This window comes from Pagrus major, chromosome 23 (genome assembly GCF_040436345.1).
Source record: "Pagrus major chromosome 23, Pma_NU_1.0".
Taxonomy (NCBI): Eukaryota; Metazoa; Chordata; class Actinopteri; order Spariformes; family Sparidae; genus Pagrus; species Pagrus major.
The window spans coordinates 4499006-4569610 of NC_133237.1; the positions used below are offsets into that span (position 1 = coordinate 4499006).

The window sequence follows — 70605 nt, forward strand, 5'->3', positions numbered from 1 at the left end:
TAGAACTGAAGACACACTGATGTGGCGATGGGGAGCCGAGCCATAGGTCTACACCAGAAAACACAGGTGGCCAAGGGGGAGTAACCCTGGCAAAAAGAATACGCACATAGGGTCTAGCAGGGGCAACTACACAGACATGTGCCATCATCACCACCATCACCACCATCATCATCACATGCCATCACCCTCATCTAGTCGGGCTGGATTGAGTCCGATGGGCAGAGCATTGATCTCAGCAAACAATGGAACATTTCCTGCAATGTTAACATAACCAATCCGATCAAGTTCTCTGTTGAATAAAGTCGGCTGAACAAGTTTTTCCTTTGTGTCCTGCTGGCAAATACAACATCTGTCCCAGTTGGTTTTCTGAACTGTTATGATAACCTCTGCCATGTCTGCAGCAAATGTATAGGCAAAGGCCGAGGGTTCATCCTTTTACCACCTTTTACCAAGCACATTCTTGTATGGGATACAACTAGGTTCATGCTTTCGCCCTACACCTAGTCCAATCGTTCATCCAATGCCGTTTAAATCCCGTGCGATCTGTACACCATCCGGTTAACTAAAACCCTGTTAACCTTAGCTCGGCTCTCCCGCGCTGGCACAACCTGTCAATTCAGGTGCGGCTATCTAACTGATTTGGGGTAAAGTAGATAACATTTGGGATACTAACTTTCAATTAGCTGACATTGAACCCCACTCTGAGTTTAACAGCAGTGATATATCACCAGTGTGCCCTGGTAGTGCAGATATTCACTCTAGTCTAAATTACCTGTAATCACCAAATCAACACAAGTGTATTTTTATGCATCAGTGCTAGAGGTCATAAAATGACTCTAAATCCTCTTTACTAAAAAAACAATATTTATATGAGAAAATGGACCTTTTGAAGATCCATTAGGCGGCTCACGCCAGTTTCCGTGCTTGTATTAGCCTAAATGCTCCAATAAGGTGGCAGCCATCTTGAAAAATGTCCGCCATCTCGAAATCTCAATTGGCTGTGAGCATTTTCTGGTCAAGTGACCCATGTACACTGCGCATGCAAATTTTCATGTGTGTATCACCAACTGAATGATTACATCACTTAACTGCTCTACTAAGGTGGCGGCCATCTTGAAAAATGAAGTGAAGTAGGAGTGTCTTCAGACTTTCTGTGCAGTACATAAGAACCATTAAGTTCTGTGGAAGGCAACCAGTGTCAGATGAGTAAAGATGCTGGGGGTGGAGGTTGTGGTTAATGGCTGGGTCAAACAAACATCTGACTTTTACCTGGGAGACTGGTCCCTCGTGAAACCAAAAGTCATAGCGGACATGTTTTAACTTACATCACCTACATAATGTCATTTTTTCCTAAACCTAACCAAAATGCAACCGTTACACAATGTTTTTATTTGTGTTGGCTTGAAGATGAAAGTCATCTGACAATGGATGACAACAGGGTCAGCTGTCTATGGATCTGCTCTCCATAGAAGTCAATGGGAAGGGCTCGTTTATCATGTGCTTGCAAAATTGGACTTTGGCGTTTGCGCTGCACGCAATTTGAAAGTGTACATTTTTTAATTTTGTACACAGATTAAAGAGACCTGAAACCTGAGAGTGCAGGTATTTGATCATTACCCAAAAATTACAATTTTGACCTGATGATGGTGCGAAATAAAAAAAAATGAAGCAAAGTCTACTTGTGCCCCCTCATAGAAGGTTATGGCTTCAGTGTGAACATTAAATGTCAGCAGAAGAGCAGTTTTGGTTTTCAGATTGTTTTATTTGAGGAATCTAAAGCATAAATAGACAACTTTTTCAACTTTCAAAACTTTCCTTGTTGTATTGCTGTTAGCGCCACTGTTGAAAAGACAGCAAGCAAGCAGCCTGACTCCTGTCCAAAGCAAGAAAAACCCATAAGAATCCCAATTTGACCTAGAAACCCTGATCTCAGTGCTATGAAGAGGCAGAGTAAAACACCTGATTGTATTAACACTTGCCAGCTTTTGTTACTTCCTGATCTAGTAGAAAGAATGTTGGTTTTAAACTGTCTCAAGTCTCGGTGGTGAGAGGAATCATATATCAACAAGGGATGCAGGGTTCTCTTTATTTTGCAGTGTAGCGTTTCCACAGTTATTCCAGGTGTTCCACCCTCATAGCGACCTGGGAAAACGATGACATTTCCTGTTTTGGTTGCACAATGACAACACGCTTTAATACCACCTTCATTTTTCCGGGAAATATCCAGCCCGGTGGCAGATTAAATAGCATTGTGAAAGCGAGACTTACAGGGAACCAATCTATCATTGATGGTGTCATTTTCCTACAGCCATTACACTGTGAGTGTGAGTATTTACTTCAGAACGATAAGCAAAAAAAGTTGTCTATTGTCAGTTTAAGGAAGGCTTAGAAGAAGAGTATTTTGAGAAGCTACTCACTACAGTGACTAGAAGGGCTCTGACCTAGTCCTGCACCACCCCTAACCCTAACCAAAACCTAAGCTTTAGATGCAAGAGTGGTGGAGCTGAACCACCCATTTGGCTCTGCAGTGAGCACAACCTGAGGAAGAGAAAATAATCAAAAAGACATTTGTGTAACAGATTTAAAAAAAAAATGATTTAGCTACCCAGGGGCCAATTCAGGGGCCCCTACCTCCCAGTTGGACATCAGTGAGTCATGGAGGACACAAGAGTGCAGAGAAGGAGGAAGTCACAGTGCGTACAGTGTTGACGATCCAGAAAGTGTACTGTTTAAATAATCGTACAAGAGTCTGAAGAATCACACAGATGCCCTAAATGCTAAATGGGATTTTCTTTTCTTCAAGCTGTTGTTGCTGGTCACAGAGCGAGGGGAGGGATGTGTTCTTGTCAAAGACTGTCACTGCAGTGATTATTTAAACTATAAATTCAACATCACGCTGCCGGGCCACCCACCTGCAGAGTCACACAAACAAAGCATGAATACATCACAGCTGAAAATCAAATTGCACCTGGAGAAGATGACACGAGCCATAAAGATGGGACGAAACATGATGTGATCTGGTTCAGCTTTGCAGGCAGGCCTGAAATTGAAAATATAACCATGTCAGGGTTATTTGTGATGTGGTTTGGCAGATTGCGGTCTTCGGCCTCCTGTCTTTGCCTGTGGCCCCCTTTTTTTTCCTCTTCCCTGTTGTTCATTGACCTGATAACTCAAACACACTGGAGTGTCAGCTTCCTCGCCCCACTCTGTTCATTTATACCCCATTTAGCTGCCTGATGAGCTCGCCTATCAATCATGTGGACAAAAGGAAAAATCGCAGGTGAGTAACAGAAACAAACACATCCATCCTTTGGGAAGTGGTCAGTTGGCAGTTGGATAAGGTGAGGCTTATTCACTGTCTACGCACATTACCTCTGAGTCAGACAGAGAAAAAACTGGCCTGCAGGATATATTCACTTTAATATCAGACTGGAGGAGGCGGGGAGGGGCGAGCAGAGGGACCCTATAAGAGCAGACGGAGACCTCCACTCAGGACCAACGCGAAAAAAAGTGCAGAAGGAAACACACTTCTTCAGTTTGAAGTGATTTGGCTGCTGCATGCGTCCAGATCGGGGAAGTTTTTCTTGACCAACTGCAGCCACTTTTATATATATATATATATATTTCGGCACCCTAAGGTGACGATGGAGGCTCTGAAGTTCCTAGTTGTGCTGTTGGTGGTCGTGTTCGTGCAGGTTTTCGGCGCGCTGGGCAGTCCGCTCTCCGGCGAGGAAGAAGACGGAGAGGTGTGGACGGTGGAGAACTGGCAGGTAAAGGACACATCATCATCAGAGTCGTGTTTTGTGATGGATTTATGGATTTTTGTTAGATATTTAGCTCTATAGGGGATAAACAGCGGGGTATATTCATATTGCACTGAGAAATAGATGTGCGCAGGTGCCTTGTTATGAAAAATGCCAAACAAAAACCTTCTCAAGTAGGCGCGAGGATCCTCCAAACTGCTCGCAGTCAAGATGAAAATGAACTATTCAGAAATAAAGACTCATGGCTGATAAGAAAGTAAAAGTGTGACTCAAGAAGAACAACTTGTGGAGAGAATGACTCTCAGGATGCGAGTGTGGAAGATGTATTTGAGGAAATGTGGAGAAAAAGAGAATTTTGTCCTCTGAACTATATTAAACGCTTTCCCACCGTAATCCGCCATCAGATAAATCCGTAATCAGCTAAATAACTATGTTAGATTTAGTTAAAATCTTGAGAAAGACAAAGGGACCTCCCGTCTTTCCTTTTCTCCGGTTTTACGCATCTACCGCTGGCGCTCGCATTTCAGCACCGCGGAGAGCGACGCTCATTAAACGCACCTGCTGGTGATCAGTTCGTCACCTCAGAGACACCAAACGATCTGAGCCGAACATCAGCCAGGAGGCAGCAGTGAAACATGTTGAAGGAACAAGAGCTTTAATCTGTTAAAGAACAGTATGCACCCTTTTAACATTGTGTTACAAACAAGCAAATGAAGATGAACATATTTATATCAACTTAGAAAACAACACACTAATGTTAGATTATCATCATGCTTTCCAAATTAATGGTAATATATATTTAAAAAAAAAAAAAAAAAAAACACAAGCTGTGTAAATGGTTGTTATAATATTTTATAGCCTAAGCTAATCTGCCATTTCCGTCCCTAGATGGGTCTTTAAAATAAACTCAACGACAAATTCACAAGAAACAATACAAGCAATAACTCAACAATAAATGTGTAGAAGGAAGTACAGAGAGCATTATAAAACACAAACTGTAATACAATACAACAAAACACCATAAAACAAGAAGCACCAGATCATTCAGGACCACATGACTGATCCTTCCTAAAGAACTGGTTCAGTGTGAGTTTAACATGGTCCCAGTCAGGATCCAGTTTGAGTTCTGCAGGTAAAGAGTTCCACATGTTGACCCCTTTTGTTGCTATAGACCTCATAGCCTACTTTGATCAATACATCAATATTGAATCTGTTCTTTACCACATTATCAATGTTTTATCAGTTGGTTGATTTTCAGTTCTAGGGCATCTTTTATCGGACGATCTTAGCTGAAAATAATATCAGGTTTGTTGTTTTACCTGGAAAACATGCAAGAGTTGAATCAGTATTAGAGTGACAGTGACAGTAACCTACAGTGTTCTTCTCAGCCTCCATTTATCAGAGTTGTGATTGTGTGACCGACTGCCTGTAAGGCAAAACCCAGGGGAAAGAAAGTGTTCAGCCCACGAGCTGCTGCTGCTTATTGCTGTGAGCGCACAGTGATAACGGAAGACAGATGAGTGTTTGGACATTTTATCACCTCTTCTCTCACCTGGATTTTGACAGCTGAAGAGAAAGTTTAGAGGAAATTTAGAGTGCAAACTGAAACTGTGTGAAAAGTGTGAAAAATGGGACAGAAACAGGATTTTGAAAAGTGAGAAGTGCATGTCCTCCCCACCTCCAGAGAGAATGATGCCCCTGTGTATAATACTTAATTTTTCATTGACTTAAATACATTTAAATGAGCTAATTACATCCCAAACTTAATGAGTGCGACTCAGTTTCAGCACCATGAGCAACATCAGCTCACCCACTCATCAGACAGCAGAGACTTGATGATTTACAGGTGGAATAACTTCCTGTGCAGAACATGCAATGACTAAAAATCCACTTTATTGTGTGTGTGTGTGTGTGTGTGTGTGTGTGTGTGTGTGTGTGTGTGTGTGTGTGTGTGTGTGAAGGGCTACCCACTAGACAGAGGAATAACAATCCGGCTGGCAGACCTCATCAAGCGGTCCAAAGCACAGCAGTTCCATGGGCTGATGGGAAGAAGCTCAGGTAAACAAAACAAATCGCCATAATGTACTTTGTGGCATTTCTGTATAATATTCTGACTGAAACTCGTGGTCTCCCTGTTGCACTGTTTTATTACCATTACAACATTTTATCTCTCTTTAATTTCAGGCGCATCTCAACCTGTGAGACTGGGCAGGAAAAGTAAGTGTAATAACACCATAATAAATATATGAGTGTTGTCCTGCTTTCCTGTTTTTTTACGACAAGTCTTAAGATAACTTGGCTTCTTTTAACCCTCATGACGATCTTTTTTCTCTGTATCGCTGTGTCTCTTCACCAGGAAATAAAGGGGAGATGTTTGTTGGACTCATGGGCAAAAGGAGTTTAGGTGGAGGTAATGCAAACTAAGGGAAGGGAATTTTAAAGGAGACATATTATGCTGCAGCACTGCATTCCTCCTCTGTCTGACACGCTCTGTTTTAGCTCCTGTCACTTTTGCCTCTTTTTAAACCAGTACTGATCTTCGCCGGTTATTCCGGTCAGATAATGATTATGCTGCAGAAATCCTGAGTCTAATATTCTGCTCTTTTTCTCTCTATTTTCCAGATACGGAAGAGGAATGGCAATCTGACTCTTACTAAAGACACCTGAACAACCATAATCAAAGCTCGGACTGAACTATAACGCCCTATTCAGTCCTCTGTTGTTGATCAACAGGACATGGAGTATCACACAGTCGGATCAGGACAGATGCCCGCACACCTGTTGCAATTAACTGAAAATTAATTTTAACTGCTGCAAGTCACTGACGTCATCGCCTGTCCATCACTTTGAACTATAACCTATATTGTTATAGATAATATGTAGTCATATTTAAAACTATGTACATGTAACCCTGATGTCTTTTAAGAGAGTTTGCTTTATTCAAATACATCCATTAAACAGCTGATAATATTAGCTACACGTGTCTTTATTCTGTGGTGCCACTACTGCTGTGGAACTGGGATGTCAGTGAGTGTACTGTTCGTCATCATTGGGATGGATCAGCATGACTAATAGTTCACTTTATAGCTGGGGGGAAAATCATGCTCTTTTAACTCCATGGTAACATAATGTTGGCATAATCTTGCAGATGAATGAATAAAATATTTTGTTCACATAGGTGTCTGCACTTGCTTTTGCTCTGAATGGATACATATTTATATATGTTATATTTGAAGAGAAAAAGTGAGGTATTTATTTACTTCCTCCTACTGTTTTACACACTGGGAAAAGGATGCGAACATATCTCGTAAAGGGGCACTCCAGTGTCATAACTAAGGCAGCAGAGGCTGGCATAACCTGATTCATTGGTATGGGTAAAGTCAATGGTTCCCACATTGACTGTATAAAGTATAGACAGACTTTCTGTCTGAAAAGTGAAGCCGATGCAGAAGTGTCTTAGAGCTGCATTATTTCCAATGGCCATCAGGAAGTGAATCCACTGGTTTCAAACCAAGTCCGATTGTATGTAAGCTTATGAGAAAATGTCCCCACTTCTCATTTGATTTATTTCCTCAGTAAATGGTTTCCTAATGAGTTAATGGTCTCAATCACTAATTACAAGCCTTCTTCAACACAGCATGAAGGTCATTCTGTAAGTGATGGTTCCGTTTGGAGTAAAATACTGCAGAAAATAAAGCAGGGTACGAGTTCGCCGTGGCTACTGTGTGATTGACAAGTCACTACCATGGCAACCGTCAACCAATGTGTATGCTGGGAAGCTCCACTCTGACTTTTGAAGACTTGAATGTAGTTCGTTTATAGCCCACCATAAGCTTTTTACCGACGACGATTTAATTTACGCTTCAAAAATCTGATTATCTTGCTGAACAAATTGTGTACGTATCGTAAACGTGTGTTTGCCACAAAGCTTATTTTCTACAATAATCCGAAATCCTGTCAAAAAAATCCCAGACTTTTGTTGAGGGAACCAGGACGATCCTAACTTCAGGGTCTGCCTCCAAAAATATGTCTGTGGGTGACGTCACGGTAGGTTTACACTTGATTCCCATCTTCTCTTTTATAGTCCATCCCTGCCTTGTAAACACCCACTCAAACTCCACATGTACATACGGCAGGTTATGATGTCACATTGACGTGGGTTATTTTCCCAGACTTGAGAAAAACTCCTCTTGAGATACAGAGGACACATACATGACTACAAACAGGCTCATACTGTCATGGTGGACAGATCTTGAGGAGGGAGGCAGAATGACACCACCACGTTAACTATGAGCTGATGAGGCCCAAACAATCCTTTACCCACTCCAGACTCTAACGCTGATGCTGGGGGAAACAGCCGACACACAAACAACATGAGACACCATGTGTTTCACCATTTGCATTTATTGAAGAGGAAGAAAGGGGGAGAAGCAAGTACAAAAGCCCAACTGAGCTACATATTGATGCCACGCTACTTTTGTCTGTCTCTGCATTCAGTGCGTAGTGTTAATAGGAAGCAGGGTGCATTGAAGTGCTGCAGTACTACAACAGCTCACTGGTGGCCTATGGAAGGCGGTGCAATGCCACTCGTTTCTCTAAATAACTGACACTATTCACACGTGTAAATAACCAGCAAGGTGCTCTGAAGCTGCCTATCTATAGCTGCCACTGGCACAGAGAAAAACACCAGGATGAAAAATATATGAGAGAAATAAAAGTGGACTATGAAGTCGAGACAGACAGGCTTTATAAAGAAAGGTCTTAAAGGATAAAATCTCTTTTGAATATTTCCACATGATAAAAAATGATCGATTTGGGATGTTTAACACACTCCAGGGCAATTATTTGTGTAATTTATGATAAAATGAGCCTTTTCAAATCAAGGCACGTCCGTTTTCTGCTATTCTGAGAATAGAAAATATCCTCTCTTTTTTCCTTGTATGGTAAAAATCAGCTCAAAATGGCAGCCCTATACAAGGACACCAATCCTCCAACCAAACATCATAACAAAAACAAAAGTACAGTCAAATACTAAATTGGCCCAATCACGTAACAATATCATTGAGGGTTTTCTTTAAGGATGGATTTTTACTTTCAAAGTTTTACAAAAACTAAGTGCACTTTCCTGTAAATGCACTTAAGGATTGGCGAAGAAGAAAAAATACACTGTCTACACTCACAACAGTCTTGAGTAATTTTTCGGTCAGTAGCACATCTCAGAGAGGTTTTATTGAAAACAGGTGCTAAAAGGATACATGTAGTCCTTTGAAATGCAAGGCCTGTTTGTATTGATTGGAAGTCTGCCAGTCAGTCACATAACTCCTGAACTCCTCCATGTAAGACCCAAATAAAGACAGGGAAACCACAACCACAGGATTATAGAGAATATAAACATGTGAAACACAGGTAGATAAATCCACAGATGGCAGAAAGAAAACATCGCTATGAAAACAAGACACATGGAAATACATATTCAACCGTACAGAGTTTAAAGGCAACAATTCATAAACTGAAAGATGAAAAGAAATGTAACTCTAGGCTGGAGTCTGGAAAGGAAAAAGATTCCTCCATATGTGGAACTGAGACACAAAAGCTACTGAACAAATAGAAATCTGAAGAAAAAAGAAAAAAGAAGTTGATTCAACATGACACTGTTGGCCACACACCTCCAATTTCACAGCCAACTGCTGTCGAAGCTTATGCACAATGTTTATTTTTGGGAAATCCACTTGCTTTCTTCCTGAGAGTCAGATGAGAAGATCGATCCTGCTGTCATATGTAGCAACCGCCAGTAGTGCATTAGCTTAGCGTAGCATTAAGACTGGAAACTGCTGGAACAGGTAGCCTAGTTCTGTCCAAAGGTAAAAATATCCACCTACCAGCACCTCTAAATCTCACAAACTGACATGCTGTATCCTGTTTGCGTATTCTGTATAAAAACCAAAATGTTAAGACAACAGCTTGTTGTTTTACAGGGTGCTGGTGGTGTTGGGTGTTGGAGCCAGACAAGTAGTTTCCCCCTGTTGTCAGTCTTTGTGCTAAGCTAAGCTAACCGGCTGTAGCTTCATATTTAACGTACAAACATGACAGTGGTATCAATCTTTTCATCTAACTGTCGGCAACAAGGCGAAGATGAGTATTTCCCAAAATGATGAACTATTCCCTTAAAAACAAAAAAAAACTTAAATGCTGGTTACAACACATGTTAATCCAAATAAATAAATATGGAGATTGTCAACAAAAAGAAGGTTGTGCTTGTATTTGCCTAACTGCTTGTAGCAGCAATTACAGTGGTAACAAGTAGTGACAATGCCCAAAAGTGACATGTTTTGATTCAATCATACGTCACTTTGGATTACAGGAGTTAATCTCTGAAATGTAAATGACTTCTCTTATTGTCTTTGTTGGTGGGGAGACGCTCTGGATTCTCCCACCTGTACCTTTCAAGAGCGTTTAGAAACATTCAAATCTACATTAAATTTTGACATAAATACTTTATATTCACTGGGAAGCCGGTCCTACAGAGTAGACATTCCTCGACCAGACTCTTTCTTTTTACGTTCTACGCGGTTAACATATTTTTTTAAGAATATAAATAGCATTTAGCAATCTAGTAAAAAAAAATAAGAAAAAAAACGAAAATGTTCACTGGCTGAGCAGAGCTAAAAATGTTCACGTTAACACAGAGAATTAAAAATGAAAACTAAAGGAGCTTAAAATGGGCCGGTCTAGCTTTTTTTTTTATACAGTGGTAAACCTTAGAGGTAGAAAAAGTATAAAATATCATTGAGAACTTTAGCAAAACCAGCAAAAACGGACACAGACAAAACAGCAACATGTATGTGAGCCCCAACAGTCCTAACAACTGGGATTCCCAAAGAACGTTTTACTGTTCAGAATACAAGTGTGGCAATTCATAAAACAACACAGCCATCACTAAGACAAAAGGTAAAAAAAAAAAAGAAGGGAAGACAGGTGGTTACAAAACACATCCAGGTAGGTCCCATCCTGGTGACATAACACGGTCCAAACGTGGCCAATGGCAGCTATAGCTTCAGACAAAATGACTGAGAGGTGTGATGGGTCATATACTGGACACAGTGTGTGTTTGCTGCGTGAACGACACATTGAGTTATGTACTGTATTTGCTTTGGGTTCAAACAGGCACTGTCAGTCTCAGAAATGTACACTCCAGTCTGTCTCACGTTTGTTCCACCTCTTTCTTACACAGAAAGAGAATCTGTAGGAACGGTTGAAGATCTGACCTGAGACCATCTTACTGAAGCTCCTCATACCTTTTCTAATGTCCGCACTTTTTCTAGACACATTTGTTGAAACTTCAGCCGATGGGATGCATGAAAGCAACATCACCCTGCAGCTGGTGCCAATTCTTCAAATCAGTAAGTATCACATTAAGTTAACGACTATATAATTAATACTAGGTGATGTTTTGCTCAAGGGGACTACTGAACATTAACGTTTTTTATCCATTTCCAAGTTTTTGCATCCCTCAAAGAAACAGTTAAAGTACTTCCTTGTCTGTCTTAGAAGTCTCATGTGACCTGAGGTGGTGAATCGAGGTCAGGACTCCTGTTTCTTATGCATTCTGCGTCCAGACCATGTCCTGTTTAATCACAGCCAGCTGGTCAGTGTCTGTCAAAACACGTTGCATGAGTCAATGTGCTGCCGACCTGCGTAGTCTCGACCGTCTGGAGATCAGAATGAAATGCAGCGCAGGCTCAATACTGACTGTTGCAGATTGGATTAGCGGGTGTGCCTGGTGCTCTGTGCTAATTAAGTGTCTGGGAGACGGCGCACTAATGATGCACAATTACTTTTAATTTTCAGATAACAAAATGAGGTTGAGGAGATATCAGCAGTGATCAAATACAGTATATACTGACATCACTGGCTGCTACATAGCTCATTATTCTGCATTTCAGTCAGAATCTTGGAGCCTGAAATTCCTGCTTGTTTTCTACGGAAGTGTTCAACATCAAATACATTAAAAAAAATTCAATAATCACATGATTGAAGTGTGTAAAATATACAAATGAACCTACAATTTGGGATATAATTGTAGATATTTTACAATTCATCATTATGTATTAGAGAATTTTAATGAATATCATTTTTTTTTCATCATGGGCGTTATAATTTCAATAATATATTCATATGGTCATAATGACACTTTTTTTGACAATGACAAATTTTATTTCATAAAGTCACTTTGCATGACAGTGGTCTTATCACCGCCCTCTCACATTTCAGCCAGTCTGCCTCTTACCCAAACAAGCTAACAAACTAACTTTCGAGAAAGTTATAACAGTGTTAGCTAGCTCATGTTGGCTTGAGCGACGGTGGAGAAAACACACTCTGTCTTTCTGAGGTGTGTGTCTTTCTCTAAGGAACATCTTTAGATTTCAAAAGTGGCAGGAGTAATTCCTGATTAACCCCATTAATACATTTTTGGAGAGTTTTTCTTTGTCAGAATTTGAGGGTCTAAGGATAGAGACTCTATGGATTGTAAAGCCCTTTATGGCAAATGCGTTACTTGTGATATTTGGCCATGTTAATAAAATTGACTTGACTAATGTTAGCTGCTGCTGTTTTTTATTTTTGGAATAAATATATCGATTTCATAATATCTATTATGAAATAAACAAGAAAAATATAAGGATGAAATAACATGTTATTACTTTACACATTGTTATTTGATCTATATTTTACACAATTTATCCATGTAATTATTTTGTATCTAATATTTATTCATTTGATATTGAACACTAGGACTCCATGTAGTGCATGTATTTTAAACAAAGTGTTTGAAGAACAGTATTGACAAGGCAAGAGGAATCTAGTGTCTGTTATTTCTAATAAACATATTCTTTTTGAGAAGAAGACATGTAATGTATTAGTCTTCAAGGATTGTACTTGTCGCTTTTGCTTCATTTTTTGCTACCATGACTATAACTTTTTTATATTTCATGGCGCTACAATACAGTGCAGTACAGTAAATGTTTTTTTAATGTGCAATTTTGAGTGTTTATTTCAAATGAAGCCCTCACCGATCCCTTGATGACCACTCTGACTTACTGCTTGGTCAATTTTTGCACAGCCAGATCTTAAAACTGACTCCACATAGTCATGTTTTAAACATGAAATACGCTTCCTGACAGGCATCATATCAGTGAGCTAATGTTGCATATGTTGGACTGAAGTCAATTTCCCAAGCCATGGCAGTGACTGCTGAACCCAGAGTGACAGCTGACTCTGTAAGTGACTGACTGTGCTGTAGCTGCTGAAAGCGTTTTGTACAAGAGTGTGTGTGTGTGTTTAGGCTCAGGGTCTGTGAGCATGCCAGTGTGCGGAGTATGATCTGTCTGTGTGTGTGTTCTGGGTCTGGAGCGTGAAGCTCCTCTACGTCCCTTTAGGTGGTGTCCATTTTAAGGCTGTGGGGTCAATGGTCTTGCTGTTACCACGTTTGGTCTCCTTGGCCTTCCAGTCGTCGATGAGGTCCTTCAGAAGAAATAAAATAAAATGCACCTCAGTCAACCACAGTAATGTTGTGCAAAATAATAAAGCTGACAGGTGCGTGTCCTCATTTCTCATGTAAAAAGAGTTAGAAGCTTAAGCAATAACCAACCAGCTACCAGCTTGGTTAAGAAAGGATTCTCTACCAAGGGGACAGAACATGAAAGAAATGATGACTTTGGACTTTAATTGTATTGTTTCCTACCTGTCTCTTTAAAACCAGGTGCTTTCCCTTCCAGTATTTGAGCATCTGGAGGGATTGCAGTGTGCTGACAATGTCCACTGGGTTCACTGCCGTCTCCTGACTGATCTCTGTCAACACAAGAGAATTAGAGTCAGATTTATTGCCAAGTAGGTTTTCACATTAAGTACAAGGAATTTGTCTCAGTAGTGTGATGCATAACAATAAGCATAAGAGAAAATAAACATAAAAGGATAAAAAGCCAGCACTGAACGTCAATAAGCATAAAAAGGAAAAAGTAACAATAAAATATGAAAAATATTTCCAAAAGCAGCCATGCTAGCTAAGTTACGTTTTTTGCTCTAAATGACATAATAACATAATTGTGTAAACAGCAGACCCTGACTCGCAGGGCTGTTTTCTGGGGGAAAGTCTCGGTCAGGAGGGCTGACCGTCGCATGATTTTTTTTTCACTACAAGTTACTACAAGAGACATTAACTACAACAACACAATAGTGGAAGGTGACAAAGACATGCGAGTTAAAGTTTTTTTCACTGAATCGCGTTACATAATCACCGCCATTCAACTGTGGGAACCGCCTGGCTCTGCTGCCAGGTACAGACGCTGTTTTTCGGGCAGAAATGTATGGATGCGGTATTTTTTTCCTCATATAAGATGCTGAAGACACTTCCTCCTAACACATTACTGTTGTTTGGTCCTGTAACGTTGCTTTGTGGGTTGAAGTGTGGGACATTTCTTTTTTATTTGACGAGTGAAGGATCTGTTTAGCTGTCAGACTGTGAACACCATCAGACCGGCTTTTCCATTCACACAGACGCCGTCTCGCCTCTGCTGCGGCTCTCATACTACCTCCAGAGGTGGATCAGAGCTGGAGCGAAACTGTCTCCCCTCTCCACCTTGCCGTCTGTGCGAATGTTACAGATGTGGAGTACATTGAAAGGGCAGTGTGAATGGGGCTAATGTATAAGGCTATAGTCAGCGACTGGTTACCTTAGCGTAGGATAAAGACTGGAAACGAGATGAAACTAGACTCTGTCTAAAGACGAAAAAGTGTAAGAACGGCAAGTTGTGGTTCTACAGAGATTTACACTGCTGGATTATTTCTTGGCCCAGTGTAGTTGCCAGGCAACCAGCGGTAACTTCTCCTCTCCCAACAAGATAGAAAACAAACAATTATTACAAAAATTATTTAGAAAATGAAAAACAACTCAGCATTATAAAACTTTAGATAAAGCATGACCTAAGGCACAGCGTGTAATGAATTGTGCAAACAGCTGTATAGTTCAAACTAATCAAACAGCTTGTGATGAGAAAAGCAACGTTGTACTTTGCCAATCTCTGCAGGCGTGGCAGAGGCAGAGCGGTCGAGTCACGGCAGTACAGTGAGAACGCATTTTAAAATGCAGCCTGGGATGACGGAGAAGAGTTATTTGTAATAGTCTGTGTGAGTTGAAATATCTTCCTACATTCAAAATAATATGCAGAACTTCTGAGAAAAAAAAAAATGCAAAAAGCTTGAATGAAAAGGAGGACAAAGAGAGGCTTGGATGGGAGGGAACAGAGTGTTATTACTGAACTACTCGCTGTCACACTGTCTTGGATGCTGCCTGACCTATCTGCTATTCGAGGCTTTTGCTACCTCTTTATTTAGTTTGACAAAAAGATTTTTTATTCAGCGAATAAGAGTTATGTGTGAACAGGATCTCATCTTAAACTATATCAGGTGCAATATTGTGTGTTTCTAAAATGGACTGATGAGGAATATGAACTGTGGTATGAATAATTAGTGCTGTTAAAATCATGATCAATCAGTGATTATCTAACTCAGTGACTAACGGAGAGCCATGATATAACTCCATCAGAATCAGCTTTACACCTGAAGGTAGAGAGCGACACAAGATATTCCTGCAATTGGTTTGACATGATCCCTTTGTTTGACAGTTAGTGGCAGAAACACAAAATAAACAGCAGTGTGACATTAAAGGCAGTGAAGACGTAGACATGCGTGTAAACACACTGTATCTTTAACTACTTTTAGTACGGGCCCATCCGCATTTTCTTTCAGGTTTTTAAAATGGACACCCCCACTCTGCAGCTGCGTAGGTTCCAGTGATTATGCCCTCCCCTCCCCACACACACAGAAGTCTGCAGACAGTTAATGCATGAAGAGTGACTTTGAGCTTTGAGGATATGAGGTGGAAGAAGATGCTTTTTTATTACTATTAAACCTTCATTTAGAGGCATTCTATTCAGGATTTTTCAGTTGCTGTTTGTAAAAACTATTAGAAGTTTGAAGCTACTCCTCAGCTCAACAAGGGTGATGGGCGAGAGAGCAGCAGTGGTTGAGAGAGCTGTAGAGTGAATGGAGAGAGGGAGTGGCGGGTAGCGTGAATAAAGCAGCGGATCAGAAAAATAGAAACATTGTTTTCTGATTGTGTCACAGCGGTGATCTTCAAAAGCACAAAAACAATCCAGTGGGAAGCTGGCAGAGTTTGTAAGATAAGTGTACGCTTCATCCTGTCCGCTGTGTGTGGCTTGTGACTTGGTGATATATAAGAATGATAATACAACCTCAAAAACAAGAAAAAATAATGGACCTGCCTTTTAATTATCTTTCTCCTTTCTTGTTTTTTAGTCTGTATTCATATGCAGACAGCTGTTTATAGAGCCAAAATGTCACCTCGCGTCCATTCTTCCTTTTTAAGTTGCTTCCTGGAACGTAAACAATGACCAACGTATGGCCCAGATATCTGTTATCCTGCTATGCACTGGCACCGGAAATGTCTGGAACAGACATTCGTGGTCCTCAGAGGATGAATGCTAAAGGTTTATGATATGCAATAACAGTGGCTTTAAATCTAGTGCCATTGTAAGGTCAACATTTCAAATACTTTGGTTTTTGACCAATTACCTGCACAACTAATGACATTCTCATGAGCCTGAGCTGTGTTTAGTCCTAATTAGCGTATTAGCATTTCACTCAAGTCATCACTGTGCCTACGTATAGCCTGACAGAGCTGCAAGTGTCTTGTCTGTCTTTTCATCACAGTCACAGGGCTCTCCTTTGGATTGGAAACAACCAGCAGAAACAAAACAGACTAAGCCGGATGTTCCCTCAGTCCTCTGAATGTGTTCAGATGACCCAGTTTTGCACGAGTTTAAGTCACTGAACACAGACTTGGAGTGGCCTCAGTGCTCTCTGATCCATTCACAAAGGCAGACACACATGAATGCATGCATGCACATATTAACAAACACACACACATACAGTTTCATGAATTGTTGGCCATTTTGAGGCTTTTAGATTCCTTCCTCATAGTTTACTTTATAGGTTTCCCCTCAAATGGCTTACCAACAATGATTCTGAGGTCCGGCCAACCCCTCGTCTCTCCCCCTCCATCTTTTTACATCCCTTTACCCGCCTTTTGTAAAATGTGGCCCAGTTCTGACCTTTGATGGAGATCTCCTTGCCCTGAAAGTTGTTCAGGTAGCGTAACAGCACCTCCTTCCAGTAACTCCGGTAGCTGATTAGGCCCAGGTCAGACAAGGGGCGCTCAGGAGAACCCACCTTCTCCTCCACCTTGGACAACAGGTAACCTTAAAGGGCAGATCAGATAGAGCATTTTGTTGGCTAAACTCTTCCTAAAGCATTTACCTCTCCCACTGAGAACTGGAAAAAGAATATCAAAATAATAAACAAAAAATGAAAAACTGATATAGCCAAAAAAAATAATATCAGAGTGTGCAGCGTTTTCCTCAGAAGAGCAAGTGCTTCAGACAGCCTCTTCAATCTGGTGTTATTGTGCCGTGCGGGATCCCTTGGCCAATGTTAAGTTTATGAGACTAAAACACACACAAACACACACACACAGTATATACACAAGCTAGGTCTGTACTCACTGAAGTCTATGAGCATCTTGCCGTAGCCCTGCCTCATGTACTGTGGCATGGTGAGGATGCAGGACACGTTGTAGTTCAGGAAAGAGTTCTTCTCCTGCAGAAGGACAATAAATCGATAAAGAAGGTGGTCTGACTAACGTGTGTTTTCATCAATACTAATAGTTTTTAACTGGAGGTTAATGATATTTTGAGCTGATACTTACACAGGCAGATGATATATTTTACAGTCTAATCTTTACTTTTTCAGATCTCATTATTTTTGGCTTCGTATTTTATAGGGTTGTCACGATAATGGAATTACAAACTTGAAAAAAACATCCATATTTGATACCATGGTTTTTTTTTCATATCAGAATATGAATTTAAGAAGGCTTTTGTTCTCTGTGTTAAGAACAACAGCATCTAAGTTAATTTATTTCTGACCATAGTCAGAAGAGTGGGAGAAGGGCGGGACTATGGTGGCCCTACAGCGCTGCATGTGTCAATTCGCTGTCAGAGAAAAAAGAGGGAGAGCGAGACAGTTGTACCAGCTGGGCTACTGTAGAAAATTAGTATTGAAACTGTTTCAAATATTCAGAATCATTATATATTGACTATTCACTATTCACTTATGCTCATCTCCGTCTCATACCTTGAGAGTCAGTGAAGGTACACTGAACTGGATAAACTCAGACGATGCACCTGCAGAAGTAAATATCAAATCATGTCCTGGGGGCATGTGCAATAATTATAATCTCAGTTTAGAACCAACCTACGAGTGTTTGCGCACAACATCAATAACATATCATGTCATCAAGAAGTTTGAAGAAATATTACATATGTAAATAGCCCTTTATTAGAATTTGTAAACATGATGATCACATTTGTTTTTAATTGCAGCTTTAAAGAAGGAAAAAGTGTTTAACAGGTGGAGTTCTACTACAGCTTCAATGAAAACCACCATCGGGTTCAATCTTCTTTTTGGTAATGAGTTAAGTAATTCACTATTAACAGTGTTGGAGCTGAAATAGATTTTTTGTTGTTGTGGTTATATAAATCTAATTTATTGTGCTGCTAGACAACCCAGTTAAAGGTGAGTAATCTGGAGAAAGATAGTTGATTGTTGAGTCTCATTTCCACGTCGGGCTGGTGACTCGGTCCAAGCCAGCATCTGTTACTTAACAATCCGATATCTTTCTGTAGAATCGCTCAGTAGAAAAATATTGTGAAATCAAAGTTACTTAATATCCCCTAATTTCCACAAAGATTTTTTTCAAATTCTCTAAAACACTGGAGTTAAACATCTTTGCACTAATCTACGTGTGATTGGCTCCCAGATTACCTTGGAGAAGTACCCGACTAGATGGCACCCTGTGTTGTCAGCTTCGGTCATGACATAGAAGAGGAACGGTTCAACGTCGTAATACAGAGTCTTGTGGTCCAGGAAGAGTTTCGCCAGCAGACACAAGTTCTGACAGTAAATCTGTGGGGAAAACAATCGTGGACATGCTCACTTATCAAGGCTTATAGGAAACACATCTGGCTAATCTCACACAGACAGATCTCCATCTCGTTAGGGATAGAGTCTTACATTCAGGCACAAAAAGTGGTTAAAGAAGGTCAGATGATAGAAAAACTAATATTATTATATATATATTATTACTAATATATTACACACAGAAAAAAGAACAAAAAACAATCAGACAAATGGGTTTGAAGGTAGCATCACCTCTCCTTAAAGCTCAAACCCTGTCTATAGAGTCAGTGTAGGTGTCAAAGGGCCTTCGAGTGATTCAAGAGAACCAGTCATGTGATCTTTTACATTATCTCTCTGAAATTCACACATGATCCAGACCTGTTGTACAAGTCTTGTACACATAGTCTGCTTTTTTCACAAAGGACAAAACACTTCTGTGACTTTAGAATTATAAAACCTTAATCTGAATGAATTTGGGGTTTGTTATGATACAAAAGTCAACTTTAAATAAAATATATAACCAAATATTCATGATATTAACATCATCATGGCTTGCCAGTTTACTGTCATGTCCTCTTGACCGCCTCCCATCTAAGTCATGGATCAGTTTGCTGTTTTTTAAATGTTTTTTCGTATCTTTCTAACTTAATGATAAGCCGTAATAATATTGTTTTGAGTTTCCCAGTTCAACTGAGGCCCAATGATTCCTGGACCTTCTGGCAGAATGTTAGGAGCATAGCGCTTGTTTACCTTGTTCTTCTTTCCATCCACCTCAAAGACAGAGATATTCCCCTTCCTGTAGATCTCATCACCTGGAGGGTGCTTCCATACACACTTGGCCTATATGCAACAGAGACGAGAGAAAGCAGCAGAGGTTAGTTTATAAATAAGTTAAAAAAGAACAATTTCACTTTTAGTTGCATATAGTGGTTATGCTGGTCTATGGTTCAGCTCACATCTCCAGTGTGTATCCAGGCTTTTAAAGGTTCCCCGCTAACAAAATGAGGAGCTATTTGGTCGCTGAGAAGAGACCAAAGAATGGTCCAAATCAAAGCAGCAGAGATATTCTAACCATTAGTCCCTAGTATGAGCCAAAACCACTGGATTCTCCCTGCCTGATAAACGTGTAAAATACATGGACTGCCTGTTTAAAACATGGACGTTTTCAAAATGTTTAATCTTACTGAATTAGATGTTCTCTTTTTTAAATTGCAAATATTGCCACAGTCTACCATAAGAGATAACAGTGTTGTGGCCATATACATCACTCAGCTGAGCACTATTCTCCTCTAGTTTCTCTCACTCCAGTGTAGAAACAGAGTGAACTGCATCAGAAGGGCAAAGTTATATAGTCTAAATCTAAATCTAAATAGAGTCTGCATGGGCTAGGAATATGATTATGAATCGCCTTAGGCTTTGAGATATTGAGGTTTTAGCTTGAACTAAGGCAATAGCCCAGACTCATTTTGTGTCACAGTCCATTTTCACTTTCATACTTCAACATCACCAACTGGAAGCTTTAATCTTGTTGGTTATCAGTCAGAGACATCATAGTGAAGATAAAAGAAGAAGAAAGAATTTGGAGGATGTAGTGGTGTCTTTTGTATTTTTCAGGATTGCAATGTGAATGAGAAATAAGGAAAACTGATTATCAACAGAGCCTTGTTTGTCTCCAAGAATTCATCATCTACACAGGGAAAGATCATTGAAACTACAAAGAACAGCCTTACACACTATATAGTGCAGGGTTGGGGTTGGGGTTTTATAATGTATTCCTGTTTATGTTATAAATACTAAGTCACAAGGATCTGTCATCTGAATTCATCAGGCTCAAGGAACTCAGATCAATCTGTAAAACTAGGCAGTGCTGATAAATATGAATCAAGGTTGTGTTACTGCATTGCCTTTATCTCACCTCCAACGTTTACAGAAACACACCTTAGTGTGCTGTAATTTCAGAAAGTTTGTGACCAGGCCGCCATTTTTATCCTTGAAAACTGACCAAGACCCGCACCAACTTGTGTCGTCACTCATCATACATTTAGCTGCCCTGATTGGTTGTAGGTCTATCCAATTGCATCATATGGCATTTTAGTCTGTGCTCATTTGTTGATTTGATCGTTTGTTGACATTTGTTGATTATTGTCATTTTGCATTATCACTTACAGGCATATAGTAGTATCACACGGTACTTTTTGCACATTGCATTGTGGGATTGTCTGCAGAAAGTACACAGGGTTGGTTTAAGATCAGCCCTTCTCTATTTGTTTTAAGGACCTGCCAGATGCCCCCCAAAAACAGAAAACACTGCCTTACCATGTGCCTGCGCAGAATGGTCTGGCTCTTCATATACTTCAGGCAGAACTCGCACATGTAGAGCCTCCCTAGGCGGGCGTATTCCTCTGGGTACGGAGAGTGGTACCAGGTGTCCAACTCGTATCGGCCAAACACGATGGTCTTTATCATGTTGCTGCCTTCCGACACCTGGCCTGCCAGACGAAGCTTATCCTGTACAGACCAGGACAGGAGGGAAAAGGAGATGGGGACAGGCGAAAAGGTACAAAGAGGACAGGAAGACAGGGCAGATGAGCAGGCAGAGGGGAGAGAGGAGAGAATGGAAAGATCTCAGTAAGTCAGGGTTGAGGATCAGTTGAACACAGAACCTCAGTGGAGGCAACCATACACAGAAATACATAAAAAGATGCAGGAAGAAAAGTTAGGATGAGGAATAAGTAGGAACGGGCTTTATATGAAGATAAGGTAGTGATTTGTGTAGAATAGTGCACTTTCAGAAGCACTTAAGACTTAAAATGGTGTAAACATCTTTTATTGGCTTTTTTTTTAGTAGTGAAACAAAAAATAATAGCAGCTTGAAAAGCCTGCAGTTCATTTAAATCAAGTATTTTTTTGGGAAGATTGTAAGAAGTGCAAAGTATTTGTAGTTAACCAACTTAAAACATACAAAACCATCTATGTGATCGTTTAAACTGAAAGTAACAGAGCAGAAGAAAGAACAAAAGAAGAATGACCGGAAGTGATTGTCCAAACTACCAAAAATATCACAGACTCCTCCTGTGGCTGCAGGGGAGGGTTTTCTGACTGAAACAGAGAAGAAGAGGAATAACGGAGAAAGGGGGGGGGGGGGGGTAAAAAAGAAAGGGACGCAGAAAAGAGTAAGGGAGGGGGGTGATGATGAGCTTTCTCTCTTACAAGGTCGTCCGAGGCACGTGCCTGCGCTTTCCTGAACAGCTCGAGGTCGTAGTCGCTGGTGATGTTCTCCAGCAGCGGCTCCCTGCTTGCTCCGTGGCTCTGGCGGTGATCCTGGCAATACAAGAAAAGAAGGAAAGCAGAAAGACTTTCAATGCATCAAAAGGAGAGATGTTTTTTTTTTTAAGAGACAGGTATATAAAGGACAATTCTCACCCACTTACCATGTGCTTCTCCTTCTGCTCCTTGTTGAGGCTTGTGTTTCGTTTCCTCCTCAGCTCCGTCACCTTCTCCTTGTAACGCAGCTGACGTTCTGTCGGGGCCTGAGACCACACAGAGACGAATGTTTGAGCAAAGAAGATTTTGCACTTGCTTTTTCACCATTTACCTTTTGACGAGTGACAATGGAGGAAAAAACAAAGCACAACCTTGAATGTAGATTTTAGATGATAATAAATGTCTGGCTGAGCTACATTCATTTCTATTAATACTGATATTCATATTTTACCACTGCTTGGTGAAATTTAAAAGTGAACACAATATGTGAAGTTTCATAATCGTAACTCAACCACTCACATCTGTGCCTGAACCCCACAGGGATGTTTACCCACTTATGTAGTCTGTATATTAGGGATTTGCCTTTTGTCGGAAGATATCCAGCCACATATACTGATGCCACAGTGATCCATCAACATTGTCGCACTGAAAGCAACCTGTTACCAAACATTTGAAATCACTGTAACAAGATCTGTGAGTACGTTCTTCTCAAAAAAGTCGTGTAACCATCCTGAAACACAGGTAAGTTTCCATATTAGTGTCTGGATCTATTCTAATTTGTCCTTTAGATCTCGTGTAAAAAAAAAAATCAATTATTTTAGATTTGTAGGAATCTCAATGATCTCCGTGACAGCTATTTCATAATGCTATGATCATCTCACATCTCACATTCTAAATTCTAACACAATGAGCTTGGACGACGTGATATAAACCGGTTAATATTTTAGAGATAATGCTAAATAGTCCTCCATCATTCATGCCCATGTTCTCTTTCCTACTGACTTATTAACTATGGCTTGCAGCAAACTATCTTGTGTTATACTGTGGAAATCCTTTTCAATGAATGTGACCATTTGTGTGCATTTATTATCTTGTATATATAATATTTATTTAAGATGTGTCATTTTATTTTGTTTTAGGGGCTTTTAAACATCTGACTTCGGCAAAAGGATGAAAAAAAAGTCCTTCAGTTGAACTCTGACTCATTTGCGTCCTTTTCGCTGCTCATCAGTGAGCACCGTCCCCGTCAGATAAATGAGTCCTTTCACACTCACTGTGACTCAACCGACTGCAGCTTTGCCACTTTGCCTCTGGCCTTGCTACACTGGGGAATCAGTGTGATCTCTAACCTGAGGCATCACTTGAGAGTACATACACACACACACACACACACAGACAGACACAGACACCGTCAGTGTCAGATGAAGTGCATTGGACAGGTGAAATGGAGAAGGATCACAGCCTTCTCCTGGATTCACTTGTTCAGTTGACTAAGAGAACACACTTCCCTGATATTGTGAACCCTTACAGAAATATAGTATATATATATATATATATATATATATATATATATATATATATATACATATATATATATACGCATGTGTACATGTATGTGTCTGTTTTAGGTGTGAGAGTGTGTCACCATGTGTTAAGCTTGTCTGATGCTCTTGCTTGTAGTTTACCTGGTTTCTTGTGGAGTGTCTGTTCTCGTCCTGACGGTGCGACAGCGTCCTTTCCTCAGCCTGTTTGTCGCGCGTCGATGCCTTGCCCTAGCAAAAACATCAACACTGTCTACCACAAGCGACTCACAACCACCCCCGCAAGCACAAACATCACAGCAACCACCTCCGTGTTCCTGGAGGCTTCGCAGCTTGACAACTTCAATTTGAGTCTGTTGCTTTCCTTAAGTTTCATCTACTGGACACTTGGTCGCAGTGTGACGGCTGAGATTATCCCAAAGTGGAAACTTGGTTAAAGCAGTATCATTAAAACTATACAAAGTAATAACTAAAGCATAAATGCAACATGCTTTTACTCTAATGGTGCAGTAGCCAATGTCATGGTTTCAATTCTTATCCTGTAATCCTTGTTGATGTATCTTTGAGTGTGCGTGTGTGTGTGTTAGTACCTTGCATTCATCAGCAGAGAGATTGTGATAGAGAGGACACCCTGATATAGAGAAATGTCTCTCATGCCTCCCTGTTAGATGACCTGGTAGAAGAGAAGGAGAAAGGGGGAGGGAGACACAGGGGGAAAGAGGAAGAGGTGCACACAGAGAGCTTAGGGTTGGTGCATGGCAGCAGCTCATCTGATCCAATAGGAAACGTTGCAGTTTTTGTGCCCTCACCCAATGAGTTGCACCCAGGTGTGGGACACTTCATGTTGAAGTTGTAGCTCTCGTGGAAGCGCCGACGTTTGGGCCGGTGGGAAAGGTCGTGGGCGGCGGCCTCTTTGAGTGACAGCTCTTTGGCCAATCTCTCGTCCTCTTCTTGGGAAACCACAATATCGTTGCTGGAAGACACAAGGTCGTTGCCGGGGCTGGAAACCTCGATGTCGGACTCCGAGGATGGGGCGTTACCTGTCGGGGTGCGGGGAGGGGTCTCGTCCCGGTCTGCCCCCTGCTTCAGGTCTGCTGAGCCAGTAGGGACAAAGGAAATGAGAGGGAATAATTGCAAGAATGCTGGGTAAAAACTTAAAATACATACTTTTTTAACCCAAAATGGAAAATAAAAATTTTTTCATTCAGATCTCAAATTAGACTTTTACTCATAAAGATAATAAATACATTAAAATGGAACCTAATGGTCTATATTTACTGTAAAGCCATGATTTAATTGTGGGTAGCTTCACTATTGGGATGAGCTGGGTGCTTTTAATGTCTCTGTGCAGTTTTATGGAAGTACTCCCAGCACAGAGAACACAGAATGTTTGACAATATTCTGGTTTTTACGCAGTGTAACAGGTGGTAGACTATAAACCAATACTGTGGGTTGGACAAGAGTAACAGTAACGCCACCTCTCAGTGATTAAAGTCTGAATCTGTCTCGACAAAGCCTAAACGGTCATGCAAATGTTTTACCACTTCTTCTCTTCTCAAATTTATCTCCAGGGAAATCTTTGTACGCTGCAAATTCGACCACATACAGATGCAGTTAACACTCTTCAGCAGTGGCTGCCAGCAGAGAAATCCAATAGTAAAGAGTGATGTTACTGCAGCAGAGGACCAGTGTTTCTCAGAGTCTCAGAGTCAGAGGCATATAATTGTGCACATTCATGACTGTATGCTCAAAGACCTCTCTAGCGGGTTAAGGGCGACACAGGATATGGTCCATGTCCCACTGGGTCCATCCGGTGCCCACAAGCAAAAAAACACACCCACTTCTCAAGAAATCAATAACCAGTCCATAACATGCAATGACGCATCACAGTACATGATATGTGCACAGATGGTACACACGGTACAGTACTTGATATTTACAATGATAGAATGAAACTGGAAAACAACATCAAACACTCTGCCGTGAGAAGGGGAAACAGCTCTCCATGTGCAGAGAGGCGTGAGGGAGAGTGAACAGCTAAAGTATCTGACAAAACACTCAATACGTAGTGAGTCATAGAAAAACAAGAGATAGCACATGAACCCAGAAACGAAGAAAAGAGCAGGGTTAATAAATAACCTCCCCTGCTAAGTGATAAATAGAATAGTTAAAAATATAATTAAAATAAGTTCTCTTTCAAATTAAACATCTTAAACTATTGTTTTTTCAGCTGGATTCATTACCTTTTCTGACTCAAACAAAACTTAACCATGTCATGTGATATGCTACTTCACTTTAAGAACAAATACTACTGGGACCACTACAGAACAACACCACCCAGCCACAGTTTGTACACCCTGCTACTGTTTGGCGTACCGATAGACTACAGAGCAGCTTCTTTCCTTCAGACTGTGAGACTCCTCAATTATTCCCCCACACTCCATCATAAAGAATAGCTTTTCTTTTCTTGTGTAGCATGAAGCGACTTCAACTCAAGTTTCCTTCTAAACCTTAGTGTTGTAAAATCACTATTAACTGAACCTTTGGAAGTTGCAGATGAGCTTTTCATATCTTTTATAGATGCTACCACTATCCATGTAGGAATCTGGCAACAACGTGACATAACAACTCTGACAATGAACCAGCCACATGCTAGATTTATCTTATTTGGACCCAACTCAAAAACTTAATTGTGGCTTTAGAGAAAGCCACTTAAACTGGAGACCACATATTAAAATGCCAGCATAAAACATAGGGATTAGATGAGATACATGGTAAATGTGGCATTCATTTCTCATTCACAAATTAAGTCTTTTTCCTTGGGCATGTAGGCACTTTTTCAAATTGCAATAGAATTATCAGTTAACAACTGTCATCAGCAGTGGTCTCCATTTACGTAAACTTCAAATGTCCAATTCATAATGTCATCTGAAGTTTTTTTACTTTGAATATCTGTAACAGTGTTGTAGAGTTGAGTTTACAAATATGATTCTTTATAGTTATTTTGCTACCCACACGATGAGCTCCTTGACTTTTTGGCTTTACATCTGTTGTTCCTGCGCAATTCTTTCCTTAAGTTTAAATTTGAAGAATTTGGAAGTAACTTTTTACATGTGCTCTTCTGATTTTCTATTGCGCATATAAACAAACTCGTCTTGTGTGATGCAGACATGACTAAAATGACAGTAACAAACATGTTCCTGAATCAAATGAACCAGGGAGTGTATCACTGCATGACTCCTGATATTGTTTCACAGTTAAGGTAATAAATGACAAAATAAAGAAAAGAAAAGAAATCTATCTAAGCACAGCTATATCAGCTTTGATAGATATGGAACACCACCTCCTCAGTGGCTAAAGTTAGAAAAATGATCCTCGTCTCTGGAAGGCAATTCATTATCACCAGTGATACATACAAGTCCAGGATATGTACTGAGACACATTTGTCTTCTTTATAATCAAGAACACACTGTGATCACAAACAGGGCTCATTACATTCGCTGAATGGTACAAGAATGAATGAATGAAACACGCAAATAGATGTCCTTCCTCCTCCTGCCCCTGTTGTCCACCTCATCTTCATGTCATTCCTTCCTTTCTTTGCCCTTTCAACTTCATTTTCAACTCTCCTCATCTATGTGTCAGTCTGTTCTTTCCCTCTCCCTTCAGCCTCCTCATTTTAATATGATCTAATTTCTAAAACATACAGGAAACACTTCTGGTCTCACCATTAGCCTCGGTATCTGAACCAGACGACCTGCTCTGACGCAGTGGATATTTTTTTGCTGTAGTGTTTGTCGCCCCCTGCTGGCTGCGTGTGACCCTGCGCCCGGACGAGAAGACGGACGCTGCAACTGCCGCTGCTGCCGCCTCTGCTGCGGAGTCCAGGCCTTCGTCAGGACCCACGGGTGTAGGAGAACTGCTCCTTACTGAGCTGCAGTTATCTAGGAGAGGAGAAGGGAGGAGAGGAGAGGAGAGGAGAGGAGAGGAGAGGAGAGGAGAGGAGAGGAGAGGAGAGGAGAGGAGAGGAGAGGAGAGGAGAGGAGAGGTTTACTTCATAATTTTCAGTGCAGTTTTACATAGAAAATTATAAATTAATAAAATGAATTAGAATTTTAAGTATCCATGAACATACAGAGTAAAGATTTATAAGCTGAGACATTTACTTTCTTACACAGTGACCGACTTTGGATACATTTAGCTGCTAAGTTACTACACTTTTAAATGCCTTTCTTCCCCTTCAAGACAATGCTGCATCAACTTGCAGCAATTTCATTTTTTTCCCCACAAAAACTTTAGTTTAAAAATGTTTTGAAGAGCGTGCATTACAATTCTAGATTGACTTCTCAAAGCTGAGCAGTCTGTAACTGAGCAACTGCAAGCAAAAATGGCAAGAAGAAGATAGTTACTTGTTGCGAATGGCCTCAAAGGTTGTGGAGAGATTAATCCTGCCACAGAAAAGAAGTGTGAACTCCTGAATCCACTTCTTTTTGGAGAAAAACTAGCGTCTGTGTTGTTACTAAGCCTGCATGAGGGCTACGGCAGCACAGCCAACTTCTCTCGGTAACAAAAAGCAGAGGAAACAGTGTCGGCCTTTCTTTCTCTGCTGTAAATCCCCTCTGGCAGCCACAGCAGAAAGAGGTCACACAGGGGGTGGGAGTAGAGTTTATGTGTGTCTATGGTGGGGGGAGGTCAGGCTGTCTGAACCCATTCATGCTTTGAGGCTGCCCATATATAATAGCTCCTGCTGAACTGTTGAAGTGAGGGGGGTTTGAAGTCTCTCCGTGGTTCCTGAGTGAAAGCACTGTTCCTTCTTCAAATGACACTTATAAATGACATTGTACTCCATGTTGAACTGTCTGGCTTTATAATAAATATAAGTATAATAAATAATAAATAAGAGGAACAGAACCAAACAAGGTCACTATGGGTGAGGAGCAGAAAACAAAACAGCTGTATGATAAATAGGTTTAATTTACCTTTCATGACAAGATAAGAGGACAAAAAGGCACAGAGAGGCCTTCCTGAACTTCTGAAATACAGTGGTAATGATAACGGTAAAATAAAGTGGTGTAATTACACAATGGTTATTCCTATGATATGTGTGATCCCTTAAACCAATTAAAGGCTGATACAACCACACTGCATGGGTGCCACTGATATGCAGTAACAAACTATACACCTTATATATTAACCTCAGTGGGTAAAAGGCCAATTAAACCTTCAAGTTATATATAATTACTATGTATATATACACTGTATGCACCTCTGCAGAATGGTGTTGGCGTATCTAACTTAAGAAGAAGACAAGACATGGCAGTTCTCATTCATTCTTTTTTTTTTACTTTCAGGAGGATCTCATTCTTTCGAATGGCTTTGAGGAAATTCAACAGTATAACCTTACCTTACGTTAAAGTAAATGTAAAGGGTAAATGGAATAGCGCTTTTCCAGTCTACAGGCCACTCAAAGCGCTTTACAACACTTGTCACATTCACACATTCACACACACATTCATACACTGATGGCAGAGGCTGCCATGCAAGGTGCCAACTGCTCATCAGGAGCAATTTGGGGTTCAGTATCTTGCTGAAGGAAACTTTGACATGCAGCAGGGGGGGGAGCCGGGAATTCGAACCAGTGACCTTCCAATTACTAGCCGACCCGCTCTACCTCCTGAGCTACAGCTGCCCGGCAACTACAGCCAAGGCAATCCTATGGAACAAACTTGCCTTGCCTTGAGGGTCCAGGTATGATGCAGGCAGTTAGAAAGGCTCCCAATTGCAGTTCAATGGCAATGTATTTTATAAAAAAAAAATGAAAAAGGATGTAGGATCTCGAAAATGAGATAATAAACTGACAAATGAGTGTGATCAAAAACTGTATGTTACAGCTTTACCTGGGCCACCTGCGCTCTGACCACCTCCTCTGATATGGGAGTGTTATGAGAAAATTACAAAAAGGGGGGTAGGCCCAGGACAGACTCCATGTTGGATCTCTAACAAAATAAAATAAACCTAACACAAATTGAATATCTAGTGGGGAAATGACTTATTAGAAGAAGAAGGAATTTAGCTCCTACCACAGATTTCTGAAGCTGTAAAAACTATATTGAGAGAACTTAAATGTTGGATTTATCATCCCAAGCCATCTATTGTTCTTGCCTATGCACAATATGATTATTATGTGCTTTTTTGTTCTTCCCAAATGGGATTATTTCTGAAAATCGTTCAGTGTTTACCTTGTGAGCTCTGGCTGAGGCGCAGTGACGCGCGAGTCAGGCGCGTGCTGCTCCGCCTGCGCGCGCTCTCGGAAGCTTCGGTGTGTTCGAGGTCGGCGGAAAAGTCCGAGTCCTCCGTCCCGTCCGAGCTGCTGCCAGCGGTCCTCTGGAAACGACAACACCAGTTATGGTTGATTCAGAACAGTCTGGACCGTCACCGAACCGTCTCAGACCGGTTAGAGACATTCTGTAAGATTCATTTAGGTGAAAATGTGTGGGTTTGTTTTCTTTACCAGCGGATAATCCAACAAAGATCCCATACTGGGGGAGGAGCATCACCTGCTCCACATCTTCTGCACCCTCTTCACTTGTCAATAAATACTCAAAATAAACCTAAACGGCATCACCGCGGGCACACCATTAATTTAGCCGATTACATCTATTGTCAACCCTGACATCGCCTGAACGCACCTTCCGTGTAAATTTCCAGTCAACAGTCAGTAAAGTCGACACGTTTTTTAGGAAGACTATCGCCAAAAGCACCTAATAACTCAGTAAAACAAATGAATTAAAATGTCCCGTAAACTGCTGTGTAATTAATCGGAATTACAGGCTGTCTAGCTGCCCGCCGCATGGAATGAATGGGGTGACGCTGAGGCGTATGGGCTCACCCTACACCACTAAACGTAAACCCTGCTGGGTGGGGGTGGGGTAAGGGGATTCCAGTATTAGCCAACATGACATTTGCATTGAGCAGATAGTAGCTACATTGGGGTCCCTTCCATCTCCTGAAATAGCAGCCCAAACATAGGGCTACCTACAATCGTATAATATTAATGTATATCGTTCACTAATAATATGCACAGTTCTCCGAATTTCCTTCGTTTCAGTTGTTCACAGTCATATGTATTTATTTTTCCATTTTCTCCATATGTCACATTTAATTTACACAGGGCTAACGAAGAAATAACATGTAACAATACAATAGATAACACTTGACTGACGTCCCAGAAAGAAAAAAAGCATGCAAACACAGCAAAGACCATAAAAAGGATCAACACAAATCAAAATTGCATTTAAATTATATACAGATACAATAGATATAGAAAACACAAATTAAAACAACATAAGAAAGTGTTTTACAATACGCTTCCCTATGCTAGCGTATACTGATTGGTGCTTTATGTGCATTTATGTGGCAAAATAATGTTGGTAAAATCACTATTAGGCTACTTGGCTTTTAATACTATTTTTTTTTTTTTTTTTTTAAACAAAAAAAAACTACATTTTAATAGCAATATAAGGCAGTAACAAACAATATGCCCGTGATTAAAAAAATAAAAAATAAAATATAAAAAATAAAAAACAGGAAAGATATCACTGTACACGCATGGGACCACAAGCGCACATTAGAGGTGTGTATTTGACAACTTCACAACAAGACGCGGCGCACCTCATTTACATACGACCAATTACATTGAGGAGGGGGCGGAGTTGAGAGAGCCCGACCAATCAACGCAACGCCTGTCCCGATTCGGCCCAATCAAATCGTTGTTTTGGTGCGGACGCTTCGTTCCATCCTCGCACTCAAAGAACAGCCTGTTCCTTTTACATCAGTTACAGCAGCCGTTATCGACATTAACGGGGGTCAGCGCCTCCACCAGCTTGTAGAAATCCGATACAAAATCCCCAAAGCCCAAATTTACAAACTCCTATTACTAGTTATGCCCCGAACAAGCGACACCTGATAAACAACAACACGTTCTCGCAACTCGGCAACAACATTAGCTAGCGTAGCTTTAAGCACAACACAAAACACAGCTCAGTTGTGTGTTTCTACTAGCATTAATATTCAGCCCAGTTTTACAGCTTATTAACGGCATCTTGTAGACGCGCATTTGAACTCGCAGGCAGCTGAAGTTTTTCCCACAGAGTTTGATTTTTTGATCTACGTTGGCTAACATTAGCTATGACGTTATGGTGTGCGTCCGCTCTGCAGTCTGCTCTAACGGCTAAGTATGCAGCAAACACCTGCCTTACCTTTCTCCGGGGCATTTTCAACGGTGGGACTGGTCGCCTCTGGCGGATTATTTGTCCGTACCTTGGGAACAATTTATCCCAGGTTGTAATAATAATAAGAACAACAAATCACCAGCTTTCGATATGAGCCAACTCAGCTGAAAAAGCGCATCAGTTTCTCTGCACTTCCTTGTGAGTACAGCGCAAGCGCTCGTTCGTTTTTGGGGTGCGTTGACAAAATACCTCCGTGTGGAACATACAGTAGTGGTGGACCTTTGCTTGAGATATTTAAAAAAATATTTGACAAGGGCCGCGAATTGTCTAAACTTTTTAAATGAATAGTTACTATAAGTTAGTTACTAAAATATTCACACAGTATAACTACTAGCAACATTTATTAAAACTCGTCAGGCGTTGCGCAACACGGAGCGGACTCCCCAGCTAAAAATAAAATATATCTAAAATTGCTGTCTGTAGCTTACAAAACCAGTCAACATTAAGTTTGTGTTGCTTCTGATAAATTAGCCTGGGGCTCTAAATGAGTCGTTTGGAAACTGGACACAACACCGGAAGCAAGCAGGAGTGAACACTCTCGCTCTGCAAATTCACAGCTACAGCGCAAGTCTCAAGGTTTCTTAGTGGGAGGGAAGCTAGCACGTTGTTTTTGACGTGGAGTGAGTGGGACTTCACTTTCCTTCCTGCTAGCCTTTTCTCTGTAGTTTCTTGCAGGAAACAACCTTCAAAGTTAAGTTTTTTCACCGTGAACGCCACCCAGAAACGAATAAACAGCGCAGGGGAGATTTACTTCCTCTCTGACTTGTAACTATTATGGCCGGTAGCACCATCAAGACAGTGTACGATATTTTTCAAAGCATGGAGTCCGGACCAGCAGCAACTTCAAGCTACGCCACTGCAAAGGTAAAGTTATCCACATAATTCACAGCAGAGGAGGAGATGTGACAGCCGTGGTTGACATAAAACTATGTTTTGCTGTCGGCAAATATTAGCTTCTTTTACTGCTCACTTAAGTTAGCCTGTTCCTGTGAGACTGTTTGACCCATGTGAAGTTCATTAACTGTTAGCTGACTGTAACTCACAAGGCAAACATGTGACTTACACTGTACAGTTGTTGATTATGAAATGTCAAAGGTGCAGCAAGATGTTAGGATGTCAGGGAAATCTCACCCACTGATCTTTGATAATTTTGTCTCATTCATCCATCCATCAGAGTCAGATAAGAGTATTAGGGGTGAATTGCTGGGGTTAGATTCAGGGTTTGATCAGATAATTTGTTGGTTATGTAGATGTTTGTTTGTCCAAGGATCAGATAATTTGTTCAGATGTCATAGTAGTAGTAGTAGTTGTTCATTTTGATGAAACGGCTCCAAGACCAAGACTGGTGTATAGTTGACCTCATCCCTGCAGTTTCTCTTTCTGTTGTAACAAGAGACTGACAAAAGGTCATCAAATAAAGATGTAGCTATATTACAATGCGATATCAGAGGAGCTTTAGTCCGGCCTAACATGTTGCCAACTGAAGATGAGCTTGGTTATCCAGAGAGAAGGTCAACTCTGCACTTTGCTCTTCTGTCTGTAAATAGTTGACACACTGCCTGTCCAGCAGAGGTGGTGTCTTCCTGACCAATAAACTGTGAGCAGAGTTTTGGCACTGTTTCATGTACAGTGTCAGATCCATAGCAAAAAGTTTTATAGTGTTTAAAAGTACCCAAACGTCATACTTGAGTAAAAGTAAGGGTATCATGTTAAAATATTAAGTTGGTAAAGGTGAAAGTCACCCCATAGGAATAATACTTGAGTCAAAGTCTTGAAGCATCGGACAGTTAATGTAGAGTATTAAAAGTAATTTATGGCAATACAAACAAACAAACAAATATATATTTACATGTAGACTGAATACTGTGAGTCAACTGATTATCAGTTTGGCTGATTCTTGGATTAGATACTCACTTTTTTTTTCCTGATTAGTGGAATCAATGTTTCTTTTTTTAATCCCATTGCTGATTAAAGAAAAGAAAGAAATTTAAAAACATACCGCTTACTTAAAATTGTAATATTTGCCTCCAGAATGTATTGGAATGGAAGTATAAAATTATCAGTAAAGTACACAGAGCTGTTTTGGGCATTCTCCATATAGACTGTTACTCTCTCCTATCAGGCCTGGCTGGATCACCATTCCCGTTCTCTGGGTCTGTTCATCGATGGCAAGTTTGTTTGTCCTGCAGACAGACAGAGTCGCTCCCTCACTGATTCTAAAGGTAAGTGCAGCCTGAGTTAGGAGCACATAGAAAACCTACACAACTTAGACTCACTTCTATTTCAGCTTCATCACCCCCTTCTATTCAAAGTAGGGCTGGACGATATGACCTTAAAATGATATCACAATATTTTTGGGCCATATCTCGATACACAATATCTACCTCCACATTTTGAAATCTCTCAAAAGCTCTTCATAAATGCTAGGACAGGGCGACAAAATTAAACATCAGAATATTTCTGACCCAACAGGCCCCACTTCGATATTGATACTGCAACAATATTGCAGAGATGACTATTGGTACTTTCACAAAATACTAACACAATGAGATTTCTGATAAATAATCATCAGTAATGTGGATATAATGACTAAGTGGGTAAAGACAAGTATTAGAAGAAGTAGAACAGTCTGGTTAGTTCAGAAAATGACATCACTTTACTGTAACCCAGCTGGAAAAGACAACAGTTATGCCATATCACCATATAACGATATCCAAAATCTAAGACAATATAAAGTCACATATCACGATAACAATAAATGTTGCTTATATTGCCCAGCCCTAATTCAAATTATTCAAAGAAACTGACCACATGTAAGTTTTTTCACTCCTTTTGGTCTCCAGGTGTTAACGTGTGCAGCACGGTGTGCGCTGTGAAGGACGACATTTCCCAGTGCGCCTCCTCTGCGGTGAACGGCTTCAAGGCCTGGAGCACACTGAGCTGCTACCAGAGGGCCAAAGTGCTGCTCAGGTAAACTCACCTTTACACATTTCAGGAGCCTCAGCACCAACTGTACCACTGTCCTAATGTGGAGATGAATGTATGTGTTGCCTGCCCTCCACTAACAGGTTGGTGAGCGTTCTCGGGCAGCACGGCCAGTGTGTGTCAGAGCTGTCGGAGCTGTGTGGGGCCTCCTGCTCATCCTCCACCCTCGTCAGACTGCTGCAGTACTACAGCAGTTGGGCTCAGCTCAGAGACACGCTCATCACCAACTGGACACCACTGGGTGAGGTTAAAGCATTTACAATTGGGATATACTATTTATTTTCAATTATGTTTTTGATTAATTTTGATTTTGTTTATCTGTTTGTCCTGTTTTCCAGGTGTGGTGGCAGTAGTTGTCTCTGATGACTGCTCTCTTTATTCCCTGATGCTCAAAGTCTTACCAGCACTGGCCATGGGTAACACACACACAGACACACACTACTAATTAGATACACATTGGAAAAAGTTCCCTTTTCTAATGGGAACTAATGATTACTTTCATTATCAATTAAAGGGCCTTATCAATTTATCATTTGATCAATTCATTATTTGGTGTATAAAACACTAGAAAGCCACCTCCATCACAGCTTCCTGTTGTCCAAGATGATGTCAGCAAAAGGCATGTTTTGTACAACCAACACTCCCAACACCAAAGATATTCCACTCACAAAAACGGAAGCAAAAAATGATCATATTTGAGAGGTGGAGATGCTTAAATGTTTGCCATTTGACTGATTGATTCACTGGCTAATTGTTGCAGCTCTGATCAAATCCAAATTCTTTGTTTGTTCGTTTTTATCCAAAATCGTTCTGAGGTGTTGTGAGTTAAAATTGGATCTGCCTTCCCCCAGGCAACTCTGTCATCATCGTCCCTGGTCTGAACAACGCCCCTCCGGCGCTCCTATTGGCCCAGCTTTTCATAGGAGCAGGACTTCCTACCGGGGCTCTAAATGTTTTAACAGGAAGTGACGTGTCACTGGGTGCCAAAGTAGCTCAGAACCCCAACATCAGCTATGTCACCTACAGCGGCAACAAGCAGGTGCGTGTGTGAGAAGGTTGTTTGAGTACCCGTCTATACATTTGTTATAAGGCTTTCAACACTGTTTTTAATATTAGCAATATTAGCTAAATCATTGCGACAATGTTATCTTCTCGGTCAGGATGGGGTGATGCTGTGCAAGGACACAGCAGGGATGGGCGTTCCACTCTCAGTCTCCCCCTGCATCGGCGCTTCATCTCCCTTCATTGTCTTTGAGTCAGCTGACATTGACAGCGCAGTGGATGGAGTGATAGAGACTGCCTTCAAGAAGAAAAGAGAGGTGATGTACGCAAATAAGTGTGTCATGCCATCCCGTCAGACCACCATGTCTCTAACTGTCCTCTCTTTCTCCCTACCCGCAGGTCAACTGGGTGTTGTGCGTGCAGGAGAACATTGTGGACAAAGTTGTGGCCCGTCTCAAGCTCCGTATGGCAGGGATGAAGTGTGTGGCGCTGCACAGTGACGGAGACAGGGTCCTGGTGGACGCTGCAATCCAAGAAGCTCAGCAGCAGGGGGCCACGGTTAGTCAGAACCATTTATTTTGACCTGGATTTCTTGACTATGCAAGGCGGCGTAATACGCATCATTTTACTTCATGTCCACCTTGTGCACCCGTGCTTGTGCCCGTGCATGAGAAATATTTGTCATCAATTAACGTATTTACTTTTTTAAAGTATCACACTATTTTGTATGTTTTTTCAACACCAGTAGAGCAATTGAGAGAACTGTGTGGCTAGCTATTTAGCAGACGCTAACTTTCCTCATAATACTATTACAGCCAGTGCACATAAGGTTAATCACCTCTATGCTGCTGCTGCTGTAGTATCACTGTATAAACTCTTGTAACAGTGGGTAAAACATTATAGCTAAGACTTAAAAAGTTAGTTATCTAATGCTACTTAGAAGTTAACAGATGCCAAGTTTCTATCTTAACATTATTACCTTCATCTTTAAGTTAATGTCTCTTGTCTTCATAAGGACCACAGCGGCACTGGCTTTGACCCAGTGCTGTCCTTAATATTTTGTAATATTTTGTTTTTGTAATGATTTAATATCTCCTTTCTTAAAATGTCACATAACATGGACTATATTGCTTTAAGTAGTGTTAGCTAGCTAACTTTGTTAGCACTAGTTTGGTGGCTAAAATGCTTTAGCTACTGTAACAAGAGTTTATGCAGTGACAAGTCAACAGTGTGCACTTTATTGATAATTATAATTGTGTGCACCTGCTGTTGTTATTGTATAACAAAAGTTAGTTTCAGCTAAGGTAGCTAGCTGGAAAAGCTGGAAATGTAGTGAGAAAAATGGCCAACATTTTTGGGGGGAATATAGAAAATAGTTGTAAACGATTAAGTCAAAAAGTAGAAAAATGAAGGAATTGAAAAACAGTACTGAGCTGTAACCTACAGGTGTTTGGGTTTCTTACATACGTAATGAAAAACAGTTATTTTTCTCTCTCTGGTCTCCAGTTGATTCAGCCCTGCGCTGCCCCCCCATCGGGTGCCCAGTACCCTCCCACAGTGCTCTGTGGGGCGGCCCCCTCCTCTCCGTTTGTGGTCTGCCCCGCCCCTGGACCACTGCTGCCTCTCATGACCTTTAGATCCCACACAGAAGGAGTGACCCTTGGTAAGAGAGCGTCTATGGATCTGACTGAAGATTTAGTACAGTTACCTTTGATGAATATGAACAGCTCTCTTACAATAACTGGAAGTTCATTTTCGGGCTTTAGATACTGTGTTGGAGATTTGTTAAAGATATGATGTAGCACTTTATCATCATTAATTCATTATCACAGTAGTTGGGATAAATTTGGATTCGATGTATGAGGTTGTAGTTGACTCTACATTGCCTTTACATTGTTGTGTTTTTTTAACTGGTTAACAGATGTTTCTCTGTTCAATAAAACAGATTTCAAGGGATTGTATATCTTTTGATATCAAATTTCCACTTGAACCATAGTAACAGTCTCTCTTCTACACAGGAAACCACACCCCTCATGGCCAGGCAGCCTCTATCTGGACTGAAGACCTCACACTGGCACTGGAGACAGCCAAGAGGTGCAAACATTTGCACACTTACACATGTCTTCTTTTCATCTTCCTCTACTTTTCCTTCTTCTCTTTAGTTTTCACCTTCCACTTACTTTTCTTGTGTATTTCTTTTCCAATGATGGCTACATTCAATTTATGTGAGGCACTTCCTGGGCTCTGATATGGTGCAACACTTAATGGAATGGAGCCAGGCCCTTGCTAACGTTATTATTTACACCAGTGTGTTTCCTGTTATGACAAGTGAAAATGTCTGCTGTGAAAAGGGTCTTTTTACTTTACTTGTTTTCCTCTCTCCTCAGTCTGTCAGTTGGCTCTGTGTGGGTGAATTCCCACTCTGTGTCTGACCCCTGTATGCCGGTCTCTGGTCATAAAGACAGCGGCACCTGCACTGATGGAGGACAGGAGGTAGGTTTTAGTAGTTCATCACACTGTTGCACTTTAACAGGAGACACCAACAGAGCCCCAAAAATGATGTAGGAATATGAAGCAGGAAATGTAGTGAGCAGTTTATTACCATCTCAGTAATCTTTTGTCCCAGAAATATCCACTCCAAGATGGAAGAAGTGTCTGTAAACTTCCAAGTAACATTAGCTAGTTAACTTAGTGTTGACTTGTCGGCTAAAGTGCTTAGCAACTATTACAAGAGTTTATGCAATGATGCTACAGCAGTATGCAGTACAGTATATTGATGATTAACATAAAATGCACTGACTGGTGTAGTTTTCTTCCAGAAATGAGCTTTAGCTAGATAGTTAAAAAAAACTATACTCATTTCAGTGAAGTATTTTCATTAAATATCCTAAATCAGCTTCTTTTTTATATTACACATTTGAAGCAGTTTGTTAACAAGTGAAACCGAATATAAACCGGTATGTATCGGTGTTAATATTGGATTTTATTTAGATTTAACTGCCAGCTGTGTTTGATCTGCCTCCATTTTGTCAATGGTTTGTTGACACTCAGTAGTCCATCTAACCAAGTGGAGATATCATCACCGTCAGAAATTCCTCAGGCTCAGGACTAGACAACTAGAAGGCTGACGTAAACGTACTCGTAATTACAGTCGAAACAATATGACATGAACGCAGCATTAAACCATGGGCCAATCATTACTCTGCACATGCACGGACACTCATCAAGCATTAGAAAAAAAATCTTGTTTTGTGCAGAGCATGAATAAATAACTAATTTCACCCTTCTTTTTATCTTAGCACACATTTTTAATTTCAAGATTTTATTTTTATCTACTGTTTGATGGTAAAGAATAATTAAAAACAGTTGAATGGCAGAAAAGTTGAAATAAAATGAATTAATTAGATATTGATGTTTCCAATTATATTTTTTTGACTTGTCTGATAACCTTTAGCTACATCTAGTCAATTTTGGGGCTCTATACACACCAGCCACTGCAGGGATCGTGCATAACACAACAGTTACTAACCACTATTTAGATTCTTGTCCTGTATGTTGACCTGCTTTCTGCTTTCTTCAGGGTCTGTACCAGTTTCTACGTCTGCCCTCTTCTTCTCCTCTCCCTCGCTCCTCCCCCGTCTCTATGAACTACTCAAACTTTGGAACAGCAGCATGCCCGGCTATCATTCCTGATGATTCAGACCCTGCCAGGTGGGCTTGTAATGCTTTCTTTACTTTAAGTCATGTTGACAAGGTATTGCAAGGCATCAGAGCTGTTCAAGACACATGCGATTAATTAATTTTAAGTATTTAACAGCCTTATATGTAGTAATACATGCAGGGTCAAGGAGGTGATTTTCTCTGCTTTCTTAAATTCTACCCATTTATCAGTCCACATGTATCACTCCCTTCCGACCTCTTCTCTTCTCAGTGCTCCTAAGCCCTACCTGCAGTTTGTCGGTGGGAAGGCATGTAAATCAGTGTCTGGCTGCAGTCTGGCTGTGCGGTCCCCAGGGGGCAGCGGTGTGTTAGCCTATTGTCCAGACGGAGGCAGGAAAGATGTCCGTAATGCCGTGGAGGCTGCTATCAAAGTCCAGCCTGGGTGAGTGCATTGCCACGTGAACATACACAAACTACTGCAAGTCAGACGATCAAAGTCAAACCAAAAAGCTCAAATAAGTAAATGTTGTGTTTTCAAAGTCACAAACCCAGACCCAGATAAAATGCAGCTATTGTGCAGCACATGAAGGAGGTGGCAAAATATCAGCAGTGGTTTAAAGCATGATTTGCTCACCACACTAACAAAAAAGAGCATAACAGAAAACTTCACATAATGTGGATCGCTCACATCTGGCGAATATCTAATCCACTTAGGAGGTGTCAGTCAGTATCAGCGCCAGTACTCCTCCAATAGATCAGATCAGTGCATCCTTGACCATAATCAGTCATTTTGACCACAGTTTATCGTTATCTCCTTCATTTGAGAGCAAATTAGATGTGTAGTTCTCACATACAATGCCAAAGGGCCTCCCCCAAAAACAACCCTTGTTCTTCTTACTCATAGAGTGCTCACTGTGAATTCGTCAGCAAAGACATTTGTTCAGTTTGGCCCAGGCTTAAACCCTCTCCTTTTCCTAGTTAAAATGTAACACCCGCTGTTAAAGCTTGACAGAGCTTTAAAACTTTCTGAGGTGAAGTTAAACAGTTATCAAGGACATTCAGGCTTTCAGACTCTCACAGAGACACTCATGTTTACAATCCAGATAGGTAGCAAGGTATTTCACAACACAGTGGGCTGTGTGTGTTTATCGCCAGTCAAAGTTGAACATTTCTGCTGAGTCATACACAGTGTAAAAACTTAAATCCAATAAACACACAGATCTTTTTGTTACTACATACAAACCATTAAAGGAATAGTAAATGTTCATTATATTTTTCCTGCAGAACATTCATACAGTTTAAATATCTATACCAAAATAATAGAATGTAATATGACAAAGAAACACAAAGATGGTCACACGTTTCTTTTAACATCCTTCCCCTCCTCTAGCTGGATGAAGAAGAGTCCCTGTGCACGTGCTCAGTCACTCTACTCCCTCGCTAAGGGCCTGGAGGCAAAGAGGCAGGATGTAGCTGCGTCAATCAACATCCAGACCGGTCTTTCAATGGACGAGGCTGAGAAGGAGGTGGAGCTCAGCATAGCCAGGCTCAGTGATTGGGCAGCTTACTGCGACAAAGTCCATGGTGGAGCTCTGGTGAGGCTTTTTTTAATATCATACAAAATGAACAAATTAAATGATTGTCAGGAAGATTAGTAATGATGGCTGATCCCCAAACTTACATCTTGTTGTGTCCTTCTCCTTCAGCCTATGCCACAGTCTGGCTCTGCTCTGTCCCTCCCCGAAGCCTTGGGAGTTGTGGGGGTTGTCCTCCCTGACAAAAATCCCCTCCTCTCTATGGTGACACTTCTTGGGGCAGCCATTGCCACAGGCAATGCCGTTGTCATGGTTCCCAGTCAGAAGTATCCACTACCAGCCTTGGCATTCATTCAGGTAAGTGTTGGAAGGAAGGCATCTGCACTTGTCAACACAATAGTTAGAAAATGCTTCACATTTGGATCTGGATCAAATTGTACTTACTTGTAGATACCAAATACCTAAATACACCTGATTTTTTTCATCAGGATCCATGCATTATTGCTTGAGAAATAACGGAAAATGTTGAAAAATGCCCTATCTTGCAGTGTTTAGAAAGTGAGAGAGAATTTGTGGATCAGCCCCTTTATCCGGATCCCCATCCAAATTTTATTGAAGAGTTTATTCTGGGCCGAGACCATTAACCTCCTTTGCAGAGGTCATAAAATTGTGCCAAGAACAGACTCTTGAGGTGCGCCACAGTCGAAACAGCTGCAGCAGACACATCACCAACCCCCACTGAGAACAGTATACCTGTCTATGTATCTGTAAACACTCATTTTGTCTCTTAAGCCCATTTCCTCCTCTTCCTCCTTAGGTGCTCCAATCTTCAGACCTGCCAGCAGGTTTGGTAAATATCATTACAGGAGGCAGAGACCAGATGACAGTGGCTCTGGCTAATCACAGTGTCATCAAGGCCATCTGGTACTGGGGCAGCGCTGAGGTAAGGACTCAACACCAACACGTACAGCACGGTTCAGATTTTGTCGGAAATGCGGGGCACAGCTCCCCCTGAAAGCAGGAATCTATTAACAATACCCAGGACACTTAAAAACAGACCGCAGTCCTACTACATACAGTAATCTTCACCACTGCTGTCTGATTCCTTCCACAGGGCTGTCAGTACCTCCAGCACACCTGCACCAGTCCTCTGAAAACCCTGAGGCTCTTCTGCCAAAAGGATGAGGAGGGGAAAGATGGAGGGAAGGACTGGACTCAGTCTAACCCCTCATTCATGGAAGAGATGTGGAGAAATGCTGTCCAGTGGAAGAGTGTCTGGATTCCTACTGCGTAAGAAGACAGAGGGAGGGAGAATAAAAGATGGTCACAAGAAAGATGGAGGGGAGAAGAGTTGCAGATATTTGCTGTTTCAACATCTGTAAATAACTGCAGGATGTAGAGTTAAACTGAAGGAGCAAAAAAATCATGAGATGTCGGTGCAATTAACAGTGAACAGAAATGAATTGATAATAAAAATGATAATAAGTTTGTTTGTTAAGCCCCTCCCTCCATAGTTACTGCTGCTGCACCTGTCAAATGTCTTCACTGGTTTTACCATAATGACTCTGGCCATTTGTTGCTAGAATTAACCAAGTGTGTATTCTGATACATAATGAAGTGAAGGCCAGGATTTGTTTAGCAGCTTTTGAGTGAGTGAGAATAATGAGAAAGTTAGAGATAAAATATATTAACAGCTCTAATTTTTAGGTTATGGCACGAGAAGCCACAGAGACCGAGTCTGGGTTACATTTTGCAAAAACATAACAAAACAAACATACAGACCATGAAGCACTTAAACTAGAGAGGAGATTTCGAAAGTATTTAACTAAAATTCTTAAACTGACAATGTTGAAGGTCGAATGTTAGCAGTACTATTGATGTATTAACGTGGTATAAAAGTCAGTGATACTAAAAATCTACAAGGGGGAAATTGTCATATATTCCTTCTTTATGATGGGGACAGCCATTCTGCAACCGTAAAAACAGTCCCTGGTGACTTTCTACCTCTATCCTCTGCTATTATTGTTCTATTTAGTTACATTTGTTTTTCCAGGCAGACTTGCAGGTAGCAGAGCCCTGAAATGGTATTCAGAAAGCTACAGATATTTTTGAAGTGACAGAGAGAAATGGTTTAATCTATAATTGTTGGAATAAAGTATATAAGTTGTAGTAAAGGTGTTTTTTTTTTCTACAAATGCATTTCTTTTTGCATTATACAACTTGAAACCTGTTCTGCCTTACGGTTCTATCGATAACTGAACACATACCAATGAATTCTGTGTAAACTCAATCTAAATATGCCAATCTAGTGTACTGTATATCTCTGTCACTGTACAATAAACTAGCTTTTATCCATGGAGGTACACTTAGCGCAAACATTCCTAGTAAAATCCAGTTTGTTTCCATGTTCAAGTTCACATTGTAAAAAATATAAAATCTGTGTGTTTCCAGAGTATGACACTGAGTTTCACTGTCGAAAAGCCTAAATAAAAAATACAATCATGTAATGAATTTATACACTCTATTGTCTTTTTCGTTTCTAACTTTGGTGATCCCTTAATGTTTCATCTGCTGTGATATAAGGCCAAATACCTGCTAAAGCAATGGAATCCTCATCAGATTTATTGTGTTTAGTGCTAATTAGCAAATGCTTGCTAACACGCTTCACTCAGATGTTGAACATGCCGAACATTATACCTTCTTCACATTAGCATTTTAGCACTGTCAATGTGAGCATGTTAGAATGCTCACATTAGCATTAGCTCAAAGCACCACTCAGAGAGCTACGGTAAACTCTTGAAGTCTGTACTTGCAGAGTAGTTTGATTTACATTGATTTATCCAGTAACTGGTTGTTAAGTAATTGGCCTAGACTGTTGTAAGTATTGACATTTTCACTCAGAGGTTTTGCATATCATCTGCCTCAGTGCATTGTAGTAATTTCTAGAAAAGAGCCATGGTTAATGTTATCAGTTCAAATTACCAGCCAGTAAACATGCTTAATAATTATTATTAAAGTTTATTAAAAAACATCAACAGGGAAAGTAAAAGTCAGACAGACTTGTGACCCAGATCACTGATATCCAAAATATGAAGAAGCCTAACTTATTATCAGGTTTAACGTCAATTTATCAGAGTCTTGTGTCTTTTATGTCTATAATCTCTGTCAGGTTTTTGCAAAGCTTTACCTGCATGTTTCACCTCAAAGCAGTAACTTACGAGAAGTGTTTAAAAATGTATCTGCTTAATGGTTTTTCAATGTAGCTCATTCTGTAACTATTACTGGGTATTACTAACACACTGAAACATTCAAACATGCACATTGCAGTGATGGACCTGCTCACACTGTGGTTAAAAACTACATTGTCAGTAACTCTTAGTTATTATTTCCCTTTTTCATTTGGTTCCTTTTTTATTCTCCCAAACTGGTTCAGGCCAGCGGAGCACTGAGGTAAACTTCCAGACATTTCCCTGGTCACAAGACTCCTCCCACCCACTGTCACCCTAACCATTACAGGAAGAAAGAAACAGGAAGGGTGGCTTTGAAACTGGAGAAATTGCTGAGTCACAACAGTGACACAGCAAAATCTTCAGTTGAACCCGGCACCACTTTTGACACAAGACTGACTAACTCACTGACTGACTCATGTTGCATGACACGGCACAAAATAAATGTCTAAATTACACTTCGCAAGAATGAGAATATAAGATATAAAGTGAGCACAGACACACACACACGATGAAATGGTGTGTGCTGAAATCATTTAAGTGGTTATCATGCTGAGGTGCCAAATTCTGTTTAATTGTTCCCTGGATTATGTAAAATCCAGTAGATGCACATCAGGTTAACCTTACACTGAGGAGAAACGTGAACTGACATGCATGTTTTCAGTGTGCTGCTGTTCTATTGCACAGAGCAGAGGTATGAGATGTGTATTAGATAGCTATGAGCATGGGTGATAACATCTTCAACTAACAATAACATTTTTCTCCATGCAGGCTGAAAGCTTTTAACAGATTGTGACATAACTGAAAATTGTGGACCAGGAAAGAGTGATCTGCTTCTAAAGCTGACAACCACGAGTGTTTCTAGAACAAACCCTACTGAAATTAAAAAAAAGAATATGGGTAGGAATAGGATAAGATGAGATGACAGCAACGTGTCTTGACTTCCTCACCAGACCTTGGCGAATACAGGGAGAGACACCCAAAACATCCTAAAGAATAAATTCACCCAAAAGTGAAAATTCTGTAATCTACTAGTAATCTACTCCTATGCAGATGCAAAGTCGGGTGAGGTTTTTGTAGTCCACAAAACATTTCTGGAGCTTCACAGCAAAACAGCATTCTCCTGAACAACTAAAGCTGACGTTATGTACAACCTTTTTAAAGCTGAAAACTTCTACCAAGCTTTAATGTCAGCGCACACCCTGTCTTAAGTGGGTGCGCGAGCTCAGCCGTGCGTCAAGGGTGTAAATAATGTCTTTTTAATTAAATTTGGGATCTTAGGGCTTCCGAATGAGAGAAGGTTTTTTTTCGGTTGTTTTTTTAACATTTTAAAACAAGTCCCCATCTACTTCAGCTGTTTAGGAGAATGCAGCAAGACAGTTTTGCTGTGAATTTCCAGGAATGTTCTGTGGACTACAAAACTTCACCCGACTTTTCATCAGCATTGGGTTAATACATATTGAAATAATTTTGTATTTTTGGGTAAACTTATCCTTTAAGTTAAGGGATTTCTTTGCAAAAACTCAGATTGCTTTTCAAATGAAAGAAGTTGCTTTTTGGACTGTAGACATACCACCCACACTGTATTTTCCATAAGATAATACCTGTTTTTATAATTCTATAGAAAGTACCTCTCCCAGAAGTCAGGAATGTGTTACATAATCAGACAGTTTTCTCAACAACAACAACACAGAGATGCCTGGAATGAAGCTGTTATGTAAAGCTTGTAGCTCTCGATGTTAAAGGTTAAAAATGTTTGTGACTTTTTCTTTACTAGTGGTGACATTTTTCCAATACAAGTTACCTTAAACAGAATTAAATTAACAGTCCAGGTAAGATTTAATTGTTGGAAAATGAGGTATCAGGAAGCGGTGGGATACAGAGAATAGCGTTATGTAAATCAAACCCCTCTCCGTGTGTTAGGCGCAGGTGCTGAACTAAGCACGAGTTCAGCGTGACAGACCCTTAAAGTGCACCTGGGCTGGGCTCTTTAAACACAGTACAGCTAGACAAGTGGAAACCTACTGGCTCACAGCGCTGTATCAGTTTATTATAGTCTGATAAGGGAGGAAAAAAATCTATTTTATTTGGACACAGGCCTCTACCTCGATCTGTGTGTTTGTGAACCATTTTTAAAAGCAGACTGGCTAATCATTAACACAGCATGTTTACTATTTTCAAGCCAGTTCGATACAAACAAAACTAGAATAAATGTCAGTGATCTGGGTCTTATGGTGACCAAATTAGAGGATAAAGTTTTACCCCAAAGCTTAATTATTAAATATTAAGTACGCATTTATAGCACACTTTACTTTTGTACAGTAGCAAATGGTTCCATCTGTCCATTTTCTAAACAGCTTCTCCTGTTTCATAAAGGGGGAGTCTCTAAATAGAGTCTCATTGCAACAGGACTGAGACTCTTTGTAGTAGTTTATTAAAAAAAGCAACTTTGCTCACAAACACATTGTGAATACAGCAGTTTCTTGGTCCCCATGTTTTTTTTCAGCGATGGAACGAATTGTTCAGACTCAGTAGTGTCTCGCAACAGTGCTGTGGTATTGAGTAATGCAATAAAAGCCACCTTGGTTGAAAACACGTTATCAGCAGTTTTTAGGTGTCACCGTGGTGTATTTATGAGGTAAAACAAGTTCAGCTCTATAGGCCCAAAGTTTACTAATCACCATGTTCTATAGATTGCCTTTGTGTTCGTTAATAACCCAGTGCTCGGTCAGCTTACAGAAAAAGACAAGACCAGAATTCATAAGTTATTTTAATGATGTTTGGAATTTGCAGTTCTGTGTTTGTGTTTTTAAAAGATGTTCTTTTTCATTTTTATGTTAATATTCCCAAGCGTAGTTAATTTACATAGGTGTGTACTGTTTTTGTTAAATAAATGGAAAATTACAATTTCACAACTTTCACGCACACACTGTAAATAACACTTTGAACTTTTCACTTTTCAAATTTGAACTCAAATATGATGCAGTTTATTGTTATTTAGTCTCTTCAAATAACAAAAGTGCCAAGTCATTGTAGGTGCGCGGCTGCCACAATAAATCAATGAAACATTAAACCTAAATCTATGGGATTACCGTAGATTTAGGGGAAAAAATGCAACCTCACCCTTTACCTCACACGGCAGCTCAGCCACCGTCATGTGCCTCCTGATTGGCGGAAATGTGCACAGTGACGTTACGTCTGTCACGAGGTCGGTCCGGGGTATAAATACACGGAGCGTCTCTGCTACCATTTCACACCAGGGAAGAAACACAGAGGAGTTCTTGCTTCAACAGTGTTTGAACGGAACTTCTTCCTTCGTCCCTCTCGCCTGCATTCCGGACACGAAAAGCCTTCGATACTTGAACACTACTGAAGAAGAAAAAAGTCGCCGTAAAGCTATTTTTGTACCGTTTTGTTAAGAAAAAGCACAAGAAACGCCAGCCAAAATGGAGTCCCAAGTGCGCCAGAACTACCACCGCGACTGCGAGGCTGCAATCAACCGGATGGTCAACATGGAGCTGTTTGCCTCTTACACCTACACTTCCATGGTGAGAAACAACATTTTACATTTTGTTTTTAATAGCTTACATATGTATGCATGCGGATTTTATGCTTCTAGTGTGTGTTGTCGTGATAGTTTATCCTCTACCCACACTATCTGACATTATTCATGTTAAAATGAATAATATGAAGTTAATTGTGTATACATTCCTGGTGTATTACTGTTATTTAGTGCAGCATGTCAAGAGTAGCTAGTTGTTTCCAGGGTGTTTATCACTGACTGGCAGCCCTGACTAAAAAGTGCTGTGTCATGCTTATGCTGCATGTGTTTACACCCCCTCATCTCCTCACTCAATGGTCACCAGTGTCCAAAGCTACAAGGAGTGACTATGACTCAACGTGGCTGGTCACTGTCTGGCAGCATAACTACTGTTTGTCACAACCTCTTTTCTGTTTTTGGCCTGATAATGATGGGTGCTGTCTCCTAATAACTGCTTTTATCATCCCCACAGGCCTTTTACTTCTCCCGTGACGATGTGGCCCTTGGAGGCTTCTCCCATTTCTTCAAGGAGAACAGTGATGAGGAGAGGGAGCATGCTGAGAAGCTGCTGTCCTTCCAGAACAAGAGGGGAGGACGCATCTTCCTCCAGGATGTCAAGGTTGGTACTGACTTGAGAATTGGTCCTGTTTGGACATGTCTTACCACACTCCATGTGTATAGTACAGATGGAATTGACTCTACCAATTCTTTAATTCTATAGAAGTTGTACTTTTTATCGTTAAGCATCTGTATTATACTAATATTTATCTCGGCTTTAATTTTAGAGTGCGGTCTACTTGGCTGCTAATACATCATGCTTTCCTAAATCAGGCCTGAATTAAACCTTTTTCATCTTTAATGAAATACCAGAGTTAATCCTCTGAGCTTGTAATGAGACAGAGGGTGATAAATGGCGGTGGTGGTGGTAGTAGTAGTACTGGTGACTCATACTATTGTGCTCTGTGTACACAAGACTTAATGAGTGTTCAGGCTGCTATAATTGAATGTTTCTCTTCCGTAGAAACCGGAGCGTGATGAGTGGGGGAGTGGGCTGGAGGCCATGCAGTGCGCCCTGCAACTGGAGAAGAACGTCAACCAGGCTCTGCTGGACCTGCACAAGCTGGCCTCTGACCACACAGACCCTCATGTAAGTTGTTTTTGAAGATTCTGTTAATGCTATAAAGGTGCTTTAGAGATACTTTATTTACCCTTTACCAAATCTAACATCTCTTCTTTGATCGTGTCCTCAGCTGTGTGACTTCCTGGAGAGCCACTACCTGAACGAGCAGGTGGAGGCCATCAAGAAGCTGGGCGACCACGTCACCAACCTCACCCGCATGGATGCCGCCAACAACAAGATGGCAGAGTACCTGTTTGACAAGCACACCCTGGGGAACAAGAGCTAAACACAAAGCCCCAGGAACGAGCCTGGTGTGAATATCCTAATGACACACAGGCTTTTAATGAAAAACACCTTCTGCTCCAGCTGTCTATTCACTGAGTGCAATGTTATGATGTAATCCGCTTGACCTTTGAAGTTGATAAATTCTCGTATGTTATGGTGGTGTCACTGTTTTTTAAATGTCATAGAAGGATGGATGTTAAGACTCGAGTCTGAACTGGGGGTTGTCATTTTTCCCAGCATCCTTTGCTGCTTTCTCTGACTGCTGTCTAGTGTCCCCCCCCTTGTGACATTTCTAACACTTGTGGCAATGTTTCTGATCTGTTCCTAATCTGAATAAACATTTTGAGCTGGACTCTGGTGTCTGTCTGCATCTGTCACATGACCTGGTCATATTGACTTAGGGTGTGGGGTAATGTTTGCACAAGGAATCATAAATCCAACCAGAAGGCTGGCCTTTAAGGGTCATCTTGGCTTTGAATGGTGTACATTTGAAACTGAAAATTGGTCATATTAGAGCGCACATTTAAAATGAAATTCTCATCAGCTAAAAGGCTAATGTATCAAAGAATACCCTTCTTTTTGCCATAAACTGCTCATTAATAACAGCTCCTCATATCTCCACGCTATACCATTTTTTTAAGTCACCAGACCCTCATTGACTGGTTTTCCACTTGTCCTGGAGGGTCAAACACTATCAGCAGGACATGTGGTGATACTTTTTTGACCCAAGGCTAAATTTCCCTTTACTGAATACACAAAAGATTGCAAAAACAACACATCACCTGTTCATTGCTGACTGTCATTGTTCCAGACATAACGCTGATTATTAAGAGCTTAAATGACAGGTTTTGAGAAGCCTGCATTGTCGTCAAGCATACAATTTTTCTCAGCTGGTTATGTTCAGCTTGGACGGCCTGTTATCAGCTAAGATCACCCCTCAATTTAACTGTGAGCAGTTTCTTTTCTGTTTATTTCAAAATGAAAATTGAAACTTGGCTGCTTTGGATGCCTGATAGTTTTGGAAGATGTCCACAGATCTGGGGTAAAAGCAACCCCACAGTGTAGAAATAATTTTATGTGTAAAGGTCATGCATTCAGATTAAGTATCAAAAAATATCAAGTATGAAAGTTTTGAAAAAAAAAGCAGAATGGCCAATTTCAGAATAATATTAATGCATTATGTTCATCACTTTAATGTTCAGTTGATAAAGGTGGTTCATCCCCTCTATGATTACTAAAGACTTATATTATCTTGACCTATTATAAAACATTATATGTTATTTTATATTATTATCACACTGATACAAAACACAGGTCAAAAATGAACCGGCCAAGTTTTTATTTTCTATAGATTTACAGTTGTAATGTCAGCATTCATTATCCGAGGTAGTTCTCAATTAACTTGTTTTTGATCATAACAATTCCTTATTTTCACTTTTTCTTATTTTATTTTATTTTTTAAATAATTTCCTATGTAACTCATGATGTCACGTACACTGGGGATGCTGGGGACTTGTCCCCATCACTTATTAGAAGCATCATTTTTAAAAGAAATTCTCAAAAAATAGCTTGCAAAAGGAAATTTCAATAAACAAATGAGAACCCTTTGCACTTTATTAGCACCTGTTGTTGAAACTGACAGCCAACAACGTGTGCAGAAAACGTGTTGACCACAGGACTCACCCAATAGACACTTTTCACATGGTCTCATGCTACAAGTCCATTTTTTGGAGGCCCAAAACACATTTATTACTGATTAGCACAAAAAGAGGAAACTGACAGCTGCAGGCAGACAGCAGCGTATCTCCATCTTCTCTGCACCACAATGCAAGCAGGAGTGACAGCAGGTTAATATGGTTAATGAATAAATTCCCCAGATATCAGATTAGATCTGGTCTTCTAATTATTGACTTGACATGATTATTATGACCCTGACCATTGATAACCTGACCCTGTATGACCCTGATTCCACAGTGTACCTAACGAAAATCTCACTCTAAACCAATTGAGGAATACATTTTTAACATAAAGAACAAATACAAACAACACAACATCACTCTGGTCTCAAGTGAAACCAAAGCTAATCATGCCGCTGCCAGTTCATTAACATGGCCTCTGGGGAAGAAAACACTCACTAGGTGGGAATTTCAACATTATTTTGTCTTTAAAGCAGAAAACATCAAAATATCACAATACACAGGAACTTATGTCTTTTCTCTTGCCTTTATTTGAATATTTGGTATTCAAGTATTCAAAAACGTAAAAAAAAATCAAATAACATTACTTTAAAATTGTGATACTTATTAGGTTAGGATTAGGTTACTGACTACATTACGTAACTGTTAATTAGTAACTGTATCAGAATACATATTAAAGTAACTCTCCCAACCCTGTCCATGACATAATTGGAAGAAAAAGTTTGACTCATTATGAAAAAAAATCAAGACTACATATTGTAAAAACAACATGAGTAATAAAATATGAAATAAACATCTAAAATAATTTAGTAATCAATAATCTGGGCACGTGCCCAAGCAGCTTGAATGGGCATGAAACCTCTGAGGTAAAGCATAATAGCTTTAAGGTGATAATAAAAATATAAAGTGACATCTCTGTTGATTAGTTGTGACAAAAACATTGACTGTATAAAATATGGGCAGAGCTTCATGGTCTTAAAAATGACTGGAGAAGTGCCTTAAACCTGCATCCTTTCTAATGACCGGCAGAGGCGATGCCAAAAACAAACAGTGTATCAATTTTACAGATTCATTGATTCATATTAATCCACAAATCAACAGCAGAAGCAGCCAGTGTGGTTCATTCTTGTCTTTCTGTATACACAGTTACCTTACAATTTTTTTGATATCTGTTACAACACATCTGAAGCTGGTTCAGCTCAGGATCATTTTCTAAATGAGGAAACACAGATCAGGTACACAGAGCTGCTCCTTGTCCTGCAATGAATCAAAGGTTGACATCCACAAACACAGCAAACTCCTCTCTGTCCTTGTTCCCTCCCCTTCAGATCTACAGTTTGAAGATGGGTGTAACCAATATGCGGTGAAGTGCACATTCACTGCACATGTTGTTTGAATCAGAACTCGAACTAGTTTCATTTACAATGTAGTGAAACTTAGACAGTCGTTGCCACAGAGAGGTGAAATGGCGCAGAAAGGACTTCAGCTGGACCTGGAAACTATTTCGTGTTCGATCTGTCTGGATGTATTGACGGATCCGGTAACGATTCCCTGTGGACACAGCTACTGCATGAGCTGTATTAAAAGCTCCTGGGATGAAGGCGATGGGAGGAAAATCCACAGCTGCCCTCAGTGTAGGCAGAGCTTCACTCCGACCCCTGTCCTACTGAAAAACACCGTGTTAGCAGTTCTAGTGGAGGAGCTGAAGAAGACTGGACTCCAGGCTGCTCCCGCTGATCACTACTATGCTGGACCTGAAGATGTGGCCTGTGACATCTGCATTGGGAGGAAACTGAAAGCCCTCAAGTCTTGTCTGGTCTGTCTGGCCTCTTACTGTGAGCAACACCTCCAGCCTCATTATGAATCACCTACATTTGAAAAACACAAGCTGGTGGAGCCCTCCAAGAAGCTCCAGGAGAACATCTGCTCTCGTCATGGTGAGGGGATGAAGATGTTCTGCCGTACCGATCAGCAGTGTATCTGTTATATTTGCCCCCTGGATGAACATAAAGGCCATGACACAGTGTCAGCAGCAGCAGAGAGGACTGAGAGGCAGAGAGAGCTCGAGGTGAGTCAACAAAACATCCAACAGAGAATCCAGGACAGAGAGGAAGATGTGAAGCTGCTTCAATGGGAGGTGGGGGCCATCAATCGCTCTGCTGATAAAACAGTGGAGGACAGTGAGAAGATCTTCACCGAGCTGATCCGTCTCATGGAGAAAAGATGCTCTGATGTGAAGCAGCAGGTCAGATCCAAGCAAGAAACTGAAGTGAGTCGAGTCAAAGAGCTTCAGGAGAAGCTGGAGCAAGAGATCAAGGAGCTAAAGAGGAAAGCCGCTGACATGGAGCAGCTCGCACACACAGAGGATCACAACCAGTTTCTACACAACTACCCCTCACTGTCAGCACTCAGTGAGTCTACACACTCGTCCAGCATCAATATCCGTCCCCTGAAGTACTTTGAAGATGTGACAATGGCTGTGTCAGAGGTCAGAAATAAACTCCAGGACGTCCTGAGAGAGAAATGGACAAACATCTCACTGACAGTGACTGAAGTGGATGTTTTACTGCCACAACCAGACCCCAAGACCAGAGCTGACTTCTTGAAATACTCACGTGAAATCACACTGGATTCAAACACGGCAAACACACGTCTATTGCTGTCTGAAGGGAACAGAAATGTAACATTCATGAGAGAACAACAGTCTTATTCTAGTCACCCAGACAGATTCACTCACTGGCAGCAGGTCCTGAGCAGAGAGAGTCTGACTGGACGTTGTTACTGGGAGGTGGAGTGGAGAGGTGGAGGAGTTGGCATAGCAGTCGCATACAAGAATATCAGCAGAACAGAGAGCTCAGGTGAATGTGGATTTGGATTCAATGACAAATCTTGGATGTTATATTGTTACAAAGATGGTTATTACTTTTATTGCAACAGTGTCCACACTCTAGTCTCAGGTCCTCTGTCCTCCAGAGTTGGAGTGTACCTGGATCACAGGGCAGGTGTTCTGTCCTTCTACAGCGTCTCTAGATCCATGACTCTCCTCCACAGAGTCCAGGCCACATTCACTCAGCCTCTCTATGCTGGACTTTGGTTTTACTCTTATGGAAACAGTGCCAGGTTCTGTAAACTCAAATAGACAGAAGTCATTTAAGGGACAGCGGGTTAAATTCTGTTTTATTTCTTAAAATAAATAAATTGTTGTTTGACATGTTTTTGTTGTTCTGTGATATTCAATAAGGAGATTGTTCATTATTTGCTTGTACATAGTTGAGATTCTGCGTAAACTGCATGGATTGAGTGAATCTGTACATGACATCATTGATCAAGAGTCATTCAACAGACTTGACTGATGGGATCTGTGAACAAATTGAAGGTTTAAATCATAAATAAACTAACATGGAAAAAGTGTTTTCTTCTCGTCTTTGTTCCACAGAGCTGATGGAGAGCATGTGAAACTAACATGGGAGTGAGGCAGTTTTCTTCCTGAAACAACACAAAGTTCAGTGTTCATGTTCAGAGTGGAAGAGCACTTGTCAGTCAGTCACTGTCCTTTCAGCTTTCCTTACTATAACAGCTCTGTCACAGAGACGTGATCTTTTTACAACTAACATTTTCTTTGAGCACGTAGACAATAAAGAGGATTTATTACACAGACCAGAAATTTTTTTTAAAATAGTCAGATGTTTAGTTGAGTCCTGGCACAAATGTCACAACATATATTGTGTAGTTGTGGATGAAAGGTGGTGTAAGAGAGGACTGACTGTGACTCCTGTTGCACAATAACATTCACAGCTGACACCATGTAGGCCTACTTGCTTTATGTCAGCACATCCGTTATATAGTAATCAGTTATTGACCGCATCAAACGCGGTTATCACCACGAAACATCACAGCATGATACAATACGGCCAAATAAAGCAGGGCAAAGTATACTCTACAGGGTCATGTACTATTCTATAGCTTATCAGCACAAATAAGTCACAGAGAGGTATGCACTCCTGTCACCTGTCTGTGTCTTATGTGTGCTGATAAACTATCAGCCGCCTACAAAGCAACATTCAAGCATATTTTCAGTTGCTTGGGTTGTTTTAGATATTCGGTATTATAATGCACCATGGCCATCTGCTGGAGATGCTCAGTACTGCATTGTGAGATCATAACTCAGTCATTTCAGCCTTCCAGTCACTAAAATGTCACTAGATTTGGTTGTTAAAGACATGCTGAGGGAAAGACGATGTGAGTTTCTGCTTGACACTACACCAGAGAGTTCTTGAATCACTATTAACAGTTAATTACAACTTGAGAAATTATAAAATGCACACAATTAGATTGAAATGCGTTATTTCCTGCACTGACGACATTAACTTGAAAGACCTACAAAACACTCTTTCATAAACTGAGTGCATGATGAATAACTTGTACCGTGTCAGTCAGCCACAGATACTAAAATGTGTCCCCTCAGACAGAGCTGCCTTTTTCTCAGGGGTCATGACCTCTACACAAATCAAACAAGGCTGCGTTTCTACTACCCATACTGCCACACTATTTAGTTAACCAGAAAAGTATTTAATACGTCCGGATATGTAGTATGTCAAATGCAGTATGACAAAAATGCCAGGATGTCCTTCAGCATCGGGTTGAATTTGGCATTGTACAAGCTAGCATGTTACTGGTGATTTTGACCCACAATCCTTTGCGTAGCGGATGATACGTCACATTGACTGAGCTGCAGACAACAGTTGCTTCAAATCGCATGTTTTTTTATTTCTTTATTTAAAGTTTTTAACAACGGCCTGTAACGGATGTAGAGCAGGAAAGAAACAGGGTCAAAGTTAAAGGGGGGATGTTTTGATGAAGTAGTATGTGCTAATTGTATGCTTACTGCATACAGGCTGCTGCAGTATGTACTGAAAGTAAAAAGAAAAGAAATTGTAAATCCGAATGCAGCTCTAGCCTGTCAGGTAAAGGGTTCCCTGTGTGACTGACAGCTCTGATAGGTTGGTTTGCTTTCCAGGGTGCTGAATGGAACCATCACTGTCCAGGGTGCTAAAGCCTGCAGGGCAGCTCAACTAAAGACACTGATCTACTTTTGAACTACGTCCAACTACAACCAACTTCTAAGAGCTCCAATCAGAGATGAGACTGTTCTGCCCCTTGCAGAAGATTTCAGCTCATGTTCTTTTTGATTCATGTTTTTTCTCTGGAATATAAATGCAACAATCTTTACCACTAAACAGTTTAATATCATCCATATTTGTATTTAAATGAGACAACAAATCAGCATCCCTTCATTGTTTCATTATTTGTTGATTAGAAATCACAGTGAGGTGCTGAGGCTAAGCTTCACATCATTTAGACTGATAGAGTTTGCAAATCTGATAATGAAGTAAAAAAAGAAAACTCTACTAACCTACTGTCATGTAATTCTCCCTGATTTGTATTTAATTCACACGTTCAACATTTGTATCTGACAAGTTACACAGGGTAACAGTAAACATTTCTCGATTTAAAGTCACAGTGTCAGATGAATTGGCTGTTAAAGATGGACTTTCGTGCAGTGGAGGTGGACAGTAAGTAGTTGGCAGCGAGGGATATTGTGGAGATTAACACAGAACGGGGGAGGGGGAGAGAGAGGGAGTAGTGCACAACGACTTCTCATCAGTCAGCCGTGGTGGATTTGTCTGGAGGACATTTGGATGCAACACAATAAATTATAAAATAAAAGCCAAAGAACTGAGAGGGACCAGCGCTAAATAGGGTGAGTTATATGCTTTTGAGTTTTGTATTATAGTTTATTTTAGAGGGTTAGGGTTAGGGTTAACATATGATTTCATATGTTACCAAAGTCAAATTGGAGTTTTAAAATGGTTTATTCCAGACTGTACAGGTCTTCAGTTTAAAATGAAAGGAAACAGAGAAAAGCAAGAAAATCTTTGCAGCTGTTTCCAACTTGTTAACATTTCAAAAATAAACTGGAGACAACAACAACGAAATGTTTGGTGCTTTTACTCGAAAATGACTTTAATATGAAACTTGCCATGATTCATTTTACGTGAGGCCATTAATGAATGATTACAGCTGCAGTTTATTTCCCTTACTGTGTCTTTCTCCATGTATTTCAGTGGTGCTGTAAATCTGTAAAGAAGCAGCTATGAACACAGGCAGCACAAGGTTTTATGTTAATGGATTTTACACTTTAATGCTAATTGTCTGTCCTTCTTTATCATTTGAAGAATGGCTTTCACTGAGAGTTCCTGCATGAGAGAAACATTTGATTTTACGCATAGTGGAGGCTGTTTTCCAAACCTGTGAAAGATTAGTTTAAGTGGATTATGGGAGGCTAATGCTTGTCTATTTGCAGGGCCTGTGTTCACGTGCAATCACCTGCAGTACACCTTCACAATACTGATGTTTACTATGACAGCCTATATGAAGTCCCTGCATTTTAGTCCTGTTGGTTGATGTGGGAGGACGAGCAGGGTGAACTCAAATGGACTAAAATTCTGAAGAATGATTTCCAAGTAGCATGCAGCTATATAGGTCACCAAAGGTCAAGTTATATTGCCAAATATGGGGATTATGAAAGCAAAGGCATGGACTGTTTAAAGTAAGAATGAATGTCACAATAATATGTTACTTTAGTTTGCATTATCTCACCAAAATACATTCAAAATGAATAAATGCTCTCCCCCTTCGAGGTTTCATAAGGAACTCAAATACAACCACGATATCTTTGTAATGTCTAACGTAGAGATTTGTTTCTCTGACTGGTTTAATGGAAACGTTTGACATTTTGGGAAATAGACTTCTTTACTTTCTTGCAGAGAGTTAGATGAGAAGATTGATACCACTCTCATGTTCATATGTAAATATGAAGCTACAGGCAGCAGCTGCTTAGCATAGCTTAGCTTTATTAAAAAGACTGGAAAACAAAACAGTAACACATTTTTTTTGGCCAAGCACAGTTACTTCCTGGAGTCTTCGCTAGTTGGCTGGATTGTTGCATGAAAGAAAGAGGTAATAGCCTTTCTGTAAAACAGCTATCATTAACAATTCATATTTTGTATGAGATATAACATGAGCTTTAGTATTTTTGTTATCTTTTCACCAAGCCAGGCTAGCTGTTCTCCTGTTTCCCCTTGTCTATGCTAAGCTAAGCTAAACCGTTGCTGGATCAAGCTTCATATCTACCGTATAAGCATGAAGTGATATCTATCTTTTCATATATCTCCCAGCAGAAAATATAACACATGCACTTCTCAAAAGGTCTATATAAACTATTTATTTGACCTACAGTAGTCACATCAGCATTATCTTGGTGGAAATTCAAGTTTAAAATTAACAACAAATACGATGAGCTTTATTTATGCAGCACTGTTAAAAGCAACCCAAAATCATTTATAATTTAATAAAGAAAAGGGCAAATCACTTAAACCTCCAATTAAATATTTAAATACCTAAAAAGAAGAAGGAATAAAATGCTCTCACTGTTTCAGTTGGATATAAAAAAAACCACCATGTTATCCATTTGATTAATGTCCTTTTCAACATCTGCTATGTTGCACTTAGATGTTTGAATTAAGGCAACGACAAAAAATACTCATTACAACATTGCTGCAATGTTATATTAATATTCCCTCATTGTCATTTGGGTTGACTATGTTTCTACCCCAAGAAAAAGAAAACCTTTTTGTGATGGTTTCAATGCTCCTCTTCTCTGTAAAACTTCTACAAAATATAAAGGCTTGGATAATTCAAGTTGTCAACAATGCCAAAGTAACGTGTGCATGTAAATACCTATAGCAGAAGCCTAATGGGGCCTCAGGTTCAGTTCAGAGCTGTGAGCTTTTAGACTGACAAAATCCCACCGCCGGCTGTTCACCTCCAATCTGTCTGCGTGCAGGTCAGACCAGAGAGCCTCTAAAGGCAAAACACTGTAAGACCTGGTTAAGCTCAGTCAACAGTGGCTGTCTGAAATATTGGGGGCGACATGAGGCCGTATGTACATTTATGATTATATCACAACTTCGCCTAGCCTATCACAACTTTCCAGAGCCTAATGAGACACATTAAGATGTCGTTTTATCCAACCAGCAGCAAATGTTCACATTTTAAAGCTGGAACAACAGAATATCTGGAATTTTAGTTAAAAAAATCACCTAAGGATTAATCGATAGTCAGAACAGTTTCCAGTAATTTTCTGTTGGTTGATTGATTGACTGACTGTTTCACCTCTGACCCTAACAAGTGAACAGAATTAAAATGGCCAAATTTATACATAAACTGAAACTTACATTAATTTTATTAATGCACGGACATTGTTGAGGAAAAAAGCACCTTCTTTTCTTGTATTGAACTGACTTAAAAATAGACCAGAAATCTCATTTGTGCCTAATTATAATAATAACCCTGTGAGAAACTTGTATTGTAACCACCCTTGTGGCCACAGTAAAGGTTTTTTTCCCCATATCTGGCTGCTGGAGACTGTGGGACTCTTGCTTTAGAGCTTGAGAGTGTTAGCATGCTCACATTTGCTAATAAGCACTAAACAAAAAGTACAGCTGAGGCTGATGGGAATGTTATTAGTATTGGAGGTATTTGGTTGCTGGATAAACTGACATTTTTACCTTTTTGATGATGGCTGGAGGAAAAGTTATGGGATCACTTCGTCAGCATGTGAGCGACAAAAAGACAAAAAGACCATGGTAGCACTCGAGAAAAAGTCATGGAGTTACCAAGTCAGAGCCCCCAGAAAAACCACAAGCAGCAGTCTTAAGAGTGAACACCATGCTTGTCTGTCAGTCTCACAAGAAAGACACAAGCTTCAAACTGTAAGTGGTCTTTTGACCCTAGATTCAAGTGACCATACTGTAACTGGAAACACTCACAGGGCAAAAGTGAACATCCATGCAAAGAAATGATGTACTGTAAAGCACAGAGACACTAAACCTTTTTCTGTCAGCGTATATCAGACATTGTTCTTTGTAATATAAAACGCTGTTGTCTTATTTTGACTACTCTTGTCTCCTTTGACGAGACATTTAAAGACCTATTGTCTGTTGCAGTAAATCACTTTATATATTTGACTTTTAGAACCTAAAATTCCTTCTCATTACTAATCTTTCTACCTCAGAGCAGCCTCACATATTGCGCCATTCATTGTCAGTCCTCTAATTTTGGGTTTCTGAAACTATGAATTCACCACCCTGCAGTCCCTAGACAGAGATATGTCTTCCTACATTGACCTGACCAGGTTCCTGACCAACTGATGTAAGTTACTGGCAGCAGTCCAGCCTAAATCGGCTGTGAACTAGATAAGAACTGTGGTCATCATCCTGATTTTGGGGTGTTCTGAACTCCAGCTAAAATATCATTATGCAACCCACAGAGCCCTGGCAGGAACACCAGACTGGCACAGGCTCAGTCTATGTTTTTATCCAGAGTATTTACATTACCAGCTCTAGACTGACTGATTGGACATTTGATTTGATATCAAATATCAATTTTCTAAGGTCCCATCCTGTAAAACCTGCCATAAAATCTACATTTCTTTACTAGCAAAATTCATTGTATAGTATTTTATTTTGTACATTGATTGCATCCAAAACCTCATATATCACCTGATTGATGTAGTGTATGTTTCATTTGAGCGTTTTGCTGTTTAAATGATCATTTCACCAAAAAATGGGAAATCAGTCATAATCTAATTGGCTCCATGCCGATAGAAGGTGAAGATTTAAAGTCCACAAAACATTTCTGGAGCTTCACAGCAAAACAGCGTTGCAAGGTCCTCCTAAACAACTGAAGTAGATGGGGACTTGTTTTAAATTGTTTTAAAAAAAAAGTTTAAAAAGCAAAAAAAACGTAAAACAAAAACAAAAAACATAAATTGGCTCGATAAATTATATTGAAAAGATGTTATTCACACCCTCATCAAGCTCGTGTACCCACTTTAGACAAGGGTGCATGCTAACATTTTTAGCTTGGCAGCTACAATGAAGATTTTGGCTTTAAAAAAGGGTGCAAATAAAGTATTTTCAAATCAATTTGGGATTTCAGAGCTTCATGAGACTTGGATTACGCCAGATGAGCTATTTGGAGCCATTTCATGTATGTTATGGGTTGTATTTTAGGTTTTTAAAAAGTCCCCATCTACTACAGTTGTATAGGAGAACGCTGCAATTTTCTTTTGCTGTGAGGCTCCAGAAATGTTTCGTGGACTACAAAACTTCACCTGGCTTTCCACTGGCATGGGGGTGAGGAAATAAACTTATCCTTTAAATAGCTTGCTTTATTCACAAAAACATAAATTAAATTATATAAAGAGATGACCTGGGGTAGGTAGATAATGAATCATTTTTGGGTGAACTGTTCCTTAACTGTTCCTTAATTGCCAAATATGACTTAATTGAAAAGATTCCTAACGTATCAGGCAAAGCCGGACCATCAGGGGTTAAGTGGAGAGTAACACCAAACTGAAATTATAAACAATGTGTCTTTTTACCGGCCTTTTGTCACCAGATGGTCACCAACTGAAAGCTAAAGGGAAAACCCATCTTTTTACTTAACACTAAATGACTGAGGACAAGGTCAGCATGTTTATTTCTAACGGGAACCAGATAATTAACAACAGATACTATAATTTAATCTGGGTGTCAGTGATCACATTTTCCTAATGTTTAGTTAAAGACGTAGTTTTAAACATATTTCCATTTTGTACATGAGTTGTCTCATTTAAAGCAAAAGCTCAACATTTTGGGAAATGGGCTCATTCCTTTAATAGTGAAAAATTAGATGAGATGATTGTGTGTGTAAGAAGCTTTAGGGCCTTGACCACATAACATTTTTTTGTTTCCAATGAAGAGCAAGTGTCTGCAGCAGCAACTTTTCGGAAAGGTGCTTGTGACGTCATCGTCGCTCTTTTTCTTTTTCCCGGCCTAGGCGATAATATCCACCATATTTGTGTCTCCTATGGATCATGTCGTGCACCCAAATTCTCCTTGCTCTGATGTCCCGATGTCAAATCAAAAACAAATGGATAGTAAACTGCAAAGAGGCGGTGTCAATCATACAGTGGTGGTTGTTAAGATATTGTTGTCATAGAGACAAGGTGCACGTGCAGCGTTTTTTTATCTCAACGCATCATCGCAACACTCCTGAGCGCACAGCAAGCGCTTTTCTGCCCCGAAAAAAAAAACTATATGGACACTGGCCCTTAGCTAGCAGTGGTTATCCATTAGCTTAGCTCAGCTAGCCTAGCTCTGTCCAAAGGATAAAGAAAACTGCAATCCGGCATATCTAAAACAAATCAACTTGTTATATCTCAGTCGTTTAATCTTAATGTAATTGTAAAAACATTAAGATGCTGTTTGATGGTGGCTTAAATGACAGACTATTTCTTGGCTCTGAACAGTTTCCAGGCAACTTGCAAAGTCCACAGGAAGTTACTATTCCTGGCAAATAAATGTTCCTGGTGTGTTGTCTGGCTTTGTTACCTTTTGACAGAGTCAGGCTATCTTATTTCCCGTTTCCTGTGTTTGTGCTAAGCAAACAGGCTGCTGGCTACAGCTTCAGATTTACCTTACAAACATGAATGACTTTTCATTCAGTTGGAGGTCAAAGACAGTGGTGTATTAACAGATCTAACAATCACATACACACACACACACACATACACACACAGACACACACACGCAGAGGTGTCCCTCTCTAATCCTCTGATTATGCAATTCCAGGGAGATGAAAGGGTTAATGTAACGGAGCTCACTGTCTAAATTAGATCTCAGTTTAAAAATATGATGTGTATTTACATTTGTGTGTGTACATCTCTATTTCAGCTGTCATGGGGAGGATAAATGCCAGACAGAGGGGGACAACAGAGGGGAGGAGTAAAGGAGAGATGATAGCAGGATGGGAGGTGAAAGGGGAGGAGACCCAGAGAGGCAAACTGTCCTTAATTTGTTTAAGCCGAGGGATTTTTGGATTACCTTTGGCAATTAATCTTGTTACGTCGCTGCACAGCGACAGAGGGATGTCTACCATGGGTGGGGCCTGTGTATGTGTGTTTAAATGTCAGTGTGTGTATGAGTGCGCTGACATGTTTAACTCTTTACATGGCACAAAATTCCTTAAGAGAGTGGCATGAAAATCAGACATTGATATTTTCAGGTCTTTCTGGTATTTCGGGTCCTGTTATTGTTCATGCTGGCTCAGTGTATAGACACTTGAATAGAAGAGAGACATCATTATTGTTATTAATAACACCTATGTCAAAGTCATGTGAAAATATCTGCTGCGCTAAAGCTCTGAGAGCAATGGTGGTGGTATGAGTGTCTGCATGTGTGCATCAACTAGCCTTGTTGTTACAAAGTCAGGGGGATTATTATGTGCAAGCAATGAGCTGCAGAGCTTTATTTTACTCTGTCTTCTTGACACACTGCCATCACGGAAAGAAAGCAGACAGGAAGGGAAGGTAAAGAAGGAAGAGAGGAGGGAGGATACACATTAGAAGGGGACAAAGGACAAATGGAGAAAGGTTGCAGTAGAGACAATGAAATACGGTCTTGTGTTTATGTAAAAGAAAAATATAATAAATTAAAGGTGTGGGAAAAAAAATCTGGAGGCTGACGGTTTGCTTTTGAGGTAGGTAGTCAAATAATGATGCTCTGGGTTGTTGGGTCAGGCCGAACCAAACAGTCAGTATTTGATGTTTCGGGAATGAGACTGAACAATCAACTATCTTACAAATTGTTCCTATAAACTGAAAATTAATGAGTGAGTCCAACTCATACTTACATATAGGCAATTAAAATCCTATCATTTTTGGAGCAAACCTTGTGTAGGCTATGTTCTGTGTATGTTTGCTGTTGTATGTAGTGGAAAATACATAAATATATTTCATTAATGGTAAATGGGCTAGATGCAACACTCAAGGAAAGTACAAAAACTTTAAAGTGCACTGAACTTCTGTATTTAATATATTCTTAAACCTCTTACAATATGAAGTTAACCAAAAAGCAGCCATTGACTGGTTGTTTGTTAGACAATTTGCTAATGAGCAAGCCTGCCAAGTAGCTATCATGCTGCATTCAAACAATGTTGACAGAATAGGAGGAGCCATTATTTCAACTTGGTTAGCATTAGCAGTATCTGTAGCAGTTTGTTAAGTGAAATCAGATACAATCAGATGGATTTTTATTTTGATGTCATAGCGATAGTGCATTTGCAGCCAATCCGCCAACAGCCAGTTGACATGTCTGTTGTTCGTATCACAAAGTGGGAGATAAAGATGGTGTTGAAATGTCCAAATATTTTCGACTTAGAATTAGGCTAAGTCAGAGTGAAAAGTTTTTCCCTGTCATATGCTTGGCAATGATGGTTTAAATGTGAATCTTCTCTATTACATTTCTGGGGGAAATATCATACAGCTATAGTTAGTATGTTATATATTATATTAACTCTTAAACTTCAGAATAACATCTGTTTCACATTAACCTACCTAAGATTACATAAAGCAGTTCAAATTAGCTTCACCTCAACTCATGACAATATAATATAAAGTGGCTTAGACATTGAAATTTGAATGCAAGACCAACGAGACCAGTCGTTTCACATTGTAATATTGCAATATTATGTAATACTACATCTGTTTCAGTGAAACCTTGTTAAAAAAAAAGCAATTTTCTTGAAACCAAAAAGTGAATAAATGGTGAGAGGCAGGAGAGTGAAAGGAGTGAGAGAGGATTAAAGAGATTACTGGCAGGTGAAAGGTCAAACAGGATGAAGTTTAACAGAAGGACACATCTGAAGACAGAGTGAATGTGTTTCGTGGTGGGTTTTAATGAAAAAATAAAAAATCACTGACCGGTTGTCGTCTACTCTCCTCTGATTTCGCAGAGCAGCGATGCGATTGGTCAGCGTGGCGGGGGCCCGGCTCCGCAGGGCGGCCGAGGAGGAGGAGAGGGAGCCCCCACCTCCCCCGCCCCCATCACACCACTCCAACCACCAGTTCGCCAGCATGAAGAACAAGTTCTTCAATGAGCTCACACACCTGCCAAGTGAGCACATACACAAAAAATATACCCAAAATACACACATAAGGACAGAGCAAACACACTTACAGCATGCATAGTTGTTAATACACATGTGCACATGTTCAAATTAAGGGGGGGAAGTCAACCAATTTTACACATAAAGATCAGTTTACTAGTTATTATGACAACTACTCAGCCTGTAAAAACAGCTGTAAAATGTCTCTGGAAGGGTGTTGTTAAGTCTTAGAAAATAACCCTGTTGATTTTATTTGAAGTCTACAATTTTTTTAACAAAAACGCCTTTGATTTTAGTGATTTTTCACCCTTATGTAACTTACGTAGCCCTCCAATGATATTGGTGCCAGACCAGAACAGCTTAAAGATCACAGTGGAAGTCGATATGGCTTGACAAAAAGTAAACATAACATCTGCATCCATGTCCTGTTGGATATATGACAGAAAGAGAAATGAGGCCTAGAGTACTTGTGTGGCGACAGTGATTTCAGTGTTGTTCTAGGCAGTCAAAAACTGAAGCCACTTCAGCTGATTAACATGTGCATTCAGAGACAAACAGACACAGAAACTAATAGTAAATAGTCTATTACCTACATACCATCATCTAACCATCTTTTCATTTCATTTTCAACTTTCATGTGTTTCATTTTATTCTGTCCTCTCTCATTTCTTCATGTGAATACTCTGCTCTGCTCTTGAAGATCATAAACTCAAGAGTAAGTAAAAAAAAAAATACATGTCAAGTCTTCTAAAGATGTATAAAAAACCCCACCAGTCTTACTGTGCTTTTCCAAACACCTCACAAGACCACCTCACCTCAGTAGGAATTGAGCCCCTCAACCAAGTAGTGTCACCACTGTTTCCTATCAAACTACGCAAGCAACAACCTGCCTTTAACACTCTCTCTCTCCCTCCTTTCTCCAGTGCCCATGTGGGCCATAGGAGCCATTGTGGTCGTCGTCCTTGCCCTTATTGCCTGTATGGGATTCTGCATCTACAAGAAGTGCTTCAACAAAGGCAGCAAGCCCAAGAAGGTCCGAGAGAGGAAGGGAGGACGAGGGCGCAGGAAGAAGGACAAGGAGGGAGAGGATGGAGACGATAAGAAGGTAAGAAAAGACGTGGTAAACAGGTTTTGTCCCGTGTCTTCCTGAGTCATCACAACTGGCTGAATAATATATGGATGCAGCTTCCTAGTAGTGAAGCCAGAGTGAAATTGCCTTAAACCTGCATTCATACTAATGGATAACCATTATGTGTGCTTGGGTTCTCAGTCAGGTTTTACCCGGGGTGATGTCAAGGTGGGTTTACACTTAGTTTTCACATGGTGACACTATCAATGTGATTATGGAAGAATGTTGTCCAAAGTTTCTACAACACAGCTTTCCCCAAGTTAGCAGATTGTAGAGCTGGTCTGAAAAAAAAAGCTAAATACGTAGCTGGAGTTGACAGCTGATTAGCTTAGCTTAAGGCTGGAAATGGTGAGCAAGCTCTACCCAAAGGTAACAACATGCTGGTGCTAATGATAGATACTGTTATCTTCATAGTCTCTATGGTAAGATAGCCAGCTGCTGCGCAGTAGTTTAGCTTCAATCTTCTCATCTCATGGTACTGGGAACATGGCTGACAAGCATCCATACACCCTCCACAGTACAACAGATGGAGTTAGCAGCAGCAATAGCTGCGCTGTCTTTTATCTGATTGTACTCACTGCTTCACTGTTCACAGCTGTTTGGCTTTTTTCCAGATTCCGACCAGTTATGTATGAATTGACAGCTTAAACTGGGCAGTCTAAAGGGATGCTTTTTTCAAAGCATTAAAGAAACAGTTCACCCTATAATCAAAAACTACATATTTTTGTTGTTACCTGCAGCTTTATTTGCCAAGTTTTGGAACTTTCTGCTGTAGAGATGGCTGCCTTCTCTCGAATATAATGGAAATAGAAGAAACTCAGCTTGTGGTGCTCAAAGCGCCTAAAAGACACATTTGAAAAACTGAACTGTGTGTTAAGACAATCCACTGGGCCTTGATGTGAGCACTTTCATGCAGGAACTACACCTGTTAACTATACCACAACACAGAAGGAAACTCACATAGTATCACTGAGCATGCTAACGTAACAGCCCAGCTTAGGAGCATGTCATCTATGCCTTTCGTCCATGAGTAGACGCACGCTTCAGAATCTTATAAGGCTGAAAAAATTGGACGTTTGTTGCTGAAAGACATTGGTAGATGTTGGGGGGAGACATGGGTTACTGACCAAACACTCTATAAGTGACGACTCTTGGAATATAGAGCTTACAGCACCTTTAAATGTTGACTTATTTTGCTTTGCAGCAGAAATCATAGTGCTTTGCAGAGGCTGCAGCGTATCACAAGACTTTGAATTCAGAATGTGTGACTTTTAAACATTGTCTGTTAACTGCTAACTGTGCTGCATGACTTCCAGGAGGGAGAAGAAGGGAAGGAAGAGGAGGAGAAGGAGTCCCTTGGCAAACTGGAGTACTCACTGGACTATAACTTTACTGATAACCAGGTACACACACACCTGCACATTTGCAATGCACACCAGTATTCAACCTTCCAAACACAGAAATGATTAATGAGCTCAATCTACAAGGATTCAGCAAAGATGGTGCCCTTTACCCCAGTAAAGCTAGTTACAGGATATGTGACCCTTCAGTTAAACGTATCTCCTCTTCTTCTCCAGCTGATAGTTGGCATCATCCAGGCTCAGGACCTTCCAGCCATGGACATGGGCGGGACCTCAGATCCCTACGTCAAAGTCTACTTCTTGCCGGACAAGAAGAAGAAGTTTGAGACAAAAGTCCAGCGCAAGAACCTCTGTCCTGTCTTCAATGAGACCTTCACCTTCAAGGTCTGTACATCTGTACAAAAGTTGAGACCACGTTGAACATTAAACATCAAAATGAAATTGTTTTGAGCATATTATCAGTTGCATGTTTAAACTAGTCAGCATGAACATCCACTTTTTTATTCTTTCCCTCTCCAGATACCGTTTAATGACCTGGCTGGTCAGACTCTGGTGCTGCAGGTGTTTGACTTTGATCGTTTCGGTAAGCACGACGTCATCGGCGAGATCAAGATCCCCATGAACTCTATAGACCTTGGACAGCCAATACACGAATGGAAGGATCTGGTTGGAGGAGAGAAAGAAGAGGTATGTGATTATATGGGCATCCATTGAAACGTATAATGAATGTAAAGTCAATACCAACAGCTAAAGCAACCAAAGCCATGTGCAACATGACAACTCGTCAATGTTTTGTCCCCGACAGCAAGAGAAGCTGGGTGATGTCTGTATTTCCCTTCGTTACGTCCCCACGGCCGGTAAGCTAACGGTTAACATCATGGAAGCCAAGAACCTGAAGAAGATGGACGTCGGAGGACTGTCAGGTGAACACACACATACTTGTGTACATGCTGAGACTGGCAGTGGATGGCAGATATGGTTTTCATGCTGGCAACTCTGATTTATGTTCTGATATCATTCCTCTCTCTCAGATCCATTTGTTAAGGTGGTGCTGCAGCACAACGGGAAGCGACTGAAGAAGAAGAAGACATCAGTCAAACAGAACACTCTGAATCCTTACTTCAATGAGAGCTTCAGCTTTGAGATCCCCTTCTCCCAGATCCAGGTTTGGACACTTCTCAGTTGGACCACTTCCATTTTCCTTTGACATTTACAGCTCAGCGTTAAACATAACACACATCGACTTTGACATCTACTGGTTCTAGTTAATCGTTTAAGTTGTATGAGCTTACATTTAGTATTTAAACTTAAGATGCCATTTTTTAGGGCCGAATCATTAACCGTGCTAGCTATCGAAGCAACTGAAGGACACAGTGCCATGAGGCTTTGCACATGCTTTCAGGGTCCCCAGAGGATGAATCCTACTGGCTTTGGATAATTCCCTGACATTTCCTTCAGGACCACCAGCAGGCTGATTTTAATGTAAATTAAATGGTACCAAGCTTACACATTAAACTAAGATGGTGAACATATTAAATGGTATACCTGCTAAACAGTATCAGTATGTTAGCATTGTCATTTTGAGCATGTTGATATGCTAGCATCTGCTAGCATGGCTGCCGACTGTTTCATTAACATTTTTATCGTAGTCTATCCACATATTCAGTAGCCACTCGGGGGTTGGTTCTGGGCCGCATGTGGCCCGCAAGCCGCTAATTGAATAGGCCTGTCTTAGTCGATAGTATGGTTCAAGCTTCATTGTATAAAATATAGACGGAGCTTCCAGGTCTGAACAGTGAAGCCAATCAGAATAGAGTTGTAGCAATGTGAGTCCTCAACAGCTCCACCCTCTCGTACAAATATGGTCACTTCTGGCTCCAAAAAACCAAGATGGTGACAGCCGTCGTACCGAACTGGGGGCTCCAAAATGGCTGTCCATAACCCAATACCCCTGAAGACTACTTTTTCCAAAATGCAACTTAATGTCTTGCATTAGACCCTTACTGCCTTGTAAATGCTCACTTCTCACAAATCTTCACCATTTTGGGATAAATACCTTGCTGAAGGGTATATTAAGGTTAGTTGCTGTGAGATGCATGATGCTTCAAAACCTCCATTTTCCTCCCTGAGTTGAAATATATACATACATAAGAATTTGTTCTAACCTTGGCCTTCTCCTCTTCTGCTGTCTCCACGTGTAGAAAGTCCAGGTGCTGATCACTGTGTACGATTACGACAAGCTGGGCAGCAACGACGCCATCGGCAAGGCCTGGATCGGCTATGGCGCCTCAGGGGTCGGGCTGCGCCACTGGTCAGACATGCTGGCCAATCCCAGGCGTCCAGTGGCCCAGTGGCACACGCTGCAGCCAGAGGAGGAGGTGGATGCTGCACTGAAGGCCCCCATCCGCTAAACACACACATGCTGTATTTATACAACATCATCTGCATAGAGGGGATATTTTTTCCTTTGAAACCAAACAACTGCAGGTTTTATGAAAAGACCTCTAACTTGAATATTAATCTTCAATGTGCTTCAGTTTCACACCATCATTCATTTGGTAAGATTTAATTTTTATTTAACTGCACTACAGTATTAATCAATAGAAACAGACATATTCTCTCTGTAATTCTGGAACTGCTGTTGCAGAGCTGAAGCGTGCATCTTTTTATTTTTCCTTTCCTGTTATGTTTCCCTCTCATTTACCTGACAACTCTCTCATTTGATTTTTCCTGTAAAATGTGTTGTATTTAGTTACATGTTTTTACTGATTATTGTTCTGTCATGTTGTGGCTCCTTCTGTGCTTGTGTTTGAAGGAGATCCTGCTTGGAGTGTCTGGTGAGTGCGCACGTTGATGTGTGTGAGTGTGTGTGCGTGTGTTGTACATCGTAAAACAATGGAAAACTGTTTGTGGTTTCACTTTCGATACGTACCATGTGATTGTAAATAAATAGCTGAATAAATAAAACGTTTCCAAACAACAACAGATGGTTCGGCGGCGGATGGATGGATGGATTTACATTTGCACACTCACGCTATAATACCCCTCATGTGCGAAC

At 40.5% G+C, this 70605-nt stretch overlaps 6 protein-coding genes across 6 annotated transcripts; 5 read left to right on the forward strand and 1 right to left on the reverse strand.

The window, feature by feature from the left end:
- Positions 1 to 3644: 3644 nt before the first annotated feature.
- tac4 (tachykinin precursor 4) lies at positions 3645 to 6421 on the forward strand. The gene is made up of 5 exons (XM_073494060.1): positions 3645 to 3770; positions 5726 to 5822; positions 5949 to 5981; positions 6121 to 6174; positions 6387 to 6421. The coding sequence occupies exons 1-5, from the start codon at positions 3645 to 3647 to the stop codon at positions 6419 to 6421; spliced, it is 345 nt and encodes a 114-aa protein (XP_073350161.1).
- A 1727-nt stretch (positions 6422 to 8148) lies between these two features.
- On the reverse strand, positions 8149 to 32102 carry LOC141018989 (histone acetyltransferase KAT7-like). Its single transcript, XM_073493744.1, has 15 exons — positions 31921 to 32102; positions 29902 to 30046; positions 27391 to 27606; positions 24472 to 24753; positions 24253 to 24335; positions 23807 to 23893; positions 22289 to 22387; positions 22068 to 22178; positions 21174 to 21365; positions 19608 to 19697; positions 18723 to 18863; positions 17402 to 17495; positions 16952 to 17098; positions 13504 to 13610; positions 8149 to 13283 (listed from the first exon to the last, which is right to left on the reverse strand). The coding sequence occupies exons 1-15, from the start codon at positions 31933 to 31935 to the stop codon at positions 13185 to 13187; spliced, it is 1908 nt and encodes a 635-aa protein (XP_073349845.1). The 5' UTR covers positions 31936 to 32102; the 3' UTR covers positions 8149 to 13184.
- Positions 32103 to 32487: 385 nt separating this feature from the next.
- aldh16a1 (aldehyde dehydrogenase 16 family, member A1) lies at positions 32488 to 43650 on the forward strand. The gene is made up of 17 exons (XM_073493743.1): positions 32488 to 32817; positions 34076 to 34175; positions 34797 to 34923; positions 35022 to 35179; positions 35277 to 35354; positions 35790 to 35977; positions 36099 to 36257; positions 36340 to 36498; positions 37447 to 37603; positions 37959 to 38034; positions 38328 to 38433; positions 39521 to 39651; positions 39872 to 40042; positions 40991 to 41195; positions 41307 to 41492; positions 41953 to 42078; positions 42250 to 43650. The coding sequence occupies exons 1-17, from the start codon at positions 32728 to 32730 to the stop codon at positions 42427 to 42429; spliced, it is 2397 nt and encodes a 798-aa protein (XP_073349844.1). The 5' UTR covers positions 32488 to 32727; the 3' UTR covers positions 42430 to 43650.
- Positions 43651 to 47615: 3965 nt separating this feature from the next.
- On the forward strand, positions 47616 to 49660 carry LOC141018991 (ferritin, middle subunit). The gene is made up of 4 exons (XM_073493746.1): positions 47616 to 47910; positions 48376 to 48522; positions 48925 to 49050; positions 49154 to 49660. The coding sequence occupies exons 1-4, from the start codon at positions 47809 to 47811 to the stop codon at positions 49307 to 49309; spliced, it is 531 nt and encodes a 176-aa protein (XP_073349847.1). The 5' UTR covers positions 47616 to 47808; the 3' UTR covers positions 49310 to 49660.
- A 2763-nt stretch (positions 49661 to 52423) lies between these two features.
- LOC141018990 (tripartite motif-containing protein 16-like) lies at positions 52424 to 54416 on the forward strand. Its single transcript, XM_073493745.1, has one exon. The coding sequence runs from the start codon at positions 52471 to 52473 to the stop codon at positions 54142 to 54144; it is 1674 nt and encodes a 557-aa protein (XP_073349846.1). The 5' UTR covers positions 52424 to 52470; the 3' UTR covers positions 54145 to 54416.
- Positions 54417 to 64911: 10495 nt separating this feature from the next.
- On the forward strand, positions 64912 to 69958 carry syt5a (synaptotagmin Va). The gene is made up of 9 exons (XM_073494780.1): positions 64912 to 65065; positions 65758 to 65772; positions 65981 to 66162; positions 67506 to 67589; positions 67764 to 67931; positions 68067 to 68234; positions 68353 to 68470; positions 68579 to 68712; positions 69749 to 69958. The coding sequence occupies exons 1-9, from the start codon at positions 64912 to 64914 to the stop codon at positions 69956 to 69958; spliced, it is 1233 nt and encodes a 410-aa protein (XP_073350881.1).
- Positions 69959 to 70605: the final 647 nt, after the last annotated feature.

What these genes read in the sequence shown, in the direction of transcription:
- tac4 (XM_073494060.1), top strand. Translation starts at nt 3,645, where the DNA reads ATGGAGGCTCTGAAGTTCCTAGTTGTGCTGTTGGTGGTCGTGTTCGTG. An exon ending in GCTGATGGGAAGAAGCTCAG is followed by an intron (nt 5,823 to 5,948) that starts GTAAACAAAACA and finishes CTTTAATTTCAG; the next exon opens with GCGCATCTCAACCTGTGAGA. An exon ending in CAAAAGGAGTTTAGGTGGAG is followed by an intron (nt 6,175 to 6,386) that starts GTAATGCAAACT and finishes TCTATTTTCCAG; the next exon opens with ATACGGAAGAGGAATGGCAA.
- LOC141018989 (XM_073493744.1), bottom strand. An exon ending in TGGATGGAAAGAAGAACAAG is followed by an intron (nt 18,864 to 19,607) that starts GTAAACAAGCGC and finishes TTTTCCCCACAG; the next exon opens with ATTTACTGTCAGAACTTGTG. An exon ending in TAGTCGGGTACTTCTCCAAG is followed by an intron (nt 17,496 to 18,722) that starts GTAATCTGGGAG and finishes GTCCTTCTGCAG; the next exon opens with GAGAAGAACTCTTTCCTGAA.
- aldh16a1 (XM_073493743.1), top strand. Translation starts at nt 32,728, where the DNA reads ATGGCCGGTAGCACCATCAAGACAGTGTACGATATTTTTCAAAGCATG. An exon ending in CACCAACTGGACACCACTGG is followed by an intron (nt 35,180 to 35,276) that starts GTGAGGTTAAAG and finishes CCTGTTTTCCAG; the next exon opens with GTGTGGTGGCAGTAGTTGTC. An exon ending in GGTACTGGGGCAGCGCTGAG is followed by an intron (nt 42,079 to 42,249) that starts GTAAGGACTCAA and finishes TTCCTTCCACAG; the next exon opens with GGCTGTCAGTACCTCCAGCA.
- LOC141018991 (XM_073493746.1), top strand. Translation starts at nt 47,809, where the DNA reads ATGGAGTCCCAAGTGCGCCAGAACTACCACCGCGACTGCGAGGCTGCA. An exon ending in CTTACACCTACACTTCCATG is followed by an intron (nt 47,911 to 48,375) that starts GTGAGAAACAAC and finishes TCATCCCCACAG; the next exon opens with GCCTTTTACTTCTCCCGTGA. An exon ending in TCTTCCTCCAGGATGTCAAG is followed by an intron (nt 48,523 to 48,924) that starts GTTGGTACTGAC and finishes TCTCTTCCGTAG; the next exon opens with AAACCGGAGCGTGATGAGTG.
- LOC141018990 (XM_073493745.1), top strand. Translation starts at nt 52,471, where the DNA reads ATGGCGCAGAAAGGACTTCAGCTGGACCTGGAAACTATTTCGTGTTCG.
- syt5a (XM_073494780.1), top strand. Translation starts at nt 64,912, where the DNA reads ATGCGATTGGTCAGCGTGGCGGGGGCCCGGCTCCGCAGGGCGGCCGAG. An exon ending in AGGATGGAGACGATAAGAAG is followed by an intron (nt 66,163 to 67,505) that starts GTAAGAAAAGAC and finishes GACTTCCAGGAG; the next exon opens with GGAGAAGAAGGGAAGGAAGA. An exon ending in ATGAGACCTTCACCTTCAAG is followed by an intron (nt 67,932 to 68,066) that starts GTCTGTACATCT and finishes TTCCCTCTCCAG; the next exon opens with ATACCGTTTAATGACCTGGC.